At 38.9% G+C, this 60,948-nt stretch overlaps 2 protein-coding genes and 1 pseudogene across 3 annotated transcripts in view; all 3 read left to right on the top strand.

Moving 5' to 3' along the window:
• Positions 1–3,417: 3,417 nt before the first annotated feature.
• LOC149793618 (uncharacterized) lies at positions 3,418–45,860 on the top strand (annotated as a pseudogene).
• Positions 45,861–49,686: 3,826 nt separating this feature from the next.
• On the top strand, positions 49,687–53,729 carry LOC149793617 (uncharacterized). 2 transcript variants are annotated; one of them, XM_089967583.1, is made up of 5 exons: positions 49,687–49,842; positions 50,340–50,623; positions 51,351–51,522; positions 51,920–51,973; positions 52,896–53,729. In XM_089967583.1, exons 1-5 carry the CDS (start codon positions 49,815–49,817, stop codon positions 52,976–52,978), a joined length of 621 nt encoding a protein of 206 aa, XP_089823709.1. In that variant the 5' UTR covers positions 49,687–49,814; the 3' UTR covers positions 52,979–53,729. The 2 variants fall into 2 exon arrangements, with proteins under 2 accessions (XP_089823709.1, XP_089823710.1); XM_089967584.1 differs by lacking the exon at positions 49,687–49,842 and adding an exon at positions 49,883–50,095.
• A 6,170-nt stretch (positions 53,730–59,899) lies between these two features.
• The window catches only part of LOC149793616 (EF-hand calcium-binding domain-containing protein 1-like), a 7,844-nt gene continuing 6,795 nt past the window's right edge, over positions 59,900–60,948 (top strand). The window contains exon 1 of the mRNA XM_089967582.1: positions 59,900–60,016. The gene's annotated coding sequence lies outside the window, so the exon portion shown is untranslated. The remainder of the gene's footprint in view (positions 60,017–60,948) is intronic.

Raw genomic sequence — 60,948 nt, 5'->3', positions numbered from 1 at the left:
AGTACAGTATATATATTGTTTATGTATTAACACAGTATACAGAGTTTATGGTATTGAAACAGTCCCTAGAGTTTATGTATTGACACATTAAAGTATATATAGTTTATGTATTGACACAGTATACAGATTTTTTGTATTGACACAGTATAGGAAGATGAAAGCTACATAATAACAATGACATGAAATGGGTGTTTTTGCACTAGTCTTTTTATAGGTTCTCGGCCAGGGCTCGTTGTATTCGCCATCGACACTTCCTCTAAGCAATTCAACCAGACTCGGGCCTACATAACTAACCGAGGACCTTTAATAATGCCGATACAAAACGACCTGGGCCTACATGACTAACTCAAGACCTATAGCAATGCCAATACAACCAGACCTGGGCCTACATGACTAAGTGAGGACCAATAACAATGCCAATACAAAACGACGTGGTCCTACATGACTAAATGAGGACCTATAACAAGGCCAATACAAAAAGACGTGGGAATAAAATACTAAATGAGGACCTGGAGCAATGCCAGTGTAATCAGACATGGGCCTACATGACTATATCTATCACAAGGCCAATGCAAAACGACATGGGCCTACTTGACTAACCGAGGACCTATAACAATGCCAATACAAAACGACCTGGGCCTACATGATGAAATGAAGACTTATATCAATGCCATTACAAAACACTCATTTAATAAAATAGTAGTATAGTTGAATGACTGTAAAGTGTTTCATTACTACGGAAGGAAATAGTGGTTGCAAATATAAATTTTTTATATTTCTCTAACCTATTAATTTTACAAAGAAGCTATCTTTTCGTTAGCATTACTCCAGACTTGAAGCGAAATCGAAAAAGATTCTGTTTACAAATCGTTCAAGATATATGATGCAAAAGTAAGGATCTAATTTAACTGAGTAAGGAAACTGATAATAACGCCTTGTCCTTAATTTAGTTCTAACCACGATAGGAACAAACCACAAAAGGAATACTGGTTTTTGCTTTATTTTGCTTTAAGTTGCTAATGGCAGGTCATTTGTGCATCACGTTTATTCGGTCTGACTGTTGCTTAGTTTTAATATGTCAACATAACATTTTGGTAAAATCAATAATATCTAAGCTAAAACAATGATTTATAAATTATGATTTATACTGTACAAATTATGTTGAAAATCAGACTTCTGCAATATTTATTCATGTAAATCTTTAAAAGGAAATGATATTAAACATTTATAACAACCGCTAAGATTGTGTTAAGGAACTAGGTTCGACAAATAATTCAACCATAGAAGATCCATAATTCCAAGTTCAACGCCAAATGAATAAGGATGACAAAGGGGAGCACATTTCAAGCGACAAGCCCGAGGTTTCGGAATACATTCTCTGTGCTCCGGAAAGTGTTGGTAGATAGAAAAACTTGTATGGTAAATAATCTTGCGTAATTCATTAATAAATATAGTAATTATATACCAAAAATACCCATCAAAAAAGGAGATATTACAGCAAAAGTCTCATGCAACTTGTACTCAAGCAGCGCGTGCCATTCCGATGTTTAAACACTCTTGACATACGAAACAAAACCAATCGCACGTGTGAAAACAAGTACAACCTCCTTGATCATATAAAACTTGATTGGGGATCTCATCAGAGACACTGTGGTTATGGAATTGTAAGCACAAGAAATATGGTGATGAAGAAACATACGTCTATTCAATGTTAATGGAAAAAACTGAATTCATCGGAGAGCTTTGAAACAATATAGTTATAAAGTTTGATTCTAATTTTTTAAAAGACATGGATTCAACATAATTAAGTGTTCTTATGGCAATCAGACATTTATCAGACTTCATGTACAGTAAAAGAAAACAATATGAAGAGTTTGCAGAATCAGTTATAAACAATATTCCGGTTCCATCCTTGTCATAGAAACAAACTGCCTGATTTGGTGGAATGAGTACACCCTCTCGATGTAAATGTTTTCTAATTGCCTTCTCCCACTTGAGTCTGATACTCCCTATCAAAATCAATATATTCCCATCGATACTGATTACTCGATTTCAGCTTCATAGTAGATTTTGAATGTTTTGGTGATCCACAAAAATGTGTATACACTTCTCAAGGAGTATCGCTTCTCGACGTCAATCTTGGGTAAGAATTTTATATTCAACATGTTTTATTCATCCCAGATTTGTACAAAATGCTGCAAATACTAACATGACATTACATTATACAGAATATCATCAGTTTGGAGCACATCAACTTTAACAACAAAAAAAGGACAAATCTATAATGCCAAATTCTTGCATGATCATGCGATTTTTAACTGGTTTGACAGTTTGGACACTTGATGTCTGTCTTTTTCAAACATCCGTATTGGACACTCGGTTTGAATAGTGGTGTAAGGGGTGCTCATGGAGGGGTAGTACCTCTGGTGGGTAGCAATCGTACTCCATTGGGGGTAGTAAGTCCACCTTTGGTATCAACTTGGCGCTCAGCTCTCACCTATAGTTCAAGAAGCTGTAGCATGCGCAGCGGCCACACCACGGGCAACGGCTTCGACTGTCCAGCCAGACCAGGTTTAGGGTAACCGACGGGTCTCAAACCCTCTGTGAGTCAGAGATTGTCACCCATTGCATGTGAAGACTGGACCCGGCGGACTGCGCGGAGGAACCACCAGCTGGTCAACGGGCTGGAAGGCGGATCCAGCAAAGCGATATGGAGCGCTAAGAGCACGGCAAGACACGTAGGACACATTGGTCATCCACTTCATCCAGTCTCCATTCCAGCCGTCTTGACTACGTCTTGCAACTGGACAAAGTGGAGTCTGGACTAGAGAGTGAGGCTGACGCAGCACAACTCTTCCTCACTTTAATCCAACTCACGCGCAATTCATTTATGTCATCACCCGTGCCCAAGTCCTGCGGTGATGGGCGAGCTGCGTCGCCACAGACGTGGATGCACTGGCAGCCGTAGTGGCGGACCTGCACGTAGGCGACTCAGGCCATATGGTCGTCCTCCATTGACCTGAAGCAGAAATGGATGTCGGAAGCCGTCTGAGCGACTAAGCAGACCTTTTCAGGATAGCACTGATTACCTCCATATCATGAGGAAAGGGTTAGAAAAGGTGCCCTAAAAACCCTGCTTCATCTTGCCCGACCAGCTTACCTCGGCTGGAGGGAATCCCTTTCTTGCGGTCGAAACACAAAGAAAACCCAAAATGTTCCACTCACTCTTGGTACGAGGAACATACGCACTCTATTGGATCGTGCAGAGGCTGACAGACCAGAGAGAAGAACTGCCCTGATTGCAAGAGAACTTACTCGCTTCAAGATAGAGATAGCAGCCCTGAGTGAAACTCGCTTGGCCGACGAGGGCCAATTGACTGTAGCTGGAGTTAGTTACACCTTTTTTCTGGAGTGGACATGACACCGATGAACGTCATGAGTCTGGAGTTGGATTCGCTGAAAGTTCTCTACACTGAGCAAGCTCTGTCTGAAGCTCTGACATGCCAGCTAGAAACCACAGACTCTTATACCAACGACGTAGAGAAATGCTGGGCGGCCTTCAAACATCTGGTGTACTCTACTGCATCTGAAACCCTTGGCGTCACTGCGCGAAAGCACCAAGACTGGTTCGACGAAAACTGTGAAGAAATACAGTTCTTGCTAGAGGAAAAGCATCGTCTCCATGGTGCATACAACATTAACCCCAAGTCCGCTGCAAAGAAAGATGATTTCAGCAGAGTCCGCCAAGCTGTGCAGAAGAAACTGCGCGAGATGCAGGACACATGGTTTAGCCGAAAGGCTGATGATATTCAGTCTTTTGCCGAAAGACACGACATGAAGAATTTCTATAGTGCTCTTCGTGATGTTTATGGCCCAGTAACATCAGGCACAATCACACTCTTGAGCTCCGATGGCAGCACTCTCATAACCGAGAAGGAAACGTTACTGCATCGCTGGGTGGAACACTTTGACGGTATCCTCAATAGACCCTCTTCCATCAACGATGAAGCGATCAACCGTCTACCCCAGGTGGAGATCAACGATAGACTGGCTGACCCTCCAACAGTGCTGGAAACTCATAAGACCATTGAGCTCCTGTCTAGTGGGAAAGCTCCAGGAGCAGGCTCCATCCCAGCTAACATCTACAAGTCTGGTGGGCCTAAGCTAGTGGAAAGACTAACAGAGATGTTCTGTCGGATGTGGAAGATGAAACGCATACCCCAGGAATTCAAAGATGCATCAATCGTCCACATTTATAAACGCAAAGGCAGCCGCCAATCCTGCGACAACCGTAGAGGAATCTTTCTACTCTGCATCCTGGCAAGGTCCTCGCCAGGCTACTGCTGAACAGACTCACAGAACACCTTGATCATTGCCTACTGCCAGAAAGTCAGTGTGGCTTCAGAAAGGAGAGAGGCACCATCGACATGATCTTTGCTGCCAGGCAGATGCAAGAAAAGGGTCTTGAACAAAATGTCCAGCTATACATCACCTTCGTGGACCTGACTAAGGCATTCGATACTGTCAGCCGGGAAGGCCTTTGGAAGATCATGGCCAAATTTGGATGCCTAGAAGTCTTCATTGAAATGGTATGGCAGTTTCATGATGGCATGTTTGCCAGAGTCCAGGACCAGGGTAACTATTCCGAACCCTTTGCAGTTACGAATGGTGTGAAACAAGGAAGCGTCTTAGCCCCCAATCTCTTCAGCCTCATGTTCTCCGCAATGTTGATGGATGCTTTCAAGAACATCTATGTTGGAGTAGGTCTCCGATACCGTCTGGATGGGACGTTGTTCAACCTGAGGAGGCTTCAAGTCAAAAACCAAAGTCCAAGTTGAGAACATTCGCGACCCCCTCCTTGCAGACGAATGTGCCCTCAACTTCAGCACGGAGGCAGGCATGCAACAGAGCATGGACCTCTTTTTCATAGCGTGCACCAACGTCGGACTCACCATCTCTACTAGCAAGACCGAGGTTCTGCATCAGCCAGTCCTGGAGAAGATTACCTGGAACCATCCATCACTATCAAAGGCCAAAAGCTCAAAAATGTAGACAGGTTCACATACATCGGCAGCACCCTCTCACAAGCAGTCCACATAGACGATAAGGTCAACACCAGGATTGCAGACTCTACTCAAATGTCTGGGATAGGAGAGGCATCAGGGTTGCCACCAAACTCAAAGTCTACGCAGCGGTGGTTCTTCCCACCATCCTCTATGCTTGCGAGACATGGACTTTGTATAGCCGCCATGTTAAAAAACTGAACCACTTCCATATGAGCTCCCTGAGAAAACTACTTAAAATCAGATGTCAGGACAAGATACCGAACACAGAGGTTGTTACTAAGGCCGGCATGACAAGCATCCACACCATGCTGTGCAAAGCACAACTCCGATGGGTTGGCCATGTTGTCCGCATGCCTGTAGAACGCCTACCTAAGAAGGTCTTCTATGGAGAGCTACACCAAGGCAAGAGATCTTACGGTGGTAAAAAAAGAGGCACAAGGACACCCTCAAGGCTTCGCTGAAGAACCTAGGCATTGATCCTGACAGCTGTGAGAGTGTCACTTCTAACCGATCTGCTTGGCGCAGTCAAGTAAATGCTGGTGCGGCAGCCTTTGAGCAGAAAAGACTGGTGGACGCAGCTGAGAAACGTGATCTGCGCAAATCCAGGAACAACAGTTCCGCAACTCCCGGTCAGCAACCTGTACATCGATATCCCCACTGCAATAAACTCTCCCGGGCGCGGATCGGACTGATCAGCCATCTCCGGACCCACCCCCAGTGAATTGATGACATTAAATGGTCCTCATCGACACCGATGGACGAACATCATTGGACACTTTATTTGAATGCACAAATTTTGGCATTTACAAGAATTAAAAAATCTCTGTTTCGTGATATGTAGTATATAATTCATGTACTTGTAATCATTTATCTTATAACAATAACACTCATACAATCATTCAGCAGCAAACATTTTGTACACAGCAAACTGCATATAAATCTGAACAAATAATTAACAGCAGTTCACGACCATATAAAGTGCAAGCATGTACTGCTGAAGATTAAACAGAGAGAGAGAGAGAGAGAGAGAGAGAGAGTTTAACGCAACATCAGTACAATCCTCGCAATATATTGTCGATAATTGTGAAGGGGAAATTGTTAAACAATTTATGAACATAAACCCTTCTTAATAAACGTAAACATGCTGTCTTTCGAAGTTACATGTAAAGATTATATATTAATTGATACAACAGAAAGGTTACAAATGTACACATTTTTTCAGAAAGAGAAACACTTCTAGCTAAAAGTAAAGATATTCTCTAAAAATATAAATCATACAATTTGTAAACAAGTATTTAAAACAAAAAGGTTGAAAGGTTAAAGCCATTAAAATATATGATCTTTTGTATAAACCGTATTCTTTTAGATAGTCACGTGTCTTTTCGAGCGGAACATCATTGCAATTCTGTTTGATTGAGCTGACATTATAAAATGTATGTCCCGCAGTTTGGAAATCGAGAACTCGACAAGAATGTGCCACAGTGTCAGTTGACACAGGTACGGTACGCATTCCAGAAGTGATCCAGTCTTCAGGAGTAATGCATGATTCTAGTATGTGTGCCCTATAAATGAACAATACAATACCTCCTCATCTATGTGCTATGTTCTACATAAAATATGCCCCAGCGGTTTTATGTTGAGAAGCCTGTTTATGGAGTTTTCACTCCGCATATATTGTCAAGCAAACATATTGTTTGAGAAAATACTTAAAGTCCCTATAAAGGATCTTCCATTTAGAAATAGATGACTGCAGGGATGACTGCAGGGCAGCTTTGGCTGTTTTATCTGCACTATCATTATCCTTAATACCAAGATGACTTTATAGCAAACAGTACAGTAAACTTTTTCTGGAGTATACGTATGTAAGTAGTATATGGGGACACCCTAGGGACAATGGGACTTACCATTAAAAAACACCTTGGGACACTCTGGGGACAATGGAAATTTAACATGGGAGAAATTGCTGGGACACTCTAGGGACAATTGAAATTAACATGGGAATCTATTTTGGGTCAGTCTAGGGACAAGGGAAATTTAACATGGGAGAAAAAAGCAATTCTAGGGACAAGGGGAATTGAACATGGGATTTTTAAAAAAAATAAAATAAAATAAAATAAAATAAAATAAAATAAAATAAAAATTAAAAAAAATATAAAAAGGGGTAGGCAATTGAAAGTCTATCTCTTTTCGAGAAATGTGGGTGGCCCTGAAAAGGGCCTTTGGGTTTATATATGCCCTTAATATAAAAGGCATCTGTGACTTCTTCTTGTCCTTAGGCTTCGTCTCACTGTAGGACCGTAAATCAGGACTCTTTTGAGGCATCCTTGCCTCTCTACGTAAATCCTACGTATCCATAGGTTGCTGGCGGACCTATGGACATCTGTCCATTCGGTATGTCCGTCCTGAACATCATCGAAGACACAAGGGTTGATGATTCGACTGTGGTCCACATCTTGAGGCGTCGAGAACAGGTAAATCAATGCAGTAAACTGCGCTTATTTATAGGTAGAGGAAGGATTGAAACGGATTGAGTTCATTGACCAATCCAAACACGCGTTACAAAATTCATTCAGCTCGCCTCCAATCCGAAGATAACAGTCTGTGACGTCACGTGGTCTATATAGATTCGCTACCGCCTGTGTGCAGTCAATCGATGCGAGACAGTGATTCAACATGACGGAAACTCAGAAAACGATCCATTGGGGTGCACCAGCAGTGGAGACTACACAAGGGAACCCGGACTTACTTTCAGAAGAGGTAAATTGGGATTTTGTGGATTTTCTTACCTCGCAAGAATTTGTTCCGGAACCTTCGTCACCTTCATTACCACACGTGGAGAATTTTAGACAGAGACAGAAAGAAGAATTGGAGAAATTTATACAACGACAAAAGGAAGCGGAACAAGCTTTTCTTTTACAGCAACAACAGCAAGAAGAGGTAAGAAAAAAACAACAACAACAACAAGAAGCAGCAGCAAAGAAACAAGAGGGTGAAAATCAAACGGTCACGGTACTGTTAGACATTTTAGCGGAGTTAAGAAGTCTGAAACAAATGTATCAGACTTCTTTATCACGACCGAAGAGAATACGACCTTCCCGAGCTAAACACGCCAACTCTGTGACTAAGCCTACCGTACCACCCTTAGTGATTTCAACTAAATCATCATCATCAGAAGTAGGCCTCGGCCGTGGCAACGGCTTAAGGCAGTTAAAGTTGATTGCTTAAACTCACCCCTACACCAAAAACCAAAGGCCCTTTTCAGGGCCACCCACTTCTCTCGAAAAGAGATAGACTTTCAATTGCCAATAACTAACCCCCCCCCAAACCCCCATTTTACCCCTATAGTACGTGTATATGAGTGCGTGAGTGTAGCTTCTTATTTAAAATCAAAACTCAAAGACACTTACCTTTTTATGCCTAATTTATTCTTTTATCAATAGTTACAATCCAATTCACAATTCACAACAGAGCACTTTAAAAAGTACATTCACTTCTTCTGTCTCACTGTTTAGTCTCTCTGTTTTTTAAATGTCTTCACCGTCACAGTCTTTTCCTCCTCTTCCTCCTCACTTTCTTCCCTTCTTCTTTTCTTCTGCTGTTCTTTTTCTTCACCTGTCTGCTATCTTCCTCCTCTTCTTCTTCCTCTGAAGAATCCCTCTCTTCTTCTGACTCCTCTTGTTTCTTTTTTGGGCAATCTGGAGACCAATGTCCTTTTTCTTGACAATAATAACAGGCATCTTGACTTTTGTCTCTTTTAACCCCTGTTTTTCTTTTTTGACGGTCTGACACTCTGAAGACCAATGCCCTTTCTTCTGACAGATATAGCAAGTATCTTCACTTTTATCTCGAAAAGAAGGAGAGTAGTCCGAAGGCTGGTCTGAAGAAAATTTTCTAATGACCCCTCGCAAAGCTCTGATGAAACGTTCGATTTGGCTAGTCTCTTCCATCGTTGTGCTCGGTTAGAGAGTGAAATGAATAGCGAAAGGACAAGACACACACCCTTTTATATACGCTGGTCTGCCATGACTATAAATTAGTCCATGCTGTTTAAATTTTAGTCATTTGACGTTTTTCACTCAAGATGAAACGATCCAATTCATTTGAGAAGAAAGAAGAAGAAAGTAAGAGGCAGAAACGTGATCTATCGCTTCGTACCAGAGCTGAAGTCTTGGCACAAATTCATGCCAGTGATTTTGAAGAGGAGATGAGTGAACCAGAATCCGAACCCTCTAAACAAAGTTCACCACCCTTAGTTAACCCTGAAAAGTACTATTCCATTCGAGAGACGGAAAAGCGCTCCTCTAGAAAATTTAGAACCACGGCTTACAAATACACGGTGAAGTTTAAATATTTCAAGGCCGAAGTATCCACGTCTCTCCTCCTCAAGGGACTGGACGCAAAAGGATGTTATTGGTGGACGACCTTCGCAACACCAAAACAAGTCTCGTCCGAATTCACAACCCTCAAGACCAGATGTGGTGGGACGAACCTATGCCAACAAAAACGACACGGTAGAATGGAAAAGAGCCTGGGAGAATATTCGAAAATCGGACCAAGCCAAAGAACGAAGTGAAGCAGAACTCCTGTTGCAACAAGCCGACTTGCCCAAAGACACACCCTGCGGCATTCCTGAAATGCAAAAATTGCAAGATGTCCTAGCTCCACGCTACACCTTGAAAGTGCACCCTCAAGAAATGCGTGGGCCTCTGTTGTTTCGAGGGAAAGACTTTAAGGATGGAAAATACATTCACGTCTATCATCACGATGACCATTTTGATACCATTACCAGTATCACCGGATTCCTGGGATACAAATATTACTGTGAGAAATGTGACTATGGCTATAAAAATCGAGAGAAACACAAACATTGCGGATCGAAATGCTCAGGATCTTTGGCCTCTCCACCCTGTCTGAGAAAAGGGCAAAAACCAGTGCATTGTCCAGCTTGTCAGCGCACGTTTGTCAGTCCTACCTGTTACCAACAACATCTCAAGACGCAAGGTTCACAGCAGAAATATGCTTGTCAACTGCTGAGATTGTTCCCTACGTGTGGACAAGGTCTACGTACCAATAGTACCAAGGCACACGTATGTTCAGGAAAAAAAAAATGTCACATTTGTCACCACATCGTGGACTTGGAACACCAATGCTACGTGCAAAAATACCAACCCCCACCAGGGAAAGAGGATGGACACAAGAAGAAAGGCAATTTCATCTTTTTCGATTTCGAATGCATGCAAGAGACCGGTATTCACATCCCTAAATTCTGCGTGGCTCATCGAGCGTGCGAGAAGCGCATTCAGGAACCTATCTTCAGTCATTTCCCTCACTGTAGTAAGATTCCCGGAGGGCGTGAAAAAATCTTTCGAGGACCGAACACGTTAGCCGATTTTGCACAATGGGTCTTACACCCCATCGATAAGACGTGGAGCCAAGAGGACATCGAACGTTACGGAGATTGTCATCGTCATGCCACAGTGATGGCTCACAATTTCTCCGGATACGATGGACAGTTTCTTTTGAGGTACTATACGGAACATGGTACCGAGCGTCCTAAAGTGATTTTGAACGGAGCCAAAATCATTTCCATGCAAGTGGGACAAGTACAGTTTAAAGATTCGATGAGCTATTTGGCCATGCCTTTGAGTCGAATGCCTAAAACATTTGGAATGACAGAAATGGCTAAAGGGTACTTTCCACACTTTTCCAATACGGAAGCCAATCAACACGCCGTTCTACCCCATTTGCCTGAGAATCACTATTACGACCCTGACAACATGCATACCGAACAACGAGACGCTTTCTACGCTTGGTACCAGGCTCACGCCTCGGACCCTTTCGACTTTTAGGAAGAAATGCTAAAGTATTGTCGTTCCGACGTGGACATTTTACGACGTTGCTGTGGAAAATTTCGAGAACTGTTCATGGAACACGGAGGGGTCGATCCTTTGAAAGAAGCTTGCACCATTGCCAAAGCGTGTTCCTTAGTGTACCGGCAACGATTCATGCTTGAAAACACCGTGGCTGTCATCAGTCCTCAAACGACCAACTATGTCAAACGTCAGTACTCGGTCAAAGCCCTACGCTGGTTACATTACTTGTGCGACAAGGAAGACAAATGGATTCAGCATGCCCGCAACGGAGGGGGCGAAAAGACCATTAGAACGCATTCGGTCGATGGTTGGGACTTAGAAAACCCCAAGATCGTGTACGAGTTTAACGGTTGCTTATTTCACGGATGTCCTGTCTGTTACCCTGACCGTGACACTAAAAATCAGTTTTTACAACGAACCATGGAAGACTTGTACCAGGCCACTTGTCAGCGAAGCCTAAAGTTAGAATAGGAAGGATACCAAGTGGTGGAAATGTGGGAACATGAATACGATCACCGTTTGAAAACCGATCCCGAATTTAAACGCCTCGTGGAAAGTTACCAGTTCATGGACCCGCTGAACCCGAGGGATAGTTTGTACGGAGGAAGGACCAATGCCACCTGTTTGCTGTACCAAGCCGACGAAGAGAAAGGAGAAGAAATCAAATTCTTGGACGTGTGTTCGCTGTATCCCTACGTGTGCAAATATTGTCGCTTTCCTGTAGGGTATCCACAATTGTTCACGGAATAGATCGACCTGAAAAACATTCGACAATACGAAGGCTTGATCAAGTGCAAAGTTTTGCCTCCAGCGGACTTGTACCATCCCGTCTTACCTCACCATTGCCAAGGCAAACTGATGTTTCCTTTGTGCCGTACTTGTGGCGAAACGTGCAACCAAGACCAACCTTGTTATCACACCCAGGAAGAACGGGCTTTGACGGGAACCTGGGTCAGCGTAGAATTGTTCAAAGCTCTGGACATGGGATACCAACTGTTAGAAGTGTACGAAATTTATCACTTTCCCAAGACACAACAATATCACAAGTGTGACCCCACTCAGAAAGGCATTTTCGCCGACTACGTGGATGCCTTTTTGAAACTGAAGCAAGAAGCCAGCGGCTATCCTTCCTGGTGTCACACTCCCGAAGACCAAATACATTTCAAAGAGAAATACTGGGCACAAGAAGGCATTACTTAAGATCACATCGAGAAAAACGAAGGCAGGCGATCGTTTGCCAAAGTGATGTTAAATTGCCTGTGGGGTAAAATGGCACAACGACCGTGTTTACCCAAGACGGAATATTTGACAGAACCTTCCCGCTACTTTCTGATGATTCACGACAGGACCAAATACATGAACACGTGGACGTCGTTCGTGAGGATTTGATCTTGGTCAATTACGAAGAAGATCTGGACTTTGTACAAGACGACCCTTTTGGAAATGTCATCATTGCAGCTTACGTGACAGCCCATGCTCGCTTAAAATTGTACGAAGCTTTAGAACTGTTAGGGGAACGCGTCCTGTACTTTGACATGGACAGTTGCATTTACATCCATCACCCGAGTCAACAGCACCCTGACATCGAAGGAGACCTTTTAGGAGCCTGGACAGACGAGCATCCAGACGACAAGATTCTAAGTTTCGTCAGTGGCGGTCCCAAAAATTACGGCTACGAATACCGGGACAAACAAGGAGAAGTGCACACGAAGTGTAAAGTGAAAGGATTGACTCTGAATTATCGTACCAGTCGAGTGGTGAACTTTGGGGTATTGAAAGAAGCCTTGCAATCTGGAGAGGATGAACACTTTAAAGTGACCACCTATCAACCGAACAAGATTGTACGTTTACCCACTCACCACATCGTCAGTCGACCGTTGGAAAAAGTCTATCAAATCGTGTACCAGAAGCGAGTGCGACTTCCCAATCATGTCACCTTACCGTATGGACACGTCGGTATTGGTCTGTATATAAAAAGGAACCCTAGGCAAGATCGATAGTTCATTGTGACTACCAAGACCAAGCGAACAAGATGAATACTTTCAGAGAAACACAAAACAAGTTTAGAAAGGCACAATTCAAGTTTTGGGTTTCTGAAGTGGAATGCGATTGTGAGCCTTGCGACTTTTCAACCTGTGTTAGTGACAGTACCAGAAGAACCCGTCATCCAGGACAGGACTGTCGTGGACATCCCTGAAAGAAACTTTCGGGAGGACACTTGTGTGACCTTACCCTCTATAGAACTGGTCAGAACATTACCCAAAACATGTTGTACAGACACTTGTTTTTATTCCACGTTGATGGTTATCATGTGGCTTTTATTGTTGTGCTTAAGCCTTTGGCTTTTATGTATTTTTGGCGTTCGTATTCATGTTTAAAACATTCAATAAACGTGTCCTGAAAAAAGTATATAAACTCTCGTCTTGTTTGTTTTCGTGTCACAAGTGACATTCCTGACACTATGGCTACCTCTGCTGTCTCTGCTCCCTCTTCCTCCCCTGTCAAAGTCATCGACGAACACTTAGATCGTGCCAGTTGGGAGGCTTTGTATCTTCGCCATCTCCTTAACATGCTCATTGCTGGACCTAGCGGTTCAGGCAAAACCGAATTCGTGAAACGCTTGATCGAACATAAACATCATTTGATCGATCGTCCAGCTCAACGCATCGTGTAGTATTACAAAGAGTGGCAATCGGCGTACAGCCTCTTGCGAGAAAGTCAAGGCGATCCCATCGTGTTTGTGGAAGGCATTCCTAAAGAAGACGACGGCATCGTCTCTGACTCCCGTCAAACCCATTTGGTCATTTTTGACGACATGTTAGGAGAAGACAAAGAAGAAATTAAACTGTGGTTCACGCGCAAAGGTCATCATCGTAATGCCAGTGTCGTTTACATCACTCAAAATTTGTTTCAACAAAGTAAAGCCCATCGCACCATCAGTCTCAATGCGCATTACGTGGTCTTGTTTAAAAGCCCTCGAGATAAATCGCAAGTGCAAGTCTTAGCGAAACAGTTAGGGGCACCTTGGCTGACTCAGGCGTACGACGATGCCACTCAAACTCCACACGCATATTTACTTGTCGATTTGAAACCTACCATCCCTGATGATTTGCGATTTCGTACCCACTTCTTTCACCATTGGGGCCAAGACGGAGGGCCTGTCCTGTACACGTCTCCGTCCTCGACTTAACTTCATTCCACAAAAAAGTCTATAAAAACCTCAGACCCTTTTCGTCTGTCTCACACACATTTTGAACTTGACGTCCCTTCAGTCGCATCTTCCCGTCAAATTGATTCGTGCCTTGTATGGCATCAATCGAGAAAAAAATCCACAAACACGAGCTAGTGTCTTAGAAGCTAGTCTCAAAGAAGTCTTACGATGGTTCACGGTGACGGCACGTCAATTACTACAAGGGATCATTCAGATTCCTCATCAAACCAAACGCGTTTTTGATTGAAACAAAGTCGCTTTGACCCAACTTACCGATACCCGCATCGACACTCAAACCAAAAAACAAATCATTTTAAAACCTGGAGGGAGCGGTACTCTAGGAGGGGTCATCATTCGCTCACTCTTAAGATGGGATCCTAATGCCCCCAAAGTTCTCCCCAAGAAAAAAGTCAAACGAAGCTCCAAGAAGAAGAAAAAGAGCAGGTCCCCAAGGAGACCCGTGTCTGCAAGAACTTCTCCAGTGGCAGGACCCTCCCCTTACCAGACACCACCCCGGAAAAAGAAAAGAAGACCCCAGAAAAAGAAACAGAGAAAAAGCCCCCAGAGAAAGAAAAGTCCACAGAAGAAAACTAGTCGCAAGAGAGGCACTTCGGCCAGGACGCAACCTTACACTCGCAAACCACGACCTGCCACAGCGGTGACTGCGTCTCCGGCAGCCTCAAGTTCATCCACTTCTCCGTTGATGACACCAAGAACTGAAGAGTACTTGGAGACGTTGATCACACCAAGAACTTCTCCGTTGATGACCCCAAGAACTTCCCCAGTGGCAGGACCCTCCAATTTAGTGGCAGTGGCTGCTGCTCACAAAGTACCTTCTCCCAAAATCAAAGTCCAAGAAAGATCAGGCATGTTACAAAGTTTACTGGATTTGTCCAAGCAAGAACTGGCTCGATTTTGTCCGTTACGTACCCCTGCACGACGTGTCATGCCTGTCCTGAAGTTAATACGACGTAAAGACAATCAGTGGCGACGCGTTACAGTATAAAAAAGGTGTGTGACCGAGTAAGGGTATCAGTGTTTTGGTGCTCCTGAAGATGTCACCCTCCAGAAAACATCCTTCTTCTAAACAACCCCAAGGAAAGAAAAGGAAAGGACTGCCACCACGTTTAGTCAAACATGGGGACATGTTATCTGTCCTGTCCAAAGCTTCTCTACCCCTACGAAAAAAACTCATTCAATCAGCCTCCAAAGAGGTCATCGATACCGTGTGCGAATGTTGTTTGAACGTCTTGAAAGGCACGATCCCTTTGTCCAAACACCAGAAACAATGCTTAGGCAAACATCGTCACGTTCTTCGCCAAATGGTTCAAAAGAAAATTCCCCTTCGTCAAAAGAAGATGTTGGTCCAACGTGGAGGCATTTTACCCCTCTTGTTAGGCCCATTGCTGAAAGGAGTTTTGGGAACCATGTTGGGAGGACTGGTGGGAGCAAGATAAAAAGGCCCTCTGAAGTCCCAAGATCTCAGAATCGACCCTTGAAAACCCCATGGAAGGACGAAAACTAGCTTTAATGCCTTACAAACGATGGATGGAATACCATCGTTGGCAAGAACAACGCACCCCGCTTTTGCCTCCCAATCCCCATTTGAGCGAGATGTCCCAGTTAGAACACGAACTGCAGTCCTTGATGGATCGCCAAGATTTGTCCGAAACAGAAAAATCGCAAAAGTACGGTCAACTCTTGCAACGACTGCAACTCTTTCACCAGAAAGCCTCAGACGAAACAGCTCTACCCACTCTGAAAGATTTTAAGACCTTGATGAAAAGTCCAGCACCATCACCAGTACGACCATTAACAGTGACCAAGACTGAAAAAGAAGAAGAAGAAGAAGGGTTTCAAACTCCACCAGAAAAAGTACGCAAGTTAACAACACCACCTACCTCCAGAATTGGATGGATTAAAAAGATGATGATCACCCCTTCTTCATCACAAGAGGAAAAGAAGGTGAAGACAGAAGTGAAACAAGAACCGATATCCCCGGTTCAGACATCTTCCTCTGCGACACCTATTGCCGGTCACACACGCAAAGCATTGCAATCCAAGAAAGTACCCCAGGAGAAAAAGAGTAGCATCCTCCAAGAGTGGGTGCCTTATTAACACACAAACCAACAAATGGAAAAAGTCTTAGCCAGCATTTACTACAATCTGTCCCATCCTGCAGGTTACGTAGGAGTTCAAAAATTGTATCGTGCTGCCAAAACGCGACGGAAAAGTCTCTGTTTACCTCAAGTGCAACGATGGTTACAAGAACAAGCTACCTACACTTTACACAAACCCATTCGACGCAAGTTTGCCAGAAGTCGCACCCGAGTGGAAGGCATCGATCATCAATGGCAAGCCGATTTAGCCGATGTCTCTCATTTGGCCAGCTACAATCGTGGCTACAAATATTTGTTTTGTGTCATCGACGTCTTTTCCAAATTTGCCTGGGTCGCACCCTTGACTTCCAAATCTATCAGCGAGTTATTGCGAGCCCTGCAACGAGTGTTGAAACAAAGCGGTCGTCACCCTCTTCGATGGCAAACGGACAAAGGCACCGAATTTCTGAACCAAGCTTTCCAAAAAGAATTAAAGAAACGTGACATTCATTTTTTTACCACCGAGAATCCCGAAACCAGAGCTAGCATCGTGGAACGTTTTCAACGCACTTTGAAAGAACGCATGTGGAAATATTTTACGCATCACCACACTCTGAAGTACATCGACATCTTACCGCACCTGGTGCAAGCGTACAACCAATCTTACCATCGAAGCATCGGAAGTGCCCCGCAAGAAGTGACTCCCGAAAACGAAGTGTTGGTGTTTGAGCGCCTGTTTGGTAAGTTCCCTGACGAGGGCTGCCCCCAAGAAAAGTGGAGTGTTGACCGTAGGAGATTGGGTGCGCATTGGCAAAACCAAACGCATTTTCGACAAAGGTTACTTACCTAACTGGACGACCGAATTGTTTCGTGTCACTGAACGAGTGCATGGCCGTCATCCTGCCGTCTATAAATCGGAATACATGAACGGACAAGTGCTCAAAGGAACGTTTTACTTACCCGAGTTACAACGTGTCACCAAAAAAGAAGACGACGTGTACGACATCGAAAGCATTCTCGAACGCAGAACCCGTAAAGTAGGCAAACGACGTGTCAAAGAAGTCAAAGTACGTTGGAAAGGATATCCACCCAGTTTTGATTCTTGGATCGACGCTTCGCAAGTTATCGACTATAAAAAGAAGTGACCATCATGCCCTTTCACACAGACGCAGCTACTACTGCTACCACTCCTTCACCCAGTTCTTCTCTGCAAGATTTGCAAAAACAACCCTTGTGGGTGTGGTGTGGAGAACGTGTGCCTTAAACGCAAATCGTCTTTTTCTGCCAAATCTTCGTGGTGTATTGTGTCATCGGGGCAGCCATCGCCAATTTAAGTTTGCAGCAAGGAGACAAACAAATGTGGACCATTTTATTGAGCAGCTGCATCGGTTACCTGCTTCCCAATCCCTCTCTGAAAATCTCTTCCAACGGGAACCACGGGAACCTTGTGTCCAGTGCCAGTGTCAGTCAGCACTCCAATAACAACAACAACAACCCTATTTTGGGGGGAGACACGCCTCTGACGTCCAGTAACCCCTCGGACAGCCACAGAACTCTGGAATTATGAGTCACCAAAACCAATTTTACTTATCCTTACCCAGTGACAGTTCCATGGAGGTGTTTCCCAAGAACACGTTGTGCTGTTACACAGCCAAATTACCTCAGATCATCCCATTAGACCACAAAGCCCATTGGGAAGTGGCTTTAGTAGAAATCATTCACTCGACTCAAGTCCTCAATGTCCTTCCCAATCAAAATTTTTTGATGTGGAAGTTCATGACGAACAATTGCAACAGTACTTGGATACCTATGGCAAATATGACAAGAAAACCCCTGGCACAAAAAATCAAAAGTACACCACCTATCACTTGTTCGTTCCTCCAGGCTATTATTTTAGTGGTCAACATTTGGTGAGCACCATAACCTCCAGGTTTAATGTCGTGTTTCTGAAAGCTTTGGAAAGTGTCAAAAAAAGTGTCACCATGGAATACCACAAAGCAGCTCGTCTCTTCTTGATGAAATTTGACGGGGGTAAAATCGTGTCCATTTTATTTTGTCCTGAATTGTTTGACATGTTGGACGGAGACATGGACATGAGAAAGGCCATGCTCAAGAAAAACGAATTACCAATCATTTACGACAACGAGTCTTTTAGCAAGTTATTTCGTACCCCGGTAGAACTGAACCAAGGACTGAATTTGATGTTTGTGTACTCCGATGTGGTGGAGTATAACGTGGTGGGACACACCTCTGCCGTTACTGCGTGTCATTCCTTTCAAAGTGGTTTCTGCCACGGTCACTGACGAGGAAGGTGGAAACACTTACCACGTTCACCGCGAATTTGTACATCCTCACTATTTGCCTGTCAGCAAGTCGTATTTGGGCACGGTCAACATTGCTATAAAAGGAGATCTGGGACAAAATATTCCATTCACCAAAGGAAACGTCACGGTGAAACTCCATTTTCGAAAACGGTTCTCTCACGATTCGTAAGTCATGTATCCAGTGTACCGAGGGGTTGCTCGACAGCGAGGACACGGTTTAGGAGATATGTTAAAATCGGCCTTTCGTTCGGTGGCCCCGGTGTTGAAACCGATGGTGACACGCGGATTGCACGCCTTGAAAGATGCGGCACTGACACAAGGCAAAGAATTTCTCCAAAATGTCATCATCGACAAACAAAACCCTAAAGAAGCCTTCATGAGGGCAGGCAAAAATGTCTTGCTGCAAACGGGCAAAGACCTTTTGGGCCGACGGGACACACCTATAAATGCCCTGCACGCTACCGAGTCAAGCATTCAGCAAGGACAAGGCAGAAAGAGACGACGAAGAAAACACCCTTTCACCAGACTTCACACGTCTAAAGCTAGAAAGGCAAAGAAAAGAAGAACCGTTCGAGACTTAGACGTTTTCGATTATTGAGAAAGAGAAAAAAATGATGCACCGAGAGTCTTGCGCTTGTTCCAAGTCGGAACTAGATCTGTTTGCTATGCCCTCCACCATGATGACCATGCAAGAATCTCAGTGGGTGGAATTTCATCCCGTCTCCTCTTTGACGGATTCCGCTCCCATCGAGTTTGAAATCAAAGGACAGCCCGAAGATTACATCGATCTGAATAGCAGTTACCTGTACTTGAAAGTGAAAGTGATCAAAACGGACAACACCAATCCAGGAGGCGATGCTAGAGTAGTTCCTGTCAACAATTTCATGCATTCCTTGTTCAGCGAAGTGGACCTGTACTTGAATAACAAACTGGTCAGCAGCAGCATGGATACTTACCCATATCGTGCCTACCTGGAAAATCTCTTGACGTACGGAAAAGAAGCCAAGAATACTCATCTGGATGCTTGCATGGTATGGAAACCTGACACGGCAGGTGTAGGCACGTTTAACGACACAGTCCTAACAGAAGATGAAAATCCTCACAATGTGGGGTTTAACGACCGTCGTAAGAAAATTCTGCAAGGGCGAAGTTTAGAAGATGGATCGTTTGCATTTGGACATGTGGTTACAAGAAAAGTATTTGCTGAACGGGGTGGATATCCGTCTGAGACTGAATCGTAGCAGTGCCGCTTTCCATTTGATGGCCCATGCCAATGAATACAAAACTATCATTCAAGAAGCCCGACTTTACGTGCGTCGTGTGGAAGTGTTACCTAAAGTGGGAAACGACGTCAGTCAGACGTTGAGCAGAACGACCGCCAAGTATCCGATACGACGCGTAGAAGTGAAAACGTTCACCATTCCCGCTGGACAGCGATCTATGATCGAAGATCATCTGTTCCAAGGACAGTTACCCAAGTGTTTGTTTGTTGGTATCGTCAGGAATTCAGCCTTCAACGGAACCCACGATCAAAATCCTTTTGAGTTTCAACATTACAATGTGTCCAAGATCGAAGTCAGTCGCGACGGCAAGACCTTGTGTACCAGACCCTTTGAGCCCAACTTTGGTGTCGCGAAGAATTGTTTGAGATCGTACTTGTCCCTGTACGAAGCAACCGGACAGTTAGGAACCAACACCAGTCACGGTATTTCGTACGACGATTATGCCGGAGGCTACGCTTTATGGGGTTTTGATTTCACTCCAGACCAAGGCAGCGACGAGGGACATTTCCACCCTATAAAACTGGGTCAGATTCGTGTGGAACTTCAGTTTGCAAATCCACCTCCAGATCACACAGTGAACGTCCTCCTGTATGCAGAATTTGACAATACCATAGAAATCAACAGTTTGAGAGAAGTCATTCTAGGGTATTAGAAGCCATGGAAGACTGTTATCCCTCTTTACCTAGTGGAGAAACTTTGAAGATGGAATGTGAGGAGACCGGGGAAGAAGAATCCCAAGACAAAAACGAAGAAGTTGTCATGATGAAGTCAAGATGGCCAGAACAAGAAGCCCATTTAGTCTCCAGTTTTGCCAAACACTTGGTCGAAAAAATGACGGAATTGATCAAGAAAGATTGCTATGGATGTCAAAACGATCATCCCAGTCAAATTCAACACGACAAATGCCTAATGCTGAGTCAAGAAGAAAAATTGAACAAGTATCTGGACGAAGCTTGGAGTCTCATCTCGGACGAAGTCGTGTTGCATCAGTGGTATAAAGACTTGCGTGAACATTCTTGTCCACCATTAACCACTCAAGAGATCCATCGTATCGAAGCTCTCCTGAATCAGAGTGGGGAGACGAAGCGAAGAAACGGTTATTTGTCATACATTTTCAAGCAAAAAGTCAGGACCGAATTGATGACTTATTATTACCTGTGAAGAAGAAGAAAAAAAACCACACAAAACATAGATCACTGGGAACTTTATTACCTTTTGATCCACAGTTCGTACACGGCTTCTTGGAATCCTGTCGTATGTGCTAAAGATGAATTCCCTCATCGCAAACCTCAAGACTATCTAGCTTATGTGATCAACACGGACGACAGTCATCTCCCAGGAATCCACTGGGTAGCCGTCTACTTTCCTCAAGAAGGATGTGTGAAATATTTTGATTCGTATGGATTGCCCCCTTTGGAAGACGATATCATTGACTTTATGAGAAGAAATGCTCAGACCACCCGATTCAATAATGTGGAATTACAAGCAACATTTTCCTTGGTGTGTGGATAGTACTGTGTGTATTTTCTGCATCATCGCAGTCTGGGTTATTCCTTAGAACATTTGGTGACTCATTTTGATCCTCGTTCTTCTTCTAGAAACGATGTGAAAGTAGATCAATGGTTTTGTGACCATTATGCTTATCTTTTGTCTCAAGCTAGGAAACGTAGTGTCCATCAATGGCCTAATGACTTCCAACAGTGGAAATCACAATTTCATTCACAACGTTGTCAGCCCCGTCCAAAATAATGTGCTAGTTGGAAAAAAATGTTTGTCATTTGAAACAAAATGTTTGATGTTATATTGTTGGATTATTGTTAAAAATGTTAGAAATGTTTGTTAGTGTTAAGTGATTTTGAATAAAAAATGTTCTGTTTTGAAAAATGCCTTTGTGGTTTGTTTGACTATAGAAATCTTGATTCATGCTCTTTGACTTCTAATTTCCCTCTCATGACACTCATTGAACGTTCCGGCTCGAAAACCGTGGAGGGATGTTTTCCTTCACGTCCGCGCTTTGACTTTAAAGCCGGGGTAGCCTCCAGTCTAACCATCCATTGTTGACTCATCCTCCTACGAAGATGTGCTCCAAACTAGCTAAGCTAAACGAAGCCTACGTGAATTTGCACAGGGTCAGACACAGTCTGATACCGAAGCCAGAAGAGATAGAGAATGTGAGAATGCTAAAAGTCACTGAAGACCTGATAGAAGAGCTCTTCAGAGAAGAAGTGAACAGGGAGAAAGAAGAATGGACAGAGAAGTACAGACTTCAGAAACAGCAGAGAGAGCAGCAACAGCAGCAACAGCAGCAGCAGCAACCTGAACCTGACAGAGGCTTTGTTGATTGTCGTATCGACACCAAAGAGTTCTTCTTCTCTTTCCGAAGAAGCAGACCTATCGTCAGAAAGTCTATCGTCAGAGGACATCGCATTCTTAGAAACTAAAATATTGCCATAGCAAACAAAAAGAACAGCCCTTTTCAGGGCTACCCAATACTCTAGAAAAGAAATAGTAATCCATTTGCCAATGTGTGTAGGTAGAGTAGTGTGAATATAAACACTGACTCTTTTTTTATCGTGTGAGTGTATGTGTTTGTGTATATGATTGTGTGTTTGTAAGTGCTCACGTACGTTTGTGTGGATAGTAGATTATGATGATGGTTTTTTTTGCTGTTTGACGTGTGGGGAGAGTAGATGTGGGGTTTGATTGGATTGCTTTGCGTATGTGGATAGTATATTATTTGTTTAATAAAATTTTTTAGAATAGTGATGGGTAGTATAAAAAGTGAGTGAGTGTTTCTTTTAGGTCCGCGCGTTTGTTTGGTTATGATCTAGGTAAAATCAATTTTGTTTTAGGGGGATGTTTTCCTTCACGTCCGAGCTTTTAGTATAAATTGAAAATCGCTCGGCAGTCTAGCTACCCTTGTTGATTGATCAAGAGAATGAACATCAGAATTGCAAAGCTTCTAGAACTCCAGATGCACCTGGAATATGCCAGGCGCATACTAAACGAACTGGCCGCAGAGGCCATTGTCGAAGAGGGAAGGATGAAAGAGGAGGAGGAAAGAAGAAAAAAAGAAGAGGAGGAAAAGGAGAGAGGAAATTTCAGAATCCCAGAGACAGAAAATTGGGATTCTGAAGCCACTTATCCCGCCTCTGCTCTCCCCCAAAAAAGAGGGAAACGAGACTGGGGAAGAAGATGTGTGTGTGGTGCCAGGCCAGGAAGGTGCCAGGATTAGATAGGTGCATCTGGAGTTAAAAACAAACAGCCCTTTTCAGGGCTACCCAAACCTTTAGAAAAGAAATAGTAATCGATTTGCCAATGTGTGTAGGTAGAGTAGTGTAAATATAAACACTGACTCATTTTTTTCCTTGTGTGTGTGTGTGTGTGTGTGTGTGTGTGTTTGTAAGCGCTCACGTACGTTTGTGTGGATAGTAGATTATTGGGTTTCATTATAATGCTTTGCGTGTGTGGATAGTAGATTTGGGGTTTGTTAATTGCTGCTTCAGTTATGTGGATAGTAGATCATATGAAATGAGAAAAGTAGGGGATGTTTTCCTTCACGTCCGCACGTTTTAAGTGATGATCTAGGTAATATAACGTCCGCGCTTTTCGTATAAGAACCCACAGTATTCGTCGTTCAAACCATTCTAAGAAATACACAAAGAAGATGGAGGTGACAAAATTATTTAACGATCTGAGACATAGCTATTTTTGGATCATGGATGGGACTTATGTAGTAGAAAGATTGAATAAGGAAGGAAGATTTGAAGGTAGCCTGAACAATGTGAAGAGTCTTGGAGTAGCAAAAGGTCTAATAGGGGGAATGATTGAGGAAGAAGTAGAAAGAATCAGAGGATTCATTGACCCACCTTACGTGAGAGTAGGTACTTTAAAGGAAGCCTTGGATCATGTCATAGAAGTCAGGAGCTTCCTAGAAAATAGCTTTTATTGGACTGACTGGTGGTACGTAAAGTGGGGTTTTAACCAGTTGATAAAAGCAGAAGAACTAATTAGAGAGGTAATGAAAGTAGAAATGATGAAGATAAAAGAAAAATGGAGCAAAGAGAGAAAGGAAGAAGAGAATAAGAAGAAGAAATTAGAGTTTGAAAGATTGAATAACAACTGGATGAAGATCCAACAGAAATTTAGAGAGATGGGTCATCCTGACTGGATAACAGAAACTGAAAAGAGGAAGAAGAAAGGAATAATGGAAAAAGTGAGAAGATGGTGGAAGAAGTGGAGGTGTTAGAAGAAGAAGAAGAAACCCAAAGGTCCTTTTCAGGGCCACCCACATTTCTCGAAAAGAGATAGACTTTCAATTGCCTACCCTTTTTTATATTTTTTTATTTTTATTTTATTTTTTTTTATTTTTTTATTTGTTTAAAAAAAATCCCATGTTCAATTCCCCTTGTCCCTAGAATTGCTTTTTTCTCCCATGTTAAATTTCCCTTGTCCCTAGACTGACCCTAAATAGATTCCCATGTTAATTTCCCTTTTCCCTAGAGTGTCCCAGCAATTTCTCCCATGTTAAATTTCCATTGTCCCCAGAGTGTCCCAAGGTGTTTTTTAATGGTAAGTCCCATTGTCCCTAGGGTGTCCCCATATAGTACTTATGTATGTATGTATGTATGTATGTATGTATGTATGTATGTATGTATGTATGTATGTGTGTGTGTACGTACGTATGTATGTAAAGCGTTTAACGGCACGTCAGTAAAAGTGTGACTATATATATGCATAGGTAAGGTATATGTGTCATATATCTGAGAGACTTGCTACCACCTCATCTCTGCAATTTGTTCTGTACGAAGGCTGATACTCTCTAATGACCGATTTCATTTTCCGAAGCTAAACACCGTACATATCTGCCTTTTCTGAGTAGATGTCAGGAAATAGTTCACTCGTGAAGTGGAAACATTGTGTGTTCCACAAATGGCTTTACAACTCGTGTCAATACAAGGTTTCCACTTAAGGAGTGAAATGTTTCCTTTTATCTACAAAAAGTAGATATCATCTGTTTATTACATATCTCTTAAAGAGACACAGCAACGAACGAGAGAAGAATTTATATCGCCACAGTGGCAATATAATTGGTATTGCCAAGTGGCGGTAATAAACTCTGGAACTGCTTTCGTTTCAGTTTTTGGGAAATATATGCACTTAAATATGATAACCGTGCTTGCTGTCTTCAATTTCGACTTGATCTACACCGTTTGTTTTCGTCCTCACTACCCAACTCTTCTCGGATGAGCAGATTTCTCCTCACCACCTTTCTCCGACGCACACAAACAGGATAGTAGTGAGGGGGGGGAGGGATTAGCGTCAATGGGAATTATTAGTACAAAATACCCCTGGGACAGATTAGCGTCAATGGAAATTTAACATGGAGAAAAATCGTGGGTCAGATTAGCGTCAAGGGAAATTAACATGGAGAAAAATCGTGGGACGGTTTAGCGTCAAAGGAATTTAAACAGGGTGGGACTTTATAGCGTCAAGGGAAATTGAACATGGGGAATAGAGTTTGTGCTTGTCTAGGGACAAGGGGAATGGAACAGGGGACTATAGTGTGGGTCTGTCTAGGGACAATGGGAATTTAACATGGGGAATAGATCGTGGGACTGTCTAGGGACAATGAGAAATTTAACATTACGGAAACCCCTGGGGGATATAGCCTCAAGGGAATTTAACATATGGAAATTGAACATGGTGGATCTGTATAGCGTCAAGGGGAATTGAACATGGTGGGACTATCTAGGGACAATGATGGTAGAGGGTCAAACACAACAGAGACAGAAACATACATACACTAGTACAAGCGTGGGATTTATATATAAAGCATTACCAAGACCTGAAATCTTGCTGGGGTGTTCAACAATTTGCATAATTGTAATGATGCTATAAATAGCTATAATCAAGGAAATGCTCAACGACAAAATGGATGTGACTAAAAGTAACGTTAAAATGACGAAATTGTCCCAGAATTTAAAGGAAAATAAACATATCCCCGAAAATTAAGTTACAATGGTTTAGACTAAAATGGATAAAATTAGTAACTACTTACAATATCAACTTCTGTGACGATCGTGGATAAATACCTATGTATCTATAATCAGCTGAAATTCCTATGAAATCCCACTATCTATTTATAGCTCCAACTTGTGGGTTTTTCCTTTGGAAAATCCCACTATCTTTTTATAGCCTCAGCTTGAGTGACGTTCCTGTTTACGAATTCTAGTATATATGTATAGCTACAAAATGTGGAAATCCCCAAGTCGATATTTATAGTCTCAAAATTTCCAGCGTCAGTGACGTCACTGTACTGAACACTAGGGGATAAATGGCAACAGTGTTGCAAGTGGCTGACCTGAATACGCGCTACTGTAGGTAGGTAGGTAGAGTGTATCTGATAGGGATAAAGTGAGTTTTATAGGGACAAACAGAGACCAATACACACACACACACACACACACGCAACATACGCGCAGACACACTCACACACACACACACACGCACGCACACACACACACACACACACACACACACACACACACACACACACACACACACACACACACACATACACACACACACAGAGGGAAGAGGAAAAAACAAACCCCAAATATACTATCCACACTCGGGAGGAAGAAAAAAACAACCAAATATACGATCTACACAACGTACGCTAACACACACATACACACACACACACCACACACACACACACACACACACACACGCGCGCGCGCACACCACAGAGGGAAGAAGAAGAAAACCATTATACACTATCCACACGGAGTGAAGAAATAACCCTTTATATATACTATCAACAGAGAGTGAAGAAAATAACCCATTATATTCCATCAACACAGAGTGAAGAAGAAAAAGTTTTTTGAAAGCACCTAAGCCCTCACCTGCAATGACCAACTCTGCCAAACACCTACACCCCACCCCACCCCCACTCCCAACACTACAAAACCCATTTAACCCGTTATTTTATGGCATCAGTGTGTGCTTTAGGAAACATCAAGACACAAAAATGATGGATGAATAGACTGACTATTGTTTACGGACTTGCATGCCTAAAGAGCGTGCGTGAAGGAAAACATCCTTCCATTTCAATTCTAACTAAAACATGATCCTGAGGGATAGAGAGAGGTGAAAGAGCACAATTTCATAAAGTGTGAGTAAAAACAAAACACGCCATCCTTATTATACAATGTCAAGACCAAGAGACACTTACGTTTTCTTTCTGGTCTATTCTCTTTTAGAAGGTAGTATGAAATTTCACATCAGGGCCAACGCATCGGCTCACATTGTCAATTTTTCCATTTCCATGTCTTTACTGGCACAAGTTCTTCATCATCTTCAATTTCTTCTTCTTCTTCTTCAGAATCCCTCTTCTCTGTTTCGTCTTGTTTTTTGTTTCTTCTCTTTTCTCGTAGGGCACTCTGAATTCCAGTGTCCTTTCCCCTGACAACGATATTAGGTATCTTGACTTTTGTCTCTCTTTCTTAGACGAAGCAGGTATTTTGGAGACAAATACCCATTTACCTTTGCAGATATAGCAAACTTCATTAGCACACACTTTCGTATGACTCTCATCAAATCAACGACCAAAAGAGTAAGTTTTGTTGCCACTTTCGCCTGTGAATTATGCTTTCGTATGACTTTTAGCAAATATTTGACCAGCAGGTCGATCTGTGCTGACTCTTTCATCTTCGTGATCGTTTGAGAGCGGAATGAATACTCTGACGCTAAGACACTCTCCTTATATACAGGGACCTGTTGCGTATGAAACCTAGTCAAATGTAATTTTGCAATAAGATGAAACGATTTCATTGAGGAAGTAAAAGGCAATGATGTACCGTATCGCCTCACACAAAACCTGAAGTGTTAGCTCAGATCCGTGTCAGCAATTTCGAAGACGACATAACTGAGCTTTCATCAATGCTCTCCAATTATGCCACAAAACCACGAGTCCTGATTCACGCCAAAAGAAATTTCGTTCGGTCCATAAAAAATAGTATCACATCTGAGAAACGCAAAAACGAACTTCCAGAAAACTGAGAACGACGGCTTACACCTACAACGTAAATGTATGAGTTCAAGTAGTGCGTAAAACTTAATCAAATTAAATTTTTATAGTCAAGACGAAACGATCTCTTTTCGAACAAGAAAGCAGACACCAAGCGACAATGGCAATCCGTGTCACACAACACTTTTCAAAATGTATATTATCAGAGGTTTGTTCTAGCGATCTGCACGGTTAAATTAAATGTTGATGTATTTTGCAATAAGACGGACACAATTTCCATGGGATCGCCCATGGTACGATTGTTCGTGCATTAGTTTAATTTTTAAAAATATTTTTATATAAATCGCCTATAGGATAGACCCAGTAAAGCATGGCCATTCTCGTCACTGTCTGAATAGCTACTCAAGTCAATTCGAAGTGAACGCGGTAAGAAAATAAGTATAGCCAATGAAATGGCTTACAACGGGTGATGCATTGTTTTGTTCTAGGACTGTGTGGCATAATAATCCCTATGTTCTTGCGTTGTTACCATTACAGTGCAGACAGACTGAAATGTGAACTTACAAGCCCTCTTTGTCTGTGTTGTACCATTTCTTCTTACCACATCAAAATACTGAGCGTCACAGTATTGGTTCGCGTTTTCAAGCTGACCATTTTTTTATATCTCACTTAAACATTTTAACATAAACACTCACACTCACATCGGTAGAGTCAGAACAGATGTGTTACAGTATTGAGGGGCATGTTATCTTTTTTTTTTTTTCAAACTAATAAATTTGGGGTTTGTATGAAGTAAAGAACCGAAAGTACAGTGAAACTCAAGGATGATGACCCAATCTGTCTGTCTATTGATGCGTGTATTTACTTAAGAAGAAATATGACCTCTAAAACACAAAGAGATACGGCAAGCATGATTAGAATGAACATAACGATGTTTTCCTTCACGCCCGTGTAATTTAGAGCTTCAATCCTCTTTGAAGACAAACTTGGTCTCCTTTTGTAGGGCTTGAAATAATAAAAAACCTGAAAAAATCTTAAGCACTTTGCTATAGATAATTTCATCAACAGACTAAACAACATAAATACCGTTACAACACTAGAAAGCCTTAAATCTTCTATCAAAAAGAAATGCATCAAAAAATTAAAGATTAACGATAACTAACCAATGAAACCGAATTTAACAAAGGCAGTGACATGTGAAGAAATGGCTCTCACTTTGGAAAGGTAGGCGAATGTACTCTGTCATGCACCATCAACTTGAAAAAAAATTATAAACAGAGAGAAACCTGAATTCAAAATTCAGTTGTTTTTTCTTCAAAATTGTTTCGTTTCTTTTTTCTTTTTTGGAACAAATCTAAGCACTAATATAGAGTGGAAAAGGGAAAATGCACATACAAGCTTTGATATTTCTGAAAAAATGAGGGGATATTCCTAACGTTCATAACCACCTATATATGCTTGGACTTGTCTGTGACTTATCCACAAAACAAGATGTACATATTTCTGGTCAAGCTGCAAGTGTGTGCATGTTTTTGAAAATGGTAAAAATTGGATATACAATTTTCTCGTGACACTTATAAAGTGAAGAGTCTGTGCAAGTGTCAAAAGCCAAAGTCATATAAGTTTTGTATTTTGTACGGCTTGTAAAGATTTCCACTTTAGAAAATGTGAAGTATCACAAGTTATTATCACAAACAGAAGTGGAACATAGGGGCTTGCAAGAAAGAAAATAACCTAGACAGTTGGTGTCATCAAGAGTGCTAGAGACGGTACCCGAACTTGCTTGCTTGCTTACTTGAATTAAAGTGATTTTCGCTCTAATGGAGCATATATCACTGGTTTAATAACGCACCGCGTGATTTTTAATTACTCCTGGGGAAGGAAAGAGAGCCTCATCCCCCAGGCTTTTATGTACTCACAGACTACTTTTAAATTTAGCCACTCAGGTGTAGGACTAACTAGTCCTTAACAACCTGACTGAAAGGCTTTAAACATGAGTGGGAATAGTCTCACCACACACTCATTTTTCTGTCCGAGCGTGGTAAAGGAGGGAAAAGGTGCTCAGCAAGACAGCCATGGGTGTTAAGTACTCAACAAAACGCTAGCCCGTACTTATTTCAAATCAAGTCGTGTCTCCAAAAAAGACGACGTGTACGACATCAAAGGCATTGTCAAACGCAGAAACCGTAAAGTGGGCAAACGACGTGTCAAAGAAGTCAAAGTACGTTGGAAAGGATATCCACCCAGTTTTGATTCTTGCATCGACGCTTCGCACTATAAAAAGAAGTGACCATCATGCCCTTTCACACAGATTCAGCTACTGCGATCACTCCTTCACCCAATTCTTCTCTGCAAGATTTACAAACACAACCCTTGTGGGTGTGGTATGGAAAACGTGTGCCTAAAACGCAAATCGTCTTTTTCTGCCAAACCTTTGTGGTGTATTGTGTCATCGGTGCATCCAATGCCAATCTGAGTTTGCAACAAGGAGACAAACACTTGTGGACCATTGTATTGAGCAGTTACATCGGTTACCTGCTTCCTAATCCCTCCCTGAAATTCTCCTCGAACAGGAACCACGGGAACCTAGTGTCCAGTGCCAGTGCCAGTCACCAGTCGAACAACAACAACCACAACAACAACAACAACCCCATTTTGGGCGGAGATACTCCTCTAACTTCCAGTATCGCCTCGGAGAGCCACAAAACTCTGGAATTATGAGCAATAACAACCAATTTTACTTAACCTTACCCAGTGACAGTTCCATGGAGGTGTTTCCCAAGAACACGTTGTGCTGTTACACGGTCAAATTACCTCAGACCATCCAGTTAGATCACGAAGCCCATTGGGAAGTGGCTTTAGTGGAAATCATTCACCCAACACAAATCGAAAACATCACCGAAAAGCAAAACACTTTCGAGGTGGAAATCCTGAATGCCCAATTGGAGGAAGAAATCAACAAAATCGGGTTTTTAGGGGACACAAGAGCAGCCAGCAATCCAGCCTTCATTATCTACACCTTGAAAATTCCTTCAGGTTATTATTTTAGTGGTGAACATTTGGTGGACACTATTGCGGACAGGTTCAACTTAGCCTTTGGCAAAGCACTGAACAGAGCCAAAAAAAGTGTGAAGATTGAGTACCATAAAGTGGCTCATCGTCTCGTGATCAAATTTCAAGATACGGACACATTGTCCCTCAGGTTCAATGGTAGTTTGTTTGAAATTTTGGGTGGACATGCAGAAATGGTCGCAAACAATATGAGCCCCAAGATCAAAAGTAATATGGATTTTTACAGAGCTTTTGGAAACCCGGTAGAACTGAACCAAGGACTTAATTTGATCTTTGTGTATTCCGATGTGGTGGAGTACAACGTGGTGGGACACACCTCTATTCCGTTACTGCATGTCATTCCTTTCAAAGTGGATAGTACCACAAACAATGACCAGGAAGGTGCAAACACCTATCACGTACACCGTGAATTTGTACATCCTCACTATTTGCCCGTCAGTAAGTCGTATTTAGACACTGTCAACATTGCTATAAAAGGAGATCTAGGACAAAATATTCCATTCTCCAAAGGGAAAGTTACAGTGAAACTCCATTTTCGAAAACGGTTCTCTAACGAATTGAAGTCAAGACAGCGAAGAGGGACATTTTCACCCTATAAAATCCGGCCAGATGCGTGTGGAATTTCAGTTTGCAGAAAATTCCATTGCCTATGATATGTTAGTCAGTTAGAAGAAAAAATACAGAAGTGAGTCTATCAGCACATGATTTCTTTATCTTGGTTAGAAAGTGCGACTCTAAGTCCTTCGTTTTCGTCGCTTATCAAAATTTTAAAAATAGTAATGTTCTGTAAAAAAGTGAGTGAGTGTTTCTTTTAGGTTTGTGCGCTTTTTTTTGTTGGTGATAATATGGATAATGTAAGTTGGGGTACAACGAAATAAAAAGAATTAGGCCCAGAACTCGGTGTGGAGGGAAGAAATATACGCAACAGTAGCGGGAGCAAGAAATGCAGACCTAGCCAGTTAGCACTACACCCACCTCGAGAACACAAATAACATCTAGTCAACATCCGACTATACCTAACAAACAACCTGCCCCGGAAAGAGTGGTGGCAAAACAAAAGGCCAATTATGTTAGACAAACGGTATGGCAAACTCAAATGTAATTATCGGAGGCACTACGTTCTTTTCTGGGGCCCCGAGTGGCCGAGTGGTCTAAAGCGCTCTCCGTTACGGATCACTGTCATCTCACCTTTGTCTGCGTGGGTTCGAGTCTCGGATTCGGCTAATGTGGGTATGTGAGAAAGCTTGCCAGTAGCTTCTCGTGGGTCGGTGGTTCTTTCCGGGTTTTTCCCGGGTTCTTCCTCCACCATTAATACTGGCCGCCATGTATAGCCTATCGCGTGCTGAAAAATGGCGTTAAACCCTACAACAACAACAACGTTCTTTTCTCACTCCGATACTACAGGCAATCTCAGCTGAAAGAACAACCACAGCAACAATAACAGCGACAGACACCATAACAGCGGATTTGAAATTATCTACCTCAACTAAAGAATTAGTATCAGAACCAGAAGAGGAAATTGAGGCGATTGAGGAGGAGGAGGGGGACGCTGACACTCGTTGAGAAGTACACCGAAATGGGACTAGATCAAGCATTGTATGACGTCAACAAAGCAGGGTAGTTTATTAGAGCCATACAATACGTTGCCTACAAATCTATAGACACCTTTAAACCAAGACCTTCTCAATGGGGATTAGGGTCAGAGTTCTTCCCCAATTCTACAGACAAACCTACACTGGATACCCCCTCAGTCAACTGGTAGAAGCCGCTGCTTACATTACCGCCCATCATGGCTACGCATTTCCTGATATCAAGAATCATGAGACTAGGAGTGCGGGAAAGAACGTGAAAGCAAAAGAGAGACGTGTTACCTTCTAACAGAAAAAAACAGCCTTTTTTAGGGCTCCAAAAGATTGCTTTTTATTAACTAGGGAACCATATTTGGCTTGGTATCCCTCCTTGACTAAACTATTCTCGAAACAAACTTGACCCATTGGAACACCGCAACAAACTTAACTTTTTAAACCTAACAGTGACCAAACTGGCATATGTCGCTTAGACATAATAATTTAAATAAGATCAGTATGGCTATTTTTATGTACACTAAGTACTAATATTAGATAGATATGTTAGGAAGTAGGAAATTTAACAGAATCGTTAGATTTGAACTAATTGCACAAGTGGTTAACACATTATTGGTACTTTTTACTGTCCATTAGCAAAAACGGGACTTGATTTGAAATAAGTACGGGCTAGCGTTTTGTTGAGTACTTAACACCCATGGCTGTCTTGCTGAGCACCTTTTCCCTCCTTTACCACTCTCGGACAGAAAAATGAGTGTGTGGTGAGACTATTCCCACTCATGTTTAAAGCCTTTCAGTCAGGTTGTTAAGGACTAGTTAGTCCTACACCTGAGTGGCTAAATTTAAAAGTAGTCTGTGAGTACATAAAAGCCTGGGGGATGAGGCTCTCTTTCCTTCCCCAGGAGTAATTAAAAATCACGCGGTGCGTTATTAAACCAGTGATATATGCTCCATTAGAGCGAAAATCACTTTAATTCAAGTAAGCAAGCAAGCAAGTTCGGGTACCGTCTCTAGCACTCTTGATGACACCAACTGTCTAGGTTATTTTCTTTCTTGCAAGCCCCTATGTTCCACTTCTGTTTGTGATAATAACTTGTGATACTTCACATTTTCTAAAGTGGAAATCTTTACAAGCCGTACAAAATACAAAACTTATATGACTTTGGCTTTTGACACTTGCACAGACTCTTCACTTTATAAGTGTCACGAGAAAATTGTATATCCAATTTTTACCATTTTCAAAAACACGCACACACTTGCAGCTTGACCAGAAATATGTACATCTTGTTTTGTGGATAAGTCACAGACAAGTCCAAGCATATATAGGTGGTTATGAACGTTAGGAATATCCCCTCATTTTTTCAGAAATATCAAAGCTTGTATGTGCATTTTCCCTTTTCCACTCTATATTAGTGCTTAGATTTGTTCCAAAAAAGAAAAAAGAAACGAAACAATTTTGAAGAAAAAACAACTGAATTTTGAATTCAGGTTTCTCTCTGTTTATAATTTTTTTTCAAGTTGATGGTGCATGACAGAGTACATTCGCCTACCTTTCCAAAGTGAGAGCCATTTCTTCACATGTCACTGCCTTTGTTAAATTCGGTTTCATTGGTTAGTTATCGTTAATCTTTAATTTTTTGATGCATTTCTTTTTGATAGAAGATTTAAGGCTTTCTAGTGTTGTAACGGTATTTATGTTGTTTAGTCTGTTGATGAAATTATCTATAGCAAAGTGCTTAAGATTTTTTCAGGTTTTTTATTATTTCAAGCCCTACAAAAGGAGACCAAGTTTGTCTTCAAAGAGGATTGAAGCTCTAAATTACACGGGCGTGAAGGAAAACATCGTTATGTTCATTCTAATCATGCTTGCCGTATCTCTTTGTGTTTTAGAGGTCATATTTCTTCTTAAGTAAATACACGCATCAATAGACAGACAGATTGGGTCATCATCCTTGAGTTTCACTGTACTTTCGGTTCTTTACTTCATACAAACCCCAAATTTATTAGTTTGAAAAAAAAAAAAAGATAACATGCCCCTCAATACTGTAACACATCTGTTCTGACTCTACCGATGTGAGTGTGAGTGTTTATGTTAAAATGTTTAAGTGAGATATAAAAAAAATGGTCAGCTTGAAAACGCGAACCAATACTGTGACGCTCAGTATTTTGATGTGGTAAGAAGAAATGGTACAACACAGACAAAGAGGGCTTGTAAGTTCACATTTCAGTCTGTCTGCACTGTAATGGTAACAACGCAAGAACATAGGGATTATTATGCCACACAGTCCTAGAACAAAACAATGCATCACCCGTTGTAAGCCATTTCATTGGCTATACTTATTTTCTTACCGCGTTCACTTCGAATTGACTTGAGTAGCTATTCAGACAGTGACGAGAATGGCCATGCTTTACTGGGTCTATCCTATAGGCGATTTATATAAAAATATTTTTAAAAATTAAACTAATGCACGAACAATCGTACCATGGGCGATCCCATGGAAATTGTGTCCGTCTTATTGCAAAATACATCAACATTTAATTTAACCGTGCAGATCGCTAGAACAAACCTCTGATAATATACATTTTGAAAAGTGTTGTGTGACACGGATTGCCATTGTCGCTTGGTGTCTGCTTTCTTGTTCGAAAAGAGATCGTTTCGTCTTGACTATAAAAATTTAATTTGATTAAGTTTTACGCACTACTTGAACTCATACATTTACGTTGTAGGTGTAAGCCGTCATTCTCAGTTTTCTGGAAGTTCGTTTTTGCGTTTCTCAGATGTGATACTATTTTTTATGGACCGAACGAAATTTCTTTTGGCGTGAATCAGGACTCGTGGTTTTGTGGCATAATTGGAGAGCATTGATGAAAGCTCAGTTATGTCGTCTTCGAAATTGCTGACACGGATCTGAGCTAACACTTCAGGTTTTGTGTGAGGCGATACGGTACATCATTGCCTTTTACTTCCTCAATGAAATCGTTTCATCTTATTGCAAAATTACATTTGACTAGGTTTCATACGCAACAGGTCCCTGTATATAAGGAGAGTGTCTTAGCGTCAGAGTATTCATTCCGCTCTCAAACGATCACGAAGATGAAAGAGTCAGCACAGATCGACCTGCTGGTCAAATATTTGCTAAAAGTCATACGAAAGCATAATTCACAGGCGAAAGTGGCAACAAAACTTACTCTTTTGGTCGTTGATTTGATGAGAGTCATACGAAAGTGTGTGCTAATGAAGTTTGCTATATCTGCAAAGGTAAATGGGTATTTGTCTCCAAAATACCTGCTTCGTCTAAGAAAGAGAGACAAAAGTCAAGATACCTAATATCGTTGTCAGGGGAAAGGACACTGGAATTCAGAGTGCCCTACGAGAAAAGAGAAGAAACAAAAAACAAGACGAAACAGAGAAGAGGGATTCTGAAGAAGAAGAAGAAGAAATTGAAGATGATGAAGAACTTGTGCCAGTAAAGACATGGAAATGGAAAAATTGACAATGTGAGCCGATGCGTTGGCCCTGATGTGAAATTTCATACTACCTTCTAAAAGAGAATAGACCAGAAAGAAAACGTAAGTGTCTCTTGGTCTTGACATTGTATAATAAGGATGGCGTGTTTTGTTTTTACTCACACTTTATGAAATTGTGCTCTTTCACCTCTCTCTATCCCTCAGGATCATGTTTTAGTTAGAATTGAAATGGAAGGATGTTTTCCTTCACGCACGCTCTTTAGGCATGCAAGTCCGTAAACAATAGTCAGTCTATTCATCCATCATTTTTGTGTCTTGATGTTTCCTAAAGCACACACTGATGCCATAAAATAACGGGTTAAATGGGTTTTGTAGTGTTGGGAGTGGGGGTGGGGTGGGGTGTAGGTGTTTGGCAGAGTTGGTCATTGCAGGTGAGGGCTTAGGTGCTTTCAAAAAACTTTTTCTTCTTCACTCTGTGTTGATGGAATATAATGGGTTATTTTCTTCACTCTCTGTTGATAGTATATATAAAGGGTTATTTCTTCACTCCGTGTGGATAGTGTATAATGGTTTTCTTCTTCTTCCCTCTGTGGTGTGTGCGAGCGCGCGCGCGTGTGTGTGTGTGTGTGTGTGTGTGTGTGGTGTGTGTGTGTGTATGTGTGTGTTAGCGTACGTTGTGTAGATCGTATATTTGGTTGTTTATTTCTTCCTCCCGAGTGTGGATAGTATATTTGGGGTTTGTTTTTTCCTCTTCCCTCTGTGTGTGTGTGTATGTGTGTGTGTGTGTGTGTGTGTGTGTGTGCGTGCGTGTGTGTGTGTGTGAGTGTGTCTGCGCGTATGTTGCGTGTGTGTGTGTGTGTGTATTGGTCTCTGTTTGTCCCTATAAAACTCACTTTATCCCTATCAGATACACTCTACCTACCTACCTACAGTAGCGCGTATTCAGGTCAGCCACTTGCAACACTGTTGCCATTTATCCCCTAGTGTTCAGTACAGTGACGTCACTGACGCTGGAAATTTTGAGACTATAAATATCGATTTGGGGATTTCCACATTTTGTAGCTATACATATATACTAGAATTCATAAACAGGAACGTCACTCAAGCTGAGGCTATAAAAAGATAGTGGGATTTTCCAAAGGAAAAACCCACAAGTTGGAGCTATAAATAGATAGTGGGATTTCATAGGAATTTCAGCTGATTATAGATACATAGGTATTTATCCACGATCGTCACAGAAGTTGATATTGTAAGTAGTTACTAATTTTATCCATTTTATAGTGTGTGTGTGTGTGTGTGTGTGTGTGAGTGTGTCTGCGCGCGCGCGCGTGTGTGTGTGTGTGTGTGTATTGGTCTCTGTCCCTATAAAACTCACTTTATCCCTATTAGATACACTCTACCTACCTACCTACCTACAGTAGCGCGTATTCAGGTCAGCCACTTGCAACACTGTTGCCATTTATCCCCTAGTGTTCAGTACAGTGACGTCACTGACGCTGGAAATTTTGAGACTATAAATATCGACTTGGGGATTTCCACATTTTGTAGCTATACATATATACTAGAATTCATAAACAGGAACGTCACTCAAGCTGAGGCTATAAAAAGATAGTGGGATTTTCCAAGGGAAAAACCCACAAGTTGGAGCTATAAATAGATAGTGGGATTTCATAGGAATTTCAGCTGATTATAGATACATAGGTATTTATCCACGATCGTCACAGAAGTTGATATTGTAAGTAGTTACTAATTTAATCCATTTTATAGTGTGTGTGTGTGTGTGTGTGTGTGTGTTTGCGTACGTTGTGTAGATCGTATATTTGGTTGTTTTTTTTTTCTTCCTCCCGAGTGTGGATAGTATATTTGGTGTTTGTTTTTTCCTCTTCCCTCTGTGTGTGTGTGTGTGTGTGTGTGTATTGGTCTTTGTTTGTCCTTATAAAACTCACTTTATTCCTATCAGATACACTCTACCTACCTACCTACAGTAGCGCGTATTCAGGTCAGCCACTTGCAACACTGTTGCCATTTATCCCCTAGTGTTCAGTACAGTGACGTCACTGACGCTGGAAATTTTGAGACTATAAATATCGATTTGGGGATTTCCACATTTTGTAGCTATACATATATACTAGAATTCATAAACAGGAACGTCACTCAAGCTGAGGCTATAAAAAGATAGTGGGATTTTCCAAAGGAAAAACCCACAAGTTGGAGCTATAAATAGATAGTGGGATTTCATAGGAATTTCAGCTGATTATAGATACATAGGCATTTATCCACGATCGTCACAGAAGTTGATATTGTAAGTAGTTACTAATTTTATCCATTTTAGTCTAAACCATTGTAACTTAATTTTCGGGGATATGTTTATTTTCCTTTAAATTCTGGGACAATTTCGTCATTTTAACGTTACTTTTAGTCACATCCATTTTGTCGTTGAGCATTTCCTTGATTATAGCTATTTATAGCATCATTACAATTATGCAAATTGTTGAACACCCCAGCAAGATTTCAGGTCTTGGTAATGCTTTATATATAAATCCCACGCTTGTACTAGTGTATGTATGTTTCTGTCTCTGTTGTGTTTGACCCTCTACCATCATTGTCCCTAGATAGTCCCACCATGTTCAATTCCCCTTGACGCTATACAGATCCACCATGTTCAATTTCCATATGTTAAATTCCCTTGAGGCCAAATCCCCCAGGGGTTTCCGTAATGTTAAATTTCCCATTGTCCCTAGACAGTCCCACGATCTATTCCCCATGTTAAATTCCCATTGTCCCTAGACAGACCCACACTATAGTCCCCTGTTCCATTCCCCTTGTCCCTAGACAAGCCCAAACCCTATTCCCCATGTTCAATTTCCCTTGACGCTATAAAGTCCCACCCTGTTTAAATTCCTTTGACGCTAAACCGTCCCACAATTTTTCTCCATGTTAATTTCCCTTGACGCTAATCTGACCCACGATTTTTCTCCATGTTAAATTTCCATTGACGCTAATCTGTCCCAGGGGTATTTTGTACTAATAATTCCCATTGACGCTAATCCCTCCCCCCTCACTACTCAGGATTAACAAATAACAAATAAAATATACCATCACTTTATATTTATAAAAGTGACAAGCAGGTGCGGTAAAGAATGTTTAAACAAACCCCAAACAACAACAGGTGGGTCACAAGAAGTGCTTATCTAAAATAGTCTCCTACATTGTTTATACAACTTGTCATTGACCGAACTTCAACGTTAAGTATTACCTGTTTCTATGCTAATGGCGGATCCAGAATTATTAGGGTAGGGGGAGTTGGAGGATAAACACGTAGGCAGGTAGTCTATGTAACAGGCAAAATTTAATCATCTAACTGTAAAGAAAACTTACTGTAGGATAGGTTCCGTTTGTTTCGCACGCATTTTTAGGTGTGTGTGTGTGGAGGGTGCACCTCCAAGATCCACCAGTGTATGCGATAGAATTCTCGAAAGAATATCATAATAAAAACTTGTGAATTGCATATTTTAACGTGTATCGTTCTCATATATATGATTTAAAACAACAGAGAAATAAAATAGGGTTGAGGAGGACACGTGCCTTGATTGGATACCGAAATTAACCAATAATCTGAATTTGGGTGAAGCGTCTGCAAGGTAATCAAGGCCATATAATTCAAGTCTGAAGGCAGGAATAGCAATTAAATAATAGGTAAACAATTTTAATTTCTTTAAAGTGTAAAAATACTTGTCTCTGCAATGTATCAATCCCCATCCAACGGTGTTATCATTATATGGATTTTTAACAGATGAATCATGCAATTTAAATACCTATTGTTGTAGTCATTGCAAAAGTGAAACAGTTTACGTTTGTATCATGTAACACTTTTATCTTAAGTTGCATGATTACAGACGTACTTTATTTTCCCAATCTCATTTTTGCATGTCACGCATTCGTGGAGATGGGCACCATCTGTTAATATTTTTCTGGAATATACGAATTGGCCAATCTGTATAAAGAAATGTGCACCAATAAATCGCAGTATACGTCTTGAAATTTGTTGCAGATGCTGTAAGTATCGATCACTCAGTCAAGATAAGTTTGTTCATGCACATAAGAAAACATTTCATAAACAAATGTTCTATCAATTTCCGACAGAGGAATACAAATACTAATTTGTGTTCTCACTATGTAGCTAGTTTCCTTTAATTTGGCTGGACTAGAAGTTTCATTTCACATGAAGACGTGAAAGTTATTTAGTGCCAAGGCAATTGGAACAAAGCGTCTTAGCCAGGTATACACAACGGTAGCTGACCATGGCTGCTGTGATGGTAGGAATCGAACTTGTATACTTGTGGTGGCGAGTAAAACATGATAGCCATTGACTCATCATGGCCCTTATTTTATTTTGTCTAGGAGAGGTATATCATTCAGAAAAATCTTTTTGTTAAAAATAATTAGATGCAAGAAATATACATTTCACTGTGATCCCAGGTCTTTCGAGTATTCGCCTATTATAATTTAATGATTACTTGTATTCCGAATATTTTTTTAACATCTATATATTTCATTTGTAGGCGTAGACATGTTCAAAATGAAGCCCAGGACGTGTTTGATTCTCTTTGTTTTGACTGCTGTATTGCTGAATGATTCTGAAGCCTTCCGATTCCGGCGTTTTAAGAGCCGCGTGGTCAATGCAGTAAGGAGAGTAGGTCGTGAGGTTCGGAGAATAATAAAACCAGTGATATGTCCACTTACCTGTTCGAAGGTGTGCCCTGGTGTAGGTTCAGCTGTAGGTCTACACCCTGCTGTCACCGGAATTGGGTGTCATGCTGTATGTAGGAGGATTTGTAAAAGAAGTGTAAGAAAAAAAGTTCTTCTATGTATAAATTAAGTTATAAATTGAAATGTCTTTCGATAACTTGCAAACTGTATATAACAACTCTCTGGGTAGCAATTTTAAAATTAGAAGAAATTTGTATGGTATGCATTTTCTCTTAACCGTTTAGGCAGTTTAGGACTTTTCAAGATCTGTAAGGCGCAATCTTAATTTGATTGTTTCTACAAGAATTTTAAAATATATTGACAGTTTTCAATTATTGAGCACTTTCTGTGCTCTCTAGATCTTGAATTCTCATCTAGAATTAATAATTCAAGCGACAGAGAAACAAAACACGTTTCATAGGTAAGATATCTATTTTTTTCGATCATTTGTACAACAAGCGCATTGTTCAAAACTTGAAATGTGATGCAAAGACGTATGCCGAACGCAGTTCGTTTCGATCAAAGATTATAATTATATCGGTTAAGTAAATCATGTTGAACACATATTAATGAAAGGTCAGGTAAGAACATAGAATAGAGCTTACTTAATTGCTTAATTTACTCTGTGACAACCGGCAGAATCCACAGATGCTGTAAGGAATCGAGTTTTATATATAAAAAAAATCTTTTTAAAACTTAACAACGACTTCATGCTTTCAAAAAAGATTACATGAATACAATACATTCATAATACTAACAACACGGTCTCTCAGGGTCATTCTTCATCATTTTAGACCTCCGACTTTGTGATGGCAGATGTCCAGTACCAAGCTGTACCACTGTCGCCTGATTTCAGCCATTACGACCTGAACGGTGACAAGTTGATATCTCCATAAGAGTTTGCATCAGCTGAAAAACTGCCGCTGGAGGAGGTGTACGATATATTCCAGTCTGCAGATGTTGATGGTAAGTTGATATCTTGTATTCCCTGCGTAACTAAAGGAAGATTTGCAGTCTGAATTGCTAATTGATATAACAAAATGTCCCAAGCCATGCCTAGATGTAAACCCTTATGTACGTATATGTCTGGTTTCAATGCTTAATACTATTTTAAATGAATGATATAATATGTTCAGATATATTTATTATTTTCTTTCCAGCATGTATGTTTCTGCACACGTACGTTAGAATAACATAATCCCAAGTGTACTTACAGGATGTTCTACATTCCTAGTTATGTATTTAACATCATGAACATATAAGGCTTAAATGCGGCTCGGGCAGCATCAGCATCTATTGTATTGAAAAGATCATTTAGAATTTTCATGGCGTAAAGAACCATTGATTGTTGATGTCTTTACGCAATACCGACATATTCGATGCATTTCTCCTTGTCCTGAACATATTTTGTTTAAAAGAAAATTTCATTAATCCGCATATTGATTCTGGAGTTGTGGAAGAAGATCCGTTTATGATGTTCACAAATACCATGACTAAATGACACTATGCTATAATGAAATTATTATTTGGTAATAGTCCTTGTATATGAAAGAATCGCTATCCTATACCCTTGTTAGTTTCCCTCGTAAATATAGTGCTATGAAATCATTTTGTCTTTTAATTCCTCAATTTTCATTTATTTAGGTGATCAGATGTTGGATGTAGATGAATTTGAGACAGCACCACTCATTTTTACCAGTAAGTTTTTATATGAGTGATAAATAAAACACGTACCTGTTTAAAAACAAAAAGCAGGACAGGAAAACAATAAAATAACTAAATGAACAACAAATAGAGCAACCACAGTGGCCTTTCATTCCAAATCCCCATGGGTTTATTATATATAATAATCCCCCACCTCCCCCATCTACCGAATACTTTAGAGCTACTCAGAAATAATTCATATTATTATATACTAATTTTTTTTCTCCGTTACCTTTACATTGTCAGAATCGTGCAATATTTTACGATATTGCACTTGCGCTCACTTCATATTGAACTCACGTGAATAAAGGAACTATTTTCTATTTGGAAACAAACAACGGACGCAGACGCCAGCACTTTTGATTTATTTTATTTGTCTGCAGATGAAGTAAACCAACTGTTTGAGCGATCTGATAGTAGAGACGCCAACGTTGACAATGTGGATGAATTTATATACTCAAAAGGAACATCTTTCAAGGAAGCAGGCGACTGAACGTGATATCAGAAATGTGCAGCGATGGCTGCATGATTACTTTGTAAACAAATCATGTACACACACGTAGTAGGCGCTTTACGTTTTGGTTGATTAAATTTGTTTCTGAATGAACAAAAGCAGATGTTTCGTAGACTGCCACATAGCAGCTGCTTTTCCACCTTCCGCGTTAACTCTTTTGATACAATATTTCGGATTTAGGCGGGCGATAGACGCCATATTTCATAAAATTGCTGGGTTCCTACCAGTAAGATGCAAGCGACAAGGAATAAACTGTCTTCTTTAGCTGGTAATAAGAAGAGCAAAAATATACTTCCAGTTTCACATCCTGAATTTCCTCAAAATGTACTTTCTTAGTTCTGCAAATCCGAATTACATGAGCCATGTCATGGGTTATCAAGCTTGATTATACATTTCGATATTGTACTGTAATTTCGACTATATTCCAAGTGCAATTACATCCTCTTTACTGCACTAAAATGAAATAAACATTATATTCCATAGCGTCTTTTTGATAATTGCAATTGAAAGACTTCATATTTCCCGACATTATAATTTCAAACATTCCATGACAGAACATAAACACACTTGCAGATGTCAACACGCTGCTCCGTCTCCGCTGAAATCCGACGTACTTCATGTAGAATTGGTACAGATAAATCCAGTCCATAATCACGAAATTTCGTAGAAACGACAAAAATACCAAAATTTATTTATTCCAGATCAAATGGAAAAGTTGATGCAATGCGCATTCATTCATAATATGACTCAAAATTTCAATTTTAAGTAGACCAAAACGCTATTTTCTTTAGAAAGTTATGTCTAGCGCGCGACTAAATTTAAGTTTATCTGGGCGGAGTTATGTGAGCAATAATAATGTTGTTGTTGTGTAATGATGAATCTGCGCTTGTGTATTTAGTTTGGAATACGGCATGCATTCGGTTACTTTGTTTCTTGTAGTGTATTTTTGTTTATATAATTAAACCTTAGGTAGAATGAGAAAATGAGCATATCATAAAAAGGTTACTGCATTTGTATGGGAAAATATGAACTCGTTTTGTTGGATGGATATACTGCACTCCCAAGGTCGTGCAGTATTTCCATCCAAAAAACTCGTTAATATTTTCCCATACAACTGCAGTAACCTATAATTCCGTTTCATATATGATGTTGATTTGCTGGTATAAATGCGTTCATTAGCTTTGGTCACAATAACAATAGACAATATAATAGAAATTCTCCCGGAATCAAACATGATGTGGATTTGCTGGTATAACTGCAGCCATTAACTTTAGTCACAATAATATTTGAAAATATAATATATAATCACCCGGTAAAGGTAAACATATGGATAAGATACCAGATGACGTGAGTTTTCACCTGTTGTGACAGGCAGACCAACCGACGGGCGGCGGACATACGGAGGTTCTCATAATATCCCAACGTTAATGCGCATAAATAAATAAAGCACACTTATACAGTATATACTAATTATGTAAAGTAGTTATAACATTTAACTGTTAGTACTAATGTTTGAGGAGGCCCCGAGTGGCCGAGAGGTCTAAAGTGCTCTCCGTTACGGATCACTGCCATCTCACCTTTGTCTGCGTGGGTTCGAGCCTCGGATTCGGCTAATGTGGGTATGTGAAAAAGCTTGCCAATAGCTTCTCGTGGGTCGGTGGTTCTTTCCGGGGTTTTCCCGGGTTATTCCTCCACCATTAATACTGGCCGCCATGTATAGCCTATCGTGTGCTGAAAAATGGCGTTAAACCCAACAACAACAACAACTAATTTTTGACAATATTGACGAAGACAACCTGATGGCAGAAGGGGCAATTTGACATAAATATGATATTTCTTAATTATTAAAGAATATACAATTAATTAACTGGTGAGGAAAAAAATTGCGAGTACTGGAGGCAATAAAGGGAGATAAAATTATGTCATTTAAATATATGATTGAGGACAACTAGGTTGTTTGCAAAGTTAATCAACATTTTGACACTGACCGTTTTCATTCGAGGATCAAAATGAATTGTTAAATTTGGTTTTCAAAGCTTAAACATGGACCTTAAATGAGCGTATTATCATGCTTATAAAAATGACAGCTATATATACTGTATTAAAAACCCTTTCGAGTTTGGATTATCATATTATGGTACTGTAACTTTAAAAGTGTATTAAGAAAAAAATGTTTTATGATTTACAACATTTAGCATATAAAATTACTTTTTCCAGAGATAATGAACAAGTATTTTAGACAATTCACAACCACCCATTCATTTTTCAAACGTTATTAAATAGTAAAACCCACTTTACGTATTAGTATGCATTCTTTAAAACCCAATTTGAAAAGTCTTACCAAATATAAAGCTATGAATGAACAAGTATTGCAAAGCATGCTGCGTGATTTTCAACTAGACTGCCTTTCTAGGGACGATAGGTAGGAATCAGATTTTCATGTTCTGATGTACCAGATCATGTTTCCTTTCCTCCATCTTCCCTTCATTTAACTAATCTTATCTTTACAGGTGATGGTGCTGATGGTGTAAATGACATGATTGGGGAGAGCACGAGCCCCAAGTCGGTGAATGAGGAAACAACACAACAGTGATGTGGAAATAATGGAATAGTTAACGTCTCAATATTTTGACTGTGTTTGTGTTGTTAGTTTGAACCGATATATCGAATGAAAAATCATACGCTAACACTCCTGTTACTTAAAAAATATAGTGGAAAACGTAATAGTGGCATCACCGTGACTGATGAAAGTTGGAGACCTATATTGAATCAATTGGGATGACATTTTCTTATATATTCTCATTCTCTTACATAACAGAAATGCTTATATAACGACATATGGTGCGCTGGAAGATTGTTCAACTATTCTGTTATCAAGAACAAAAGGTCATACATTGTAAAATGTTTTGAGAAAGTATTTGTTGCATCATTTCGAAAGAGATAGTTCTACATCACGATGCAATAAATTAAATGTAATAATAATAATAATAATAATAATAATAATTGATGTTATTATTATTATTATTATTATTATTATTATTAATATTTAGGTAATTTTATTTTGGTAGATACAATTAAATCTTTAAATTTGTCTCGATAGAGTTTTTGTTTTATTTGGTACTGTTTAGGGATGTTATCTTGTCATACTAGGAAATTAATTAACGGAATTCGATTTCCTTCATTTTGTGATATATTATGTGCTATTGTATGAAGGAATATGCATCCCCCCCCCCCGTAATCATTTCAATGTACTATTCCGTCAGAATCTAAAAAAATATAGATCTTTACATGACGGATGAGTTATTTGAAAAACTATATATGTCGCGAAAATATACATATTAGATCATAAATTAATAAATGATCCAGTGGACATCAGTTTGTAAATAGTTATTTAGATGATAAATTAATAAACTATCCATTAGACATCAGTTCGTAAATACTCATTTGGATCCAAAAATAAAAAATACTCTAATGGACTTTACTTTATAAATATTGCCAATGTATATGAGTGACACATTGCAGGACGAGTTGGAATTTCTGGTTTCTTTCTAGCCAGACAATACCGCCGCACCACGGTTTGTTGATTTGTTAATTTATTTGAGATTTCGGACAATGACCAGAAGATATAAAAAAATTTTGTAGTTTTATTTGATCTGTAATCTCGAAGAAAAAGAGTCGCTCAACTGTCTGTCTCTTGTCTTACATGTTCATATGTTTGAGACTTGTTATGCACTTTTTCAGAGTCTATCAGGGTATCTTTCTCTTTGCACGAGGAAAAACAACTTATTAGACTTGATTGGAACATATGTAGGTGACGGATAATTTGGACTGAAGTTCGCTGTTTTAAAGCAGTGTAGACTATTGGTCAGGAAGACATTTTCTCCATGGATAGAAGCGTATAATTCCAGTCACATGTTTATAAACTCTGTTGTAATTGTTTTGTACAGAGTATTGGCAATCATTTCTAACTCTTTAATTTGACTTAAACACGTAGGTGAGTTCTAGGTACGATTGTTTGTGTGTCAACGTTAGAGTTAACTAAAATATTCATAGGCTGTCTTGTAAAGATCGTCCGTATGGAGAGCAATTACTAAAAGATAATGAAAGGATTTTTTGTCGGGTTTTACTACAGTGCCATGATATAAATATCCCAGTAACATGTTGCAAAGGTGGAGACTGAATTGAAAACTAGCTAGAGATAATGCTATGGGGTGTTATAGCATCAGCTGTTACCTTGGTTCCATCTTTTGCATCGTCTGCATAGAGAACATATGACCACTGTATGAGGCTCTTATTTCATCTCTGAAAATAAGCGAATTCCTGGTAGGATAAAACATTATTTTTGGGAGCTTCATTAACCACTGTGGTGAATTTTTGACTGAGAAAAACTCGTTGAACTTGAATGGGCATTAGACTGGTACACAGACCAACGTGTGAACCGGACTCGATTTCATAATAGACGAGTAAACCAAACTAATTATATCATTTAATTTCCGACAATATATATTAGGTTTACACATCATACAAATGGACGAAGAGTGTAAGGACATCACAAATATGGTGACATTTTTGTGTGCAGATCATGCTATTCCCGTGTACGTGAAAGTCTCATATGTTGTGTTTTATACGCCTATTAACTTTTTTATCAACCCTACAGTCTGATATGTTTATTGCCTAATACAAATTATATATATATATATATATATATATATATATATATATATATATATATATATATATTGCCCCTACCTAAGTTTTGGATGCTTTAAAACTGACATATCATCCGTAGTATTAATCGACATTGAACAATTTCCGGTAGCACTTTAGACGCCATTTTCAGCAATAGATAAAGTAGGAAGTATATATAAATTTTCCCCATACATAAGTATCAAATAAACATTTAGCGCTTTAAGTGGATGATGTGGGTGTTGAAAGGCATAACCTTATACAATTGGCTCTCTGACTACAAGGAAGAAGTTGTTACGGCGCATGGGGCGAATGACTACAGAAAGGGGTCTTATTCACATACATACATATTATATATTAAGGGTAAATCAGAAATTATCTGGCTAAATATAGTACCGGTAAAATGTTGTCATCGGAATGCTCTTAACTGAGGTCAGATCATAAAATATCAAAAGTCCAAATCGATACACTCAGAAACTCCACATTTGGTGGACATTGAAAAGGTATGCCCATGGTCCATTGTATGTGGGTACTGACGATGTTTGCACACGATCCATTGTCAGTGTACACTGACAGAGTATGCACTCTAAGGTTCATTCATAAGGAGGAAAACACAATCAAGGTATAAGTGACATATACGTGAGCTGCACGATACCATCTCATCTCTGCAATTTAAGTACTAACGTTGATACTCTCTAAAGATCGGCTAAAATCCATGCATATTGACGTCCTTTGACTATCTATCTATCTATCTATCTATCTATCTATCTATCATAATAATAATAATAATAGGAAACTAATTTGTTTTGTAGATGTAAAAAAAAATATTTCGCTTGTGAAGTGGAAATATTTTGCATTTTGCACAAATAGCTTCACCAATCCTGTCAACATAAGATTTCCATTTCACGTGTGAATTATTTCCTTACATCTACATAAAGAAATACATAAATGCATCAGTGCGTGAACAATTAATAGTGACGATAAAAATGGTATCACCACTGGCGATATCGAACTCTGGAACTGTTTTATTTTCTGTTTTTCGGAAATATATGCCCTTAAATATGATATCCATTCGTATTTTTTAAAACTTCTACTGTTCTTCCTCGTTTTTCTTGGCGTTCATTCCCCCTCCCCCTTCAGACAAGGGAAGGACAGCATTTTCTTCAACCCACCCGATCCCCAACACACTCAGACAGGATGAACTGATAACAAATAAAATATAACATCACTTTATATTTAAGCAAAGAGCGAGCGGATGCAGTAAAAATGATTGTTAAAAAATTCCGACAACAAGAACTGGTAGGTTACAAGTATTCGCTAATCAAAGATATTTTCCATATGGTTTCTACAACTTGTCATGGACTGAAATTTAGTTTTAAGTTTTAACCGTTTCTATGCCAATGGCGGATCCAGAAATATTGTGGGAGTAGGGAATTGAGCTGACGGTTTATTGGAAAAGAACCATCTCTTTCTTAATCGTTTCAGGCTATAATTATAATTACCTACCTGTAAAGAAAACTTACGGTAGGAAAAGTTCCAGTTGTTTCGCACTCGTGTGTGCGTGTGTGCGTGTGTGTGTGTGTGTGTGTGTGTGTGTAAGCCTACTAGATAAATCACTAGTATGCGATAATCATTCAGTCATTATGGCATCATTCACCCTTATACAAACTAGAAAGGTTTCAGGGCATAACTCTGGAACAAATATCATACTAAAAACTAGTTAATTACAAAATTTAAGGTGTATCACTTTCAAAGCCACACATTCACGTCTGAAAGCAGGGACTGCAAATTAACTAATAGGTAAACTGACAATCATTACAATCTTAAATTTAAAAATGCATGGCTCTGCACTGCATCAATCTGGATCCAAAATTGTTATCGTTATATGCATTGTTGTACGGACGAGTCTTATTTAGTTACCTATTGTAGTAGTGATTAATAGTGTAACAGTTTACGCTTGTATTACGTAACGCTCTTACTTGAAGTGGATTGACAAAGACTGACGTATTTTATTTTCCCAATCTGGTTTTCGCATGTCCGGCATTCCTGGAAATGGGCACCATAAACAGCAGGAAGTTTCGCCATCTTTCCTGGAATAAACGAATTGACCGAGCTATATAGATGAAAGGACCACAATAGATAGCATTATGCATCCTGAAGTTTGTTGCAGATGGTGTAAGTATCCGTTACCGGTTCAAGATAGGTTCATGCATGCACATAAGATTACATTTTAATGAACAAATGTTTTCTCACGCAAGATAGAGGAATACAAATTCATGTTCTTTATTTTTAGTTAGATTATTTGCTTTTAATTCGTACTGAGTTTGACTTCACAGCAAGACTTGAAAGCTATTTCGTGCCAAGGCAACTGGAGCAAGGTTTCTAAAACAGCGATATACAATGTTCACTGACCCGGGCTGATTTGATGGTAAGTTCTCGAACTAATCTACTTCTGGTGGCGAATCCAACCCGCTTACCACTGACTCGGTTTGGCTCTTCGTTCATTTTGTTTGGAAGAGGTATATAATTAAGATAATCGTTCGTTAAAATTAATTAGATGTAATAAATGTTGATCTGACCGTGATTCCCGATCTTTTGAGCATTTGCGTATTATCATTTAAATTTTGCTTGTTTTCCAAACATGCTTTGACATTTATATATTTCATTTGTAGGTGTAGACATGTTCAAAATGAACCCCAGGACGTGTTTGATTCTCTTTGTTCTGACTGCTGCATTGCTGAATGATTCTGAAGCCTTCCGATTCCGTCGTTTTAAGAGCCGCGTGGTCAATGCAGTAAGGAGAGTAGGTCATGAGGTTCGGAGAGTCGTTGAACCAGTGATATGTCCACTTACCTGTTCGAAGGTGTGCCCTGGTGTAGGTTCAGCTGTAGGTCTACACCCTGCTGTCACCGGAATTGGGTGTCATGCTGTATGTAGGAGGATTTGTAAGAGAAGTGTAAGAAAAAAGTTCTTATATGTAGAAATTAAGTTATCAATATAAATGTCTTCGATAAATGACAAAATATATGTAACAGCTCTCTAACGACCAGTTCTAATAGTGAATAAAATATATATGAAATGCACGTTCTCTTCCCCTTCTATGCAATTTTGTACATTTTAGTTTTTAATTTCTTAGTTTGCACAAAAATATTCTAAATTATATTGATAATTTTCAATTATTGTGCACTTTCTGTACTCTCTAACTCTTATATTTTCTCATTAGAATTAACAATGCAAGCGACGGATATACAAATAACGTTTGCTAGAAAGGATACCTTTCTCTTTAATCGTATTGTACAGCATGGATATTCTTTCAAAACAACAAGTCAAGCCCATTATCTAAAACCTGAAATGTGCTGTGAAGACATATACAGCCATGCAATTCATTTCGATCAAAGATTATAATTATATCCGTTAAATAAATCATATTGATAACATATTAATGAAAGGTAAAGTAAGTGCAAAAATGAGCCTTACTCTGTTTCTTAACTGTTACTGTATGAGAAACGACAGAATTGTTTGATTCGTTAAGGATTCTACTTTTTAAAAATCTCTTTTAAACTTTAAATTAAAAACCAGTTTATGTCTTGAAACATACTGAATTAATAAAATTCATGAATTATGTTAGCAATAAGGCATCTGCGATATACAGTCTCTCGATTTGTTTATATATATCAATTTAGATTCCCGATCTTGTGACTTCAGACGTCCGGTACCAAGTTGTACCAATGTCGCCTGATTTCAGTCATTACGACCTGAACGGCGACAAGTTGCTATCTCCAGAAGAGTTCGCATCAGCTGAGAAACTGCCGTTGGAGGAGGTGTACGATCTATTCCAGTCTGCTGATGTTGATGGTAAGTTGGTATATTGTATTCCCTACCTAAATAACATTTAAGATTTACAGTTTCAAGTACTAATTTGAATAACACAATGTTCAAAACAATACCTAGATGGAAGCCACTTATAGTTAGAACATAGCTTGTTTGTTTTCAATACGTAATATTTTTCAAATGAAGAACAGAGTATATAAAATGACATAATCCCCAGTTTACGTTCTATATCTGTAACTAGTGATTTACCACCATGGATCTTGTAAGCTTAAATGTGGCTCGGTTAGCAATAATCAAATCATTTATTGTTAATTATCCTTCAAAATGAAAATGCATCAAGTTTATGTCCTAGTTAGTTTCCTTCGTAAATATTGTGATATCAAATTATTTTGGTTTTTAATTCCACAATTTTTTTATTTAGGTGATCAGATGTTGGATGTAGATGAATTCGAGACAGCACCATTCATTTTTACCAGTAAGTTTTTATTTGAATGCAAATAAGACACGCAACTGTTAAAACAGGAAAAAAGATAGAAAACACAAAAGATCAACAAAAATCAGCAACAAGTAGAACGGCTGGTTTCGAGATACAAGTTTGTATGATTTTCTTGCTTAGTTGTAAAGCCTTCCTTTGACTACAAGATATACTTGACTGATGGTAGAAAGAACAATTATATTTACATGTGACAATTCTTAATTAGGAAAGGAAGCACAATTTATGTACCGGTTATTATAAAATAGCGTGTTCTGGAGGAAGCAATGGGAATTAAAATTATACCATGCCAATGTCTGATTGGACACAACTATGTCATTTATAAAGTAATCAACCTCTTGACAATGATTTCTTGCATTCAGGGATCAAAATAAATTGTTGGATTTAGTTATCAAAACTTAAACACGAATCTTTGACCGAGCCTATGCGTGTACGAAAATGGCAGCTACAAATTATGTTATACTGAACACCCCGTATAATTTACTTATCATTTAATAGTCTGTCTCTTTTTATAGAACGTTTAGAAAATAATGTTTTTATCATTTAAACGTATGCCCTCTTAAATCGGAATAAATCAACTATACCTCAGCACCTAAAAATAATTGTTTTACCAGGGGAAAATGACCACACGTAATTTAGAAAATCCAGGAGCATGTTTTTAATGATGGGTGTTATCAAATAATAGCGCCAATTGCAAGTATTCGTATGCAGTCTTTGAAATCCTATTTGAAAAGTCTTACCAAATAAGAAATTATGAATGAACAAGTATTGCAAAGTATGTTGCGTGATTTTCAACCAAACTGCCTTTAGAGGGATGGTCAGTAGGAATCAGATTTGCGTGTTCTGATGTACCATTTTATGTTTCATTTCCTCCATCTTCCCTTCAATTAACTTATCGTTACAGGTGATGGTGCTGATGGTGTAAATGCCATGATTGGGACGAGCACGAGCCCCAAGTCGGTGAATGAGGAAACAACACAACAGTGATGTGGAAATTCTGGAATAATATACGTCTCCATATTTAGATTGTGTTTATGTTTATGTTGTTAGTTTTGGACTGATATGTCGAATAAAACTGTAGTATGTGCTAATACTACTGCTATTTCATAAAAGTGTGGAAAACGTGAGACTGCCAGCACCTTGTCTGAGGAAAGTCGGAGACCTATATTTTCTTATATATTTTCATTTTCTTATATAACGCAAATATTTATAGAGTATATGGGCGAACTAAAGAACGAAAGGTGATACTTTCTAAAATGTTTTGAGAATGTATTTGGTGCATAGTTTCAATGATATAATACTATTTTTTGATTCCACATCAAAATTTAATAACTAATATTATAATTAGGGCCATTTTTTCAGTGGATGAAAATAAATCTTTAAACTTGTCTGGGCAGGATTGTGGTTTTTCTTTTTTTACACTATATTAATGCTATCTTGCGCTCTGAAGTTCACGGTGTCTGTACTCAATTTAAAACGCACGTCATATAGTATGATTAAGGACAGGAATGCTATTTCTATCATTTTGTCATGCATTGTGTCCTAATGTACAAGGACGGTACACATTTTGTCTCCGTAATTTTTTTCAATGTACTGTTCAACTGGAATCTAATCAAATATAAGTCGTTACATGGCGGATGAGTTATTTGAAATAAATACATTTAGATCATAATTGATCCAATGGTATTCAATTTGTATATATTCATTGAGATTGTAAGGTAATAAATAGTCTAACGGACTTCACTATTGTACATTTTAAAGTATGTATGGCACACTTTTCTTGAGTTGAAATTTCAGGGGATTCTTTTGCTGCCAGACAAAACCGTCTCACTAAGGGCTGTTGATTTATTGATTAGTTTACCTTTCGGCCACTGTCCACAAAAGTTATATTGGTAGCATTATAACAGCGGTCCCTTCAAAAAAAAGTTACACCACATCCTCCCCTCTCTCTGGTCTTACCTGTAAATATGCTTGGGAGTTGTTATATACGTGTACAGAATCTATCTGCGTATTTTCTCTTTACACGAGAAATAAAGGAACTTGTAAGACGCCAATGGAGGATATATAGTTAACAGGTAATTTCGACTGAAGTGCGATGTGTTTAAAAGAATGCAGATTATTGTCCATGAAGAGATGTTCTCCATGGATGCCAAAAATAATATCATTCACGTGTTTACAAACTCTTTTGAAATTGTTTTTGTACTTGTTTTGGCGATCTTTTCCATGTTTTGACACTGACATAAGCATGTCAGTGCCAATGCTTGTTCAGGATGAATGCTGTCAGCTTGTTGATCAGGTTCTTGATTATACGCAAACTTAAAATATATTCAGTTCTTAAAACAAAAGTTATTTTTTCTTTAATAAATCTCACAGGTGATAAATGGTTATATAATCTCAAGTATCCCTCTGGAGAGAAGAATGACCATGCGTAAGTTACACAGGTACAATCTGCTATGTTCAACCGGTATCACATGGTTTTGAACCTGATTCGTATTAGATCTTCTGTAATCCTATTCCCCAACTTCACAATATTGCATATTGCGACATTCTATTCTGTACTATGATATCATTTAAGCATATTATCTGCACTTACAAGTCGATAGCAAACTACACACTGAGTTGAAAAGAAAATAATCTTGATATTCTGATTCTATTAAAATATAAATTATATTTATATTACTAGGAAAATCACATCACAACATGTGTAAAACTGGTTCACGACTGGGGTTTGATATCATAAAATAACATGCATAAGCATGCCTCTATCTTCGCTCACCTATTAATTAATAATATTAACTTACAAATAATATACTTGTTATCCCCCTTTATTAATAATATAAATGTGAGAGCCCTTTATTAATTATGTATTGCTTAAACTCCTTTATTAATAATGTAACAGTTATAAATAACGTACCTATTATCCTCCTTGATAATATTCTACATGTTAACCTGTTTTATAATGAATCTGTTAGCTTACTTTATAACTAATGTGCCGGTTAACCTCTTTTATATATTATGTACCTTTTTAGCCTCCATTATAAATAATGTACGTGTAAGTTTGTATCAGTTAGCTTCCTTTTTAAATAATGTACCTTTTTAGTCTCCATCATAAATAATGTACGCGATAATTTCCGTTAAATATAATTTACCTGCTAGCCTCCGTTATATCTTTGATGTATAAAGCAATGTGGAGATATTTAACATACAACATTCAGAACATAACACCAACACTTTCTTGAAGAAGCGTTACTGTATTATAATCTATTGTCTGCCCGTTTTTTATGCGTCCGTCTGTCTGTCAGACAGTCTACTGGGGCTTATTTTCTTGAACACCAAAGGTTATACAGGGGGTCAGTTTCATTAGTGATCTCAAAATATATACTCATGCTGAGAATTAAATGTTGTTTTGCTGATGATACTTTTGTTAGGGGAGAAATAATATCATATGGGAATATATTTTTGCTATTGAAAAAGTGTTCACGTATTCCATAAATTTGAGAAAATTCTCCAATTTTGCTCATTGACAAAGAAAGACTCTGCATGAGATTTCTAGGAATGATGACCTTATTTGAATTCGTAATGCCTGCTGAATGTTTAGCAAAAATTTACAGCTGGCAATTAAATTATAACAAAGATATTCAAAAATCACACGGGGTGATGAAAATGTTTCGATAAACTGAGTAAACCCGAAACCGGATAGTCTCATATTTGTGACAAATTTGGAGGAATCTTAACAATGGTTTTGACCTCATGGATCCTTTGAAAAGGTTTGAAGGTCATCGTAGATAATTTATGAGGACATTTGATTTACATTTCATCAGAGATTAAAATATGCATAACTCACAAAAGGACACAGACGCCAGGGAACGGCTGATGGGAGAGTGGGCAGTGGAAAAGTTTCCATCAGATGCATTCATTTCTTTATTTTTTGTTTTCATAAAAGCTTTGGTACTAAACAGTATCCTCGTAAAATACCTTACTAATTAGGCAGTGCCGTAATTAATCTAGCTGAACATGTTGTGCCGTAAACTACCAAAATTATAATGCTGTGCCGTAAAACGCCTAACTAATCATGATGTGCCGTAATACTCATTACTAATCATACAGTGTCGTAAACACCTAACTAATCAACCTAAATAGTTTTCTTTAGTAACAATTTTGTGTATACTATTAGCTTACAAAACGTCGATTAACAAAACAAAGCAAAAAGAATTTTTTTTTATTAGCTATGTTAGAAAACATAATTTATTGTGGTCCTGGATCAAATAACACATTATACACATTTGCATATCCTTTTACGTCTTAAACAAGGTATATAATTTAGAGAAGATATGTGCAGTTCATTCAGCACAGGAACAAGTACTGCGAACTGTGCAGATCAAGATAAGGTGTTTTCACATTCGAACAAATATTTTTAGTACACCAAAATCAAATAGGTTTTCTTTCTTGTTTGAAACAAAAAGGGATTTGCATGTGTTTAACCTTTAAGAAGGGGGGGGGGGGGAACTGACCTGCAATGTGAGACACCGATTCTGTTACAAAGTTATATGGAAGTTCATGTCAAAATTTCTACGAATAATATGATTTGATCTGAAGATATTGCATGTCGATTAATTGTAAGGTTAGACTGTACATTGACCTTAAGACGCAAGAAATGGTGGTAAACATTATGGATTGGTATCATAATTTTTTTAGATATAGATATATTGTTTCAAACATGAAAGTAACGTTAAGTATTATTTTTTAATGGAAGCTGATAATCTAGGAGACTGAAACCTTATTTATCCAATATTCGTCTTTTCTCAGAGCACGATAAAATTTGGCAATCATAGTGACGTTTCGTCATGACTCTGGTTCTTCAAAATAAGCATGTTAAATCACATATTTTCCATCGGTATTAACTCATAACTTTGTCCCGCTATGTTTCTTCTCCTGAACGGTCTACATAAATAATTTACTAAATTGCACCTGAAGCATGAAGATGTCAAATGCAAAGATCAATATTCGATTATCATAGCAAGTAACCACCGGCTTAGTCAGAGCTACTAGGGAACGATTTCCAGATTACTAATTTCGCTTCACGGAATCCCTGAAAAATGGTTAATTTCTGGTACAGTATTCCTGAAAACTTTGACTGCAATATTCAAGACAATATTACGATTTTGTTCATATTCTTAAACTTGTATAAACGAATACCTTCCAGGCCAAATTTCTACAACCTCTATGTATTTGCGGTTTCATAGAGATTTACTTTTACATCTTTAGCCCAAGTTACTTTGATCAAAGGAGTTTTGAGATTAAGGTTTCATACCTGCTGGGCTACAATCATTAGATAAATTTAAAGACCCATGTCTTATATCCCAGATGACGTTATTAAAGAGAAGAACTTGGTTCCACTCTGTTGTTTTATTCTTACATATGTTTTATTACATACTTGTCTTCATTTTAAAGAATATAAAATTTAGATTTCCTTTTCATGCCATTTCCATTTCATTCCTGCAATTAATACACAAATTATACCCTATTGTAAATTCAGTACAAACATGTGAGTTATTTGTGCATACTTATCTGTTAAATATTTACAGTCTGTGCAATGACTTGTAGTTTTTGCGGTCAGTAAGTGGACTCCATCTCTTTAACACTCAGTATTTTTGGACTTTCCTTTAACAAAGGTTTTTTGATAATCATTTAAAAGTGATGAAATTCATATAAGGAAGATCATTTTCTATAGTACACAAATATAAATCACCACATTTTCCACTTTTATTTCGAAATACAATCGGCAACTAGTTCAGTCGTGACATTTTTTGATTCTTATATAGATTTTCTATAAATATATATTAAACCTTCTTCATATTACTTAACGACTCCTCTTGTAATCTTAAACCTTTAAATACAATTTGTCAAAAATGTCTTTATAATTGGAAATGACCAAGATACGACCATTAAATCTGTGCGTGTGACTTTGAGGTGATGACAATATAGTTCTTGTTACTATTTATGTATCTCGTGAAGCCCAATCGTTCATAGTAGAATATATATATATATATATATATATATATATATATATATATATATATATATATATATATATATATATATATATATATCCAATAATATTAACATTATGAACTACAATTAAAGCTTTAAGTTTCAAACATGGCTGTATGTGAAGTATACAAAGTCGCATATTTATTAGATGTTCAAAAAACTAGTTTTTCATCCATTATGTTTCGCAGTGTTTAAGTATTGTAAATGAGTTTACAATATTGGATAAATATTTTACACTAAGTGAATATCTTGTGTAATTGTGTTTCATCAGGTTCTCATTTTAGGAGACACTGGACACAAGGGGACCAAATCCCTCTTGACATTTTCATCCTATATGAATAGATATATTATTATCCCATATAATAATAATATGATGTTTAAATATAAGGAGATTACTATAAACAATGGAAGGTATCTAATTTTTGTAGAATACAGTTGACGCATCATTGACTCTTAATGGCTTTGAAATGCCTCTTAAATCATTTTTGGACCTACGATATCGATATTCCAAATGTTCATGTCTTAACATAAACGATGAAAGAACTAATGCAGTCTGCACTGGCAGTAGAACAAAAGTAATGTTGCGTATTGTACAGAATATCATTTCTATTGGGAAATATCTAAATTTAATTTCGTCGGTTTGATCATCTCTGCAGACTAAAATGATGTGGTTAAATAAACATATGAGACTAAAGTTAGGGAAGTTCGAAACATTGTTTTGAAATGGTAAATACGGAGTTATTAAAAATATGGTACTGTCAAAAGTTTCTCATTTATTATTGAGTTTATTAAATCCTCCTCATAATGTACTCATATTCTGGAAGTGTATCGAAGCAAAATTAATTCTTAATAGTTTTACTGAATATGTAAGAATAAGTTCAATCTTCTCCATAAGTTTTCACATTTCAACGAAACAGTTTCTCCTCTCAACAGTAAAATGGAGCTAATAAAGTTATACATTTATACTGAAATTTACACTATATACGTATAGATGTTGAATTACCTTGTGAATCACTATATATGGCATAACTGTTATAAAGAAATTAAGTTGAATCTTGTGTCTGGAAGTATTCTGGTTATGTAACTTGCAGATAGGAGAGTTTCAACGCTCAATGGCATTTGCTCTTCGAAATGCTCAAGATAATGTATCGGCATGTGCAATGCACGTGCTTATGTATGACACAGGTATTATGGATTGGCGTTGAAGATGCAGTTTTAGCTTTTTACAAGGAAGCTTATTTCGTCTCTATTAAGAAATAAAAATGTCAGCGTTAAGCTGATCTGTCTGGATAAGAGGGTAAGCACAACTTCCTCCTTCATAAAATACAAAATTTAGTCTGACCAATCATCCTTAACATATGGGTCTAATTCAAGTACTTCCTCAATATACGGGAGACATATTTCATTGAAATACATAGAATAGCTTGATTGGGTCTTATCATTCTTTCAATGCTGAACTTGAAGTCAGTTTCCTGCATCCTAAAAAGAAACGAAAGAATTTTCCTTCGATTAATAAAATATAAGACGGTGGGAATCAACATATTAATAGCATTTTGTAACCCTTTTCATAGTCTTTCGAATTTTGAAGATGTTTGTACAAAATTTGCATTTAAATGCAGCTGTTTCGGATGGATAATTTTATAAGACTTAATAAAGCCATCCGCAGTAAAACTGCTGTGAATGGCTTCTCGAGTCCTTCCTTATTTGAGAACAAATGAACTTTGTTCAAGCTTTAATAAAAGTGCCGTTGATGGGAATTATGAGGAAATAGATAATTTTAGTACTTAATATAACAAGTGGTCCACTTCTTTGTGCACTCCTTATTCTATTTAAAATGTCAAGTCAGCAATTGTAGTATTTTCTCCTTTTTGGTCAATTTTTCTCCTACACGTTTAATTCAGCCATCGTATATAAAGCTGCTGATTGCAAGTAGTTGATGTATTCCACGACCGGTGATCATTACAAGTATAAATCGTAAGTATGCATCCATTATTATTATGATTAACTTTTATCTTGACTTCTAATTGTTCTGTAATGCCGTGAACAGTTTTTCTCCGTTTGATTCTCTTATGTGTACGAGTTCTTTATTCATTGTTCATAATTGTGTTTTTTTCCTGCTAGTGTAGATACTTACATAATGTTTTTTCTTATTAATACTGAGCTAGATTTAACTGAATGATATTGACATAGTTTGATATCATTTATGATTCGATCTAAATTTCAACTGCATAGTCTTCGACCTAATTTTATGCGTTGGATGACCGGAGTGTTACAGTTCTTTTCATTTATTTTCACACTTTTCCTATTCGTAGATTGTGATTTTCAAATCTATCCTTAACACACAAGGAAAACTATTTAGATTAAACTATTTCATTCAAAGATATGTAAGCCATTGCATTTTCGCTTTGGTTTTCTTTGATTTGTTCATGTCTCTCTGTCTATTTACTCTCTCCCTATCTCCCTCTCAAACTAGCTCTAAATATTGCAACTGTTTGGTGGTAACGATTGTTTTTATTGTTCTGGCTTTATTTGTAGAGAAAGAAAAATATGACATTTTTAAACATAAACAACAATTTTAGAATTCAAAGGTATATTTTAAAGGACTTTCCATTACCACGCGTTTCTAAGGACGTCAACTAAAGGTTAATTTTTAGTCACGTATTCTCTTCTGCGCCTATTTGGAAAGCCTAAATTCTATCTCTGACTCGTTCGGTCTATCTGTCTGTCTCTCAGTGTATTTACTTCAAAATTTATTATAAAGTTGATGTTATTCCAAAGGTATTTGCCCTTTAGTAATGAAATGTATTTGACTTCATTGGCTGAAGAATTACTGTAACGTTGATTAGTCTTCACCCCTCTCATTTATTGTGCGCTAACTATTAGTCTGTATTGTTGCTATACAGCGC

Source organism: Sinohyriopsis cumingii, chromosome 8 (genome assembly GCF_028554795.1).
Source record: "Sinohyriopsis cumingii isolate HCF-2022 chromosome 8, ASM2855479v2, whole genome shotgun sequence".
Lineage (NCBI taxonomy): Eukaryota > Metazoa > Mollusca > Bivalvia > Unionida > Unionidae > Sinohyriopsis > Sinohyriopsis cumingii.
Note: the sequence above shows the minus strand (reverse complement) of the source record. Positions and strands in the feature narration are given on the sequence as shown.

What these genes read in the sequence shown, in the direction of transcription:
- LOC149793617 (XM_089967583.1), top strand. Translation starts at nt 49,815, where the DNA reads ATGCATCCTGAAGTTTGTTGCAGATGGT. An exon ending in TGAAGTTTGTTGCAGATGGT is followed by an intron (nt 49,843 to 50,339) that starts GTAAGTATCCGT and finishes TTTCATTTGTAG; the next exon opens with GTGTAGACATGTTCAAAATG. An exon ending in GGAGGATTTGTAAGAGAAGT is followed by an intron (nt 50,624 to 51,350) that starts GTAAGAAAAAAG and finishes ATATCAATTTAG; the next exon opens with ATTCCCGATCTTGTGACTTC.